Consider the following 68,235-nt stretch of genomic DNA (forward strand, 5'->3'; position numbering starts at 1 on the left):
TCGCCAGCCCAGGACCCAGGGACTGCTGGTCGCCTCCAAGTCATGTCCACCATGCGCCTCTTCCTTCTCTGCCCCTGCCTATTTGTACCTCTTCTGGTTGCTGTCACAATTGTTGGTCGTGCTCCCCTGTGCCCCTTCTTGCTGCAGATCTTCATTTTTGCTGTTTGTTCTCTAGCCGAGTACCTGAACCTGAAACTTGCAGAAAACATTAGCCAGTTGCCTGGCGGCCTCTTCATCGGTTCCTTTGCTGCTCACTGTCCTCCATCTGAGGCTTCTCCGTGTGTCCTGGAACCTGGTGCATCATCTTTAGCTGCGGTTTCCTGGAAAGAATGGAAACGGTGATCTTCTATTGTTTCCATTCTCCCTGGTGGATTGTAATTTTCCTGAATCCACTGTAATTTGACATTGACACAGTCACGATCACCTTCCCAATTCTTCATGTCACTCTCTGCCTTCCCAGAACGGCACAAAGCTGGGAAAATCATTCCAGTATATTCATCAGATGTATCACAAGGTACTTCCTCCGTCCAACAAAGGATGTCTCAATTTTAACTAAATTTGAAATGCATCTATACACTAAGTCATGTCTAGATACATCCAATTTTTGACCAACTTGAGACATCTTTTGTTGGACGGAGGGAGTAATTGATTTGTTTCCATGGTACTATCCCTTTTTCTAGATATAGAGATGTTCTGCAGATTTCAATACTGAAGATCAAGGTCATCTGAACTCATACTGACAGCTGAACCAACACTGAGTGGTGCCCCTGCGGAATTCCCCGGTTTATTCCCTTCAACTGACAATTCCTGGTTTCTGAATTTTCCCCTGAGATCCCCTCCTGACCCCATCTTCTTCCCTCTGAGGTTGATTAGTCACTAGCAGCCCCATGGTCATCTCCCCTCTGTTAATATAATGTGCTGTTTTTTTTTGTGGATACTATAATGTGGTGTGTGTTTTTGTTGATAAATGTGGTGTTTCACGAATGGAAAAAGGAAGCTCGCAAATTAAAGAATGAAATATGTTCTCGCAAAAGTGGTACTACGTTAAGTGTGTCATTTGTGTTTGCTATAGAATAAAATTATATTTAGTCACATGATCTGAAATATGTGAACAATAAATCATTCATACTTGCAAGTTGTCAGCGCCGTCGATGCCGCATTTCGCGGTGCTGGCGAACCACACCCCAAGTACGAGAGAGATGAGCATATAGGGCTGCAGAAGAGTCATCCTTTGATAGTACCACATTCCAGCAATACAACCGTTGAAAGGGCTCAACGAATCCTGTGGCAGCGGAAGGGTGATCCCACTCCTGCCTCGCAAGTCGCTATCTGGTACATCTGCTTCGCTGCTTTCTTGAATTGCGACATCTGCATTTATGAATGAAAATTGAGTACCAAGGCTAATTCCTATCCGGTTGACTCGATGATCATAGATCACTAAAATTGTCACTTTGGTATGCTACAGCCTGGTTCACCACAAGCTGAAACAGCTAACCACTTATTTCAAAAGAGTGGTGCTGCTCTCCAACAACGGAGCTACTTTGAGTTCGGAGGTGGGGTGGGGGGCTGGCCCCCTCCCCCGAGATTTCCGTGAAAGAACAAAATCGAATTTACTTAGTGGTCCCTGTTGTTCTTTGAAGAAATTCGGTTCGTGCAAATTGTTGACCGATCGGTTCTTTCGTGAACTGCTAACAGAAAAGTTTGGTTCCCTGAAAATTTGGTTCGGTTTTCAGTCCAACCGATCAAAATTGAACTTAGACAGTGGTTGCTGTTGTTCTTCAAGCAGAGGGACGCTGCTCAAATCGGTCGGCATATGAAAGTTGGGGAGGAGAGAAGCCGGAGCGTGGCAGCACGACTTGCTCGAGACGCATGGTGGCAAAGCTATTGGCAAGCTCGTGGCTGGGATGGTGGATCCAGGGAAGAAATGTGGATGACGGGCGGGCGGTCTGGTCATGCATGGCGCTGCGGGCCGCCGACCTTGCATGCATGGAGGTTGGGGGCTAGGTTTTACTGACTGATGTAAATTCGTTTTTTCAAAATTCATGACCGAATTCCCTCAAAAAAAAATCATGACCGAATTGGGCATCGAAAATTTTGGTTTCGGTTTATTCAAGTTCGGTTCGGTTATTTCGGTACGGTTCTTCAGTTTTGTTTAAAATGCCCACCCTCACAACCCAATATATTTTAAGAAACAAGCAATACGAAAGCTTTCCGCCGCCCGCATCTTTAATATTTTAGGGAACAAGTAATATGAAAGGTTTCCGCCCGCCCGCATCTTTTGTAAACCCAGCCCACTAAACCACGGACGCATCTGCCAGTTCGTGCCTGCCTGCGTGTGTCCTGTCCGCCAGCCCCCACAGGAATACAGGATCGCACCCACCCGCTCAGCTCTCCGCCGTCGTCGAAGAGCGCGGAAGAACCTCTCGCTGCCGACGCCGCTCATCGGACGGGATGCAGGTTCCAGGCGGCGGCGGCGGAGGAGGAGCTGGAAGGGAAGCGGGGGACACGCGGGGCCGGCACCGGATCCAGGCTGAGCTCAAGAAGCTGGAGCAAGAAGCGCGCTTCCTCAAGGTCCGTCTTTATGTCAGCATTGATTCTTTAGTTATGTTCTCTCTGAAACTTTTTCTGTCTCCCGAATGGAAAGCAAAAGGAGAGGTTTCTTTAATCTTTAGGTCGAAATTGAGAATCATACGGCAATTCTCCTGCCTGAAAGGCAGAGGCGGGCAACATTTCCGATTCCTAGTTCGAAATAATGTTCTAAGCATTTAATTACACCAGTTTGCGGTAGTAATTTCTTTGATTCCCGTCTCTTGTCATCTACAAATACGAAGAAAACTTTGTCATGGTTGACTTCCCAGCTTCTTGTGTTCTCATCCCTCCCTCCCGTCCTGGAGCAGAAGCCGAGGGTATGGGTGGGCCGCCGGTGGGGTGGGTGGGGAAATGTGGTCAAGCGCATGTGCATATTCGTTGTGCTTTGCTTTGCTCCCTGGTCCTGCCACACCTGCTTCACGATTTCTTGCGACAAAGATTCATTTCTGTAGCACTATTTTGTGGACCTTTTCTCTGCAGAAGGACAAGTATGCACAGCCCTGCCAGACTATTTCTAGTCTCTGTGTTTATCCACTTCCTATGCTGAAAAAACAAAACCAGAATTCTTCTGCATCAAATGATTGATCACAGTGTACTACTGATGAATTAACTACTGAGATGCACATGGTACTGCACTGGTGCTGGGGGACCTGTTCGCATGGGAAAGTGTGGGAAACCATGTTTTATAATCTGTGCCATGTGTGATCCAATTCCAATCTTTCAAAGTCATTGGAGGGAGAAATCGGTGTTGGATCAACGCGATTTCCGAAAAGGAGTAATTTTGCGAATTAGTTTGTACTCACTCTGGTCCATATTAAGTGACGAAATTTTACATGTATCTAGAAGTTTTTTGGGTACAGATACATCCATATTTGGACAAATTTGAGTCATTTAGTATTGGACGGAGGGAATATAATTTGTTGTAACAAGTAGAACTCACTCAGCGGGAAGTGAGGTGATTACTGTAATAAGGCATTTTCATGGTTGATGAGTGATGACTTCACGTGACATTCTGGATGTTCTAAGTTTAGTTGACAAGTTGGTATGATGATTGATAGATGCGCACGTGTGCAACTCATATAACTGGCTAACTGTTTAATTAGTGCCATTTGAAAATTTTAGATATAAACTTGGATGTAACACACACTTAGATTGTGTTTGACAAATAAAACATATTAGTTGTTCCACTGATGACGTTCTTTGGCAGTTATTAGATGATCCATAGCACCAAATTAATTTCAGTTGATTTGCCTTTAGTGCCTTCAAAAATGTACTTTTTATTGGAAACATATATACTACTAACTTTGTTTTACACTACTCGGACCTTGACAGTTAGTTATACATGAGACCTTGAGAATTAGTTATACACTTGTGACATATCTATTTTGAACAGTTCATTCCAGTTATCCATTAGTTGCACATCTCTGGGATGCAAACAAAGAAATCTACTTGCATGGCTAGACTAGGTTTCACCTAAACTTAGACCATTCAGAATGCCTGAGGCATCAGTTGAAAATTTATTACATTAAAGCATCAATTTGTATAGTAATATAATAGTAATGAATGTCACGATAGTGGTGCTATTACCGGACTAGATATCTTCGGTTTCTGTTATGGACATCATTATCTCTAGATCTGGCACAAATTTTTTCAAATGTAGAATTCCGTCTTCCATTCTCTGCCGAACTTCTAATGTTCTCAGTTGGACTGCATGCAGGAGGAACTTCAAGAGCTAGAGAAAACGGATATAATATCAGCAGCATTGCAAGAGTATGTGTCAGAAGAAAACTCAATCAGTTCCATTATTTCGATCTGATGTTACTGCTTAAAAAGCACCTGTGTTGTGACTTATTGTTGCTGAATGGGGATTGACTGCATTGTTAACTTTTTGTTAGGTTTCTTGTAACAATTGAAGGAAAAGCAGACCCTCTACTTCCTGTGTAAGTAACCACTGAAACATCCTCTTAATTTATCCACTTGTAGTCTCAGGAATTCCTTTTCTGTTACCGCAGAACTACCGGAGTGGCTTACCAGTCTTGGGATAGGTGGTTTGAAGGTCCAGAAGATCTGCGTAGATGCAAATGCTGGTGTCTGTGATCATTGCCAAGAAATTCAGAATTACACCAAAAATTAAGAGGCAATTGTTGCTTTGTAGATTGTTTTTCATCACGCCAGCATGAAGTCCCTTCACCTAAGTCGAGGATCTGACTCTTTTCCTTGCTCGAGTTTGTTGAGTTTGTTAACAAAATCTGCTGAAGAGTGGCATGAAAAGGCAACTGTGGGATAAGAAGCAACATTGAGGATTGACTACAGCTTTGTTCTTCGTTGACTTCTTTGTATTAAGTTCCTGAGCATATAGTATTTCTTTTGTCGGTAAAGTATGAGATCTTAGCTCAAGAATTGATGTCTTGTCCGAGAGATTTAGATTGAGCCTATTCACTTTACATCAGTGTTCTTGGATATGAAAACCAATGTCAGAAATTGACAACTTACTTTTATTGTTAAGGGATTGTCTATTCATCAATTGCTTGATTTTTCTTTTATTTCAGTTGCATTTCTAAGTCGTTGGATCAACATCCTCGTCCCCATATTTCAAAGAAAAAAAAACATCCTCGTCCCCAGGTCACTCTATATGTTACCTCGAAACTAAAAATTGTATTAATATGTCACTGAAGTTGCACACCTTGAAAGAGTGCGATTTTAATCTTAGTAGTGTGCAATTCTTAGTGTCAGAGAATACAAAAAAAGATCGAAATGAGAGTTAGCAAAGTCGTTATTATTCTTTGTACATGACTAAACTTTTTTTATAGCTGTACATGAAAAAACTTTACAAAAAAAGAACGAAACTGAGAATTACAAAAAAATTAATTAATCCAGGGCCGCCCCTCAAAAGGCAATGCTACCTGTCTAAGGTGTAAACAAAACACCAGTAAATGCTGCTAAGAATCTAAGCTACTCCTTAGTTCTTGACACTGCTGCCCATCTCGATGTCTGCATGCTGAGCATCCTCGTCGGTGACGAAGCGGCTCCAGTACCAGTGTGCCTTCCACACGTTGGCCATGTCCTCGATTGGCACCCCCTTGGTCTCCGGCACGAACAGCGCGACGAAGAGCGTCATGGCGGCGACCCAAGCGGCGAAGAAGAAGAAGAGGACGAAGTTGAGGCGGCAGAGCATGGGCAGGAACGCCTGCGCAACGGCGAACGTCATGAACATGTTCACGGCGACGGTGATGCTCTGCCCCGCCGGCCGCACCTCGAGCGGCATCACCTCGCTGGGCACCAACCACCCCAACGGCCCCCACGACCACGCGAACCCCGCCACGTAGACGCACATCACCGCCACCACCACCGCCGCATACCCCGGCTGGATCTCCGCCACGCCGCTCCACCCGAGCTTGGCACCGATCAGCGCCCCCACCGCCACCAGGCTCGCAAATATCTGCGCCCCGCCCTGCAGGAACAGCACGCGCCGCCCCGCCCTGTCCACCGTGAACACCGAGACGAGCGTCGCCGCCAGGTTCACGACGCCGGTGATCACCGCCGACATGAGCGACGCGCTGCCGCCGAACCCGAGCGTCTTGAACAGCACCGGCGCGTAGAACATGATCACGTTGATGCCCGTCAGCTGCTGCAGCAGCGGGATGGCCACCGCCATGGCCAGCTGCGGCCTGTACTGCCTCCGCAGGATGTCGCGCCAGGGGCTCTTCACGGCCCTGGACGCCTCGCTCGCCACCGACAGGTCGCCGTACTCTTCCGCCACGTCGTCGGTGCCACGCACGCGCCGGAGCATCTCCCTGGCGTCGTCGGCCTTGCCGCGCTCGAGGAGCGAGTTGGGCGTATCCGGGAGGAACAAGGAGCCGACCGTGATGATGGCCGCGGGGACGGCCGCGAGCGCGAGGCTGAGCCTCCACCCCCAACCGCCGGCGATCTTGTCGGTGCCGTAGTTGATGAGGTTGGCTGCGAGGATGCCGAGGGTGATCATCAGCTGGAAGCCGTTGTTGAGCATGCCGCGCATCCGCGCGGGCGCCATCTCCGACAGGTACACCGGCACGCTCTGGTTGGCGAAGCCCACGCCGAAGCCCAGCAGCACGCGGCCCAGGATGAGCATCGCCACGTTCTGCGCCGCGCCGTTGAGCGCGCACCCGGCCAGGAAGGTCACCCCGCCCACGAACATTGACCACTTGCGGCCGGCCACGCGGGTGACGGACGCGGCGCACACGGAGGCCACCAGCGCCGCCAGGTAGAGCGAAGAGGTGAACATGGTCAGGACCTGGCTGTCGAACTTGCAGTACTGGTTGCTGCTGTTGCTGCCATCATCCGCCTGCTGCTGCTTCCGGTACACCGACGGGAAGAACCTGCTGAGGAAGGGGTCCATGGACGTCACCCCGCCGGAGATGCCGATGTCGTACCCGAAGATGAGCCCGCCGGTGGCCGCCACGAGGCACGCCATCAGCACGAACAGCGTCAGCCGCCCGGGGTACTCTTGCTTGCTCGCCGCCTCCGGCGCAACAGCGCCACCGCCCGCCATCGCGTTCGATCAACTCGTACGCGTACGTGTGGTCAAGTCGCAAACTCTGCAATGCTGCGAGTATGTCTTCTGTCGAGGTGGCAAGGCGTTGCGTGGAGTCGAGCTATATAGCGATCCAGCGAGACGTCCCACTCCTGTCTCTTGCTCGGATTCGTATTTCGCATCGGAGATTTACGTACGTGTACGTATACATTCGAATTGGTTTGGAACTCGGAGATCCTGAGGGTGAGTTCCTCGGAAGAAGACAGAAAACAGGTCGAGAACACGCTCCACTTCGGGTAGCTAATTGCATTTGCATACACTCCCAGCGAGAAGTGCTTCTTTTCTTCTTTTCTTGCGCAGAAAAGAGATTATATATTGATCGCATAAGGATTTGTACGCTATCTATCGAATAATTCTAATTGGACACCAATACGGCGCGACGGTCGAGCGTTACTGGTCGGGCGCATACGCCTGGCAAAAAGAACATGCAGCAGCATGGGTGCATGCACGCAGTACGGCACATATAGGAACTGGCAATAGCAATCGAAACAGTGTGCGTATGGTGTGCATGCGCAAGGATGATAAAAGTAGCATGCAAGATAAATACGCAAAATATCGTAAGATTTAAAATGTTTTAACTCTTAAACCATGAACTCGATTTACGATCTGTCTTCACGGTTAATTTTGTCTCGACGAGATCTTCGAAATTAGATCCCATGTTGGTACATTCAAAAAACTTTTTTTTTGTATTAAAAGTTGCCGTCTAATCATACATAAAGTTGCGATCCTATTATTAACAAATTACCATGTGACAACTTTATACAAAATACTGTGGCGACTTGTGAATCAAAGGTACCGTCCGATAATATGTAAAGTCAACACTTGATAATATATGAACTTGCCATCCTATTGGTAATATATTACCGTATGTCAACTTGTGTATCAAATGTACCGTTCGATAATGTGTAAAGTCACCGCCTGATAATATATGAATTTGCCATCCTATTAGAAACATATTACTCTGTGGCGACTTATGTATCAAAATTACCATCCGATAATGTGTAAAGTCACCACCTGTTGCCGTCTAATAATACATGAAGTTGTCACCTTATTATTAACAAATTACCACGTGACAATTTTATACAAAATACCGTGGTGATTTGTGAATCAAAGGTACCGTCCGATAATATGTAAAGTCACCAGTTGATAATATATGAACTTGTCATCCTATTGGTAACATATTACCGTGTGGCAACTTGTGTATCAAAGGTACCGTCCGATAATGTGTAAAGTCACCACCGATAATATATGAATTTACCACCCTATTAGTAACATATTACCCAGTGGTGACTTATATATCAAAGTTATCATACGATAATATGTAAAGTCACCACCTGATAATATATGAACTTGCCACCATATTAGTAACATATTACCGTGTGGCAACTTTATATAAAATAAGATGGCGATTTGTTTACCAAAGGTACCATCCGATAATATGTAAAGAAACCACCCAATAATATATGAAGTTGCCACCCTATTAATAATAAATTGCCACGTCATAACATCATATAAAATAGGGTGACGATTTGTGCATCAAAATTACCATCCGATAAGATGCAAAGTTGCCACCTAATAATATATTAAATAACACAGTGTTAGTAATACATTAGCACATGGTAACTTTTCTGAAACAAGTGTGGTAACTTGTGCATTACCGTATGGTAACAAAAAGATCAAAATAAATTTTCGGAGAGAGATCTAATTTTAAAGCTCTCGCTGATACGAAGTCAACAGTGAAAACGGACTGTGAATCGGACAAACGGTTAAACGTACAAAACATTTTGAGTGTTCAAAACAACGACATGCAAAGAGCATGCATGCTGCTAAAACAAACATGAGTGAATGCATATGATCAATTCCTGATTAGCAAAAGAAAAAAAATACATGCATGCGTTCAGGACACAGCGCAGCGGCAGCAGGCAGCATGCTAGCGCGCGTTGCGCCACCGGACAATAGCGCGAACGTACGCGCGATATAAATTCCGATTCTAATTAGCCATAGCATCGCTAACCTTCAGTTTAAGTAAGCCAATGTGCAAAGTCCTGGACTCTCTCTTCCCTTTCCCCCCCTAGAAAAGTCATCAAGGGTTTCACCTTTGCCATCACACCTATGTTCACGGGTAGATCCCCGGTTTTCTCCTTCGCCGCCGGCTCCGCAAGCAGTGGTGTGTAAGAAGACCCCAATCCGCCGGTGTAAAATGTAATTTTCCTCATCTAGTCCGATTCGGTCGATAAACTTTTTCACCACTCTCAAATATATTAACCCCAGTATTAAGCCTCCTTGGTTGATTAGGTGGTGCTGGTGTGAGAACAACACACCTGACATGCCGATGTCGCTCTTGCATGAGTGCAGATGTGACAACGCCGCTCGTCCCCTTTGTCCTTTGACACCTCGAAGATAATGTGTTGATTTTGTTTTTACGGTGAGACGATGACCCGAGAAACTCGGGGCTTCTTGGATTCATGGGCAAAGACGAACGAAAAAAATTAAATAAAAAATATCTCTTCAGTGACATTATTCATCTATTTAATTCAAAAAATAAAGAAAAAGAAAGATACACTAGAAAATTTTCTTTCAACTTATTTTTAAAAGGAAACACAAATTTGTAGACTAGATCTCTTTTAAAATGTCTTTGCACAAAGAACTGATACAATGATATTTGTGGCATAGTACAACAATTTTACTTTTATTTTTGCTTGCAATCCATGTGCCTTTTCAAAATCTATGAATCAAACAACCACCTCTACAAAATTCATGTAATTCTGTACACATGCATTTCTACCGTATGCTTATAGTTTCCACGTTCCTTTCTAAAATGCGTACAAATCACTATCTAGAATGGCATTGTCGTCAAAACAGGTTATGATCCAGTTAAAAGAAAGAGGATATGATCTTGTATTTCTATAACAATAACGAGTTTTGCTCCTGTACACTTTCTCCGTATAAACTACACCCCTCAAAGAAACATGATTGATGTAATTGCCTCCGGTGGCGGCACGGCCTCGCCTCCCCTTTGTTTTCGCTTGTTGATGCATTCTCAATGTTGTTTCGGCTCCGGTTTGCGGCACGGATTCTATGACTTAAGACACTTGCCTTTCTGGAACTAACATGTGGGCCCCGTAGCAAGCTGACCCTCTTGTCAACCTTAGAAAGGCAGGTGCCTTAAGTCAGAGAATCTGCATCGTCCGGTTTGGCCCCTAGATCTGGATGTTGTTTGACGATGCGTGGTGACCTCGTTTGGCGGGGCAATGGACCAGGGCTTCCATGCCTAGTATGTTTCATACTACGTCTGATTCTCTCTAAGTTGTACTAAATGAGCAACACTTATTATTAGTCGAACGGATAATTATAGTCGAACGTAGTAGATAATTAGACAGGTGCAACCCTTCAATTTACTCTTTTTTTTTACTGAATTTTTAATCCAGAACAAAGACACCAAGAAGCAACACCTCCAATCCTCAATGCAACGCTTCCTTTCAATCTTGTATATGGAGTAGTTTTAATCAAAAATGAAATTTAGACAGTCGCACTATTTAATTACTGGAATGACATGTACTCGCTCATAAATTCTTGTCGTGATTTTAAACCACCATGAGAATTTAAAATTGGAGGGAGTATTATTATCCTTCCAAACATGCATATTTTACTCTAGTTTCTTTTGTCATTTTTTTCGATAATCCAGACTGACAGCGCCACTAGTCCACTACCATTTGAAATATGTAAGCCTGGGCAGACTTGCGTAAGCCCAAACCAGAATATTTTCGAACCAGAATTATCCCAGCCAAATAAGAGTACTGGATTATCTCGGAAGAAAGCCAAACCCAACCCAAGCAACTCACGAGAAGAGAGGATGGCAATGGCTCCCCTGCCCGTGCGCGGTTGTCCCCCTTCTTCCTCCGGTACCACGCCCCCTCTGCTCCCCTCCTCCCCATCCATCTCCGCCTTCCTCGCGTCCCACCCGGCCCTCACACTCCTCCACACGCAATGCGCCACCATGGCCCGCCTCCGCCAGCTCCACGGCGCGCTCGTCAAGTCCGGCCTCGCCAAAGACCCCATCGCCGCCAGCCGCGTCGTCGCCTTCTTAGCCGGCAAAGGCCGCGACGTCGCCTACGCCGCGCGCCTCGTCAGGCACCACCCGAGGCCCAACGCCTTCATGTGGAACACCGCCATACGGGCGCTGTCCGACGGGCCCGGCCCGGACGCGGCCGTGGCGCTCTTCCTCGACATGCTCCGGTCGCCCACGCCGCCCGAGCGGCGCACGTTCCCGTCTCTGTTCGCGTCGTATGCGCGCCTCGGCGTCCGCGCGGACGACGACGGCGCCGGCGCGGCGCTCCACGGCATGGTGCTAAAGCTCGGCCTGGCCGGGGACGCGTACGTGCGCAACTCCATGATCGCCATGTACGCGTCCTGGGGCCGCGCGGACGAGGCGCTGCTGCTCTACGGGCAGTGCGGCCAGGCGTTCGACGTCGTGGCGTGCAACAGCGCGATAGTGGCGCTCACGAGGGCCGGGCGCGTCGACGAGGCGCGAGAGGTGTTCGACGCCATGCCGGCCCGGACCGTCGCGACGTGGAGCGCCATGGTCAGCGCCTACTCCCGCGCCGCGAGGTGCCAGGATGCTGTGGAGCTCTTCTCTGCGATGCAGGCCAGCGGCGTGGAGCCGAACGCCAACGTGCTCGTCAGCGTCCTCGGCTGCTGCGCCGCCCTCGGCGCGCTGGAGCAGGGCGCCTGGGTGCACGCCTACATCGACAAGCACGGCGTGGCCATGAACGCGCTCGTGGTCACCGCACTTGTGGACATGTACTGCAAGTGTGGCTCCATACACAAGGCTCGCCACGTGTTCGACGCCTCCAGATCACAGGGTTTGGCCAAGCTGTCTTCTTGGAACGCCATGATGCTTGGACTGGCAGTACACGGCCAATGCCAAGAAGCGCTCGCCTTGTTCTCCGAGCTGGAAACTTACGGTCTAAGCCCCGACAACGTCACCTTCATCACGATCTTGATGGCTTATGGCCACTCTGGCATGGCCGATGAGGCGAAGGCTCTGTTCTCGGCAATGGAGAGGGAATATGCTGTTACGCCGGGGATCGAGCACTATGGTTGCCTCGTTGACGCGCTGGCCCGGGCCGGAAGGTTGGGAGAGGCCGAGGACGTCATCCGGACAATGCCAATGAGACCAGACACGGCCATTTGGGGCGCGCTGCTGTCCGGATGCCGCTTGCACGGCGATGCCGAAGCAGGGGCGCGCGCGGCAAGTGGAGCTATGGAATGCGACCCTCAGGACAGCGGTGCATACGTCCTCGCGGCGAGCGTGCTGGCACGAGACGGCGAGGTCGGCGCGGGCGTGAGTGTGAGGGAGAGAATGAGGGTGGAAGGCGTGGCCAAAGTGCCCGGGTGTAGCATGATCGAGGTCAATGGTGTTGTACACGAGTTTGTCAGCTAGTATCGCCATGCTAAAATGTACTCCCTCCGATACTAAATTGTTGTCGAAATATTACATATATCTAGACGCTTTTTAAAAATAGATACATCCATATTTAGACAAATTTGAGTCAAGAATTTAGGATCAGAGGGAGTACATATTTGTTATTTCGAGATTCAGTTCAATGATCATTGGTTCCTTTCAAGTTTTCTCGTTATGGTTTCAGTTTTGTTTTCTTGACTGTCATGGCGTGGCCAAAGTGGCAATTTCGAAAGGATGCATGCACTGAGACGGCGTCTCCAATCCTTAACTATACGGTTTTAGGAGTGGCTAGGGATGCAAGCGGGATCCCATTTATCCCTTACTTCTAGTTTAATAGGACTTTGCTAGTTCAAAATTTGGTTTAATATTTGCGTGCGTGTGTGTTTTTTCAAAAAGAAAGGTATGACCCTTCGGCCTTGGCATCAATCGAACCATATTAAATTGTATTGTTAGTTGGCAACACGAATTAATGAGCTAGAATTCATTTTATCAAGTTTGAATTGCAGAGACAGAAGTTTTATAACTTTCAGGGTCATGAAGAATTATGGTGTCTGAATAATTAGCGGAGACTTGACTACATGTGTTGAGTACTTGTTGGAGATTTGCACAAATGCCAACTCTCATGTTAATCTAGAGTTACACGATTCTTGTAAAACAAGTATTGTGCTCCTTTTGGGCTCGTGTTCTAGTTGAGTCGGCTTATGCCTAAGTTGGCCCAGTCTTCTCTTGCGCAGGCCACGAGTATCCCTGGTCCTGACGGCTTAGTTCTTCTTCATGATCCTACCTGGTTGGGCCTTCCGCTCGTCATGTTTTCCCCTTAGGGTGGGTACCCCCTTCGGTAGAACTACGACGGAAGTTATCCGCACCCCCTACCTGGCGTGCCACTATCGATGTTATACATTGTCAGATCACCGATGGTAGCTCCTAAGACATTGATTTATATAGATTCGGGCCCTCAAGGTGAAGTAACACCCTATTCATATTTGTGGCTACTTGATATATTCTGAGTTGTTCAGATCCCAGTTCAGAGAGGAGTGTGGTTGATATCTGTTCTTACCTATCTCTCTAGGTGGGAGAAGACTTTGGGTAGAAGGCTCTATCCTCCTCGGGTTTCTCCTCTCACTCGCCTTTATATACTCCAATCAATTTGACGGTTACAGTTGTTTGCGTAGTTACAAGGGAGAAGATTCCGTGGGACAAAGGACTGGTTTGCTCCTTAAATATCTTGTGCTTGTCTTGTGCGCCACTACAGCCCATTGCAGGGTCCTCCCGTCTGGAGGATCTCATTTCCGAGTCTTCAGTCGCCCCATGTCGAATGAATACGGTTAAGGCCTCATGGGCATATCCAGTCACATGGTCAGCTTGCTTTAGTGCTGCACATTAGTATTCGTTTGTTCTTGTATGTGCTAACATAGGGAATGCTCTTTGCTTGTTTAATAATATCGTGACATGTTGTTTAGTGCATATGTGTGTGCTACATAGTAGCAAGCTGGCGCGTTTAATACCATGCCATGTTACTATTTGCCTCATGACTATTTGTTTGGTCCCGCACATTGCATTTTGGAAACACGGAAAATTAACCGTGTAAACACATATGCAAATGAATAAATGTCTGGTAGGCATGTGCGAAGTTACGTGTATGCGAGGGGCGGGGGGCGCCGCCCCCCAGCTTAAATATTTCTTAGCTATTATGAAGTAATAATAAGCTATAATTAGAAAACAAATAGAGCGTATGCAAATAACATTTTCGTCCATGCGCCCACAAAATAGGCTATCTAATTTCTTAGAGAGCTACCCGACTTCCTTGTGGGCAGTGAGCTGCAGAAAAAAGCAAGCTGGATCAACACTATTAAAATTTGATTCCTTACACAGAACAATACATTAACAAGTGTAGAGCATATGGTAACCTCGTCGATCCTCGTAGATCGCCGGAATGGTAATCTGGATGTGGAAGATGACACAAGTTGACCCAGCTACCATGTACACAAAACAACCAAGCCCACCTTATCAGCTAAAGAGAAGCAACTCCAGAGGTATACTTTTACCTCTATCATGAACATCAAAGAGGTGAGCATGAGCATGACACAAGCTGACTCAGCTGCCACGTACCCAAACGTAGAAATCAGCGCGGCCTCTTTCTCTCGCTCCCTAGGATAACAACCTGTAGGAGACAATCAAATCATTAACATATTTGATTTAAACATCTTCCACCATGTCATTATTTAAAATCTTCCATACTATAACTTTATCTGCTTATTTTTTTTATTCCACTTCGTTTGTATCTTCCCTCTCAAATATGCCATTATGTTTTGACATACAGAAGAACACGTTGTGTCAGACATGAATATTGATTAATGTTCTGCGTTGGGAGGGGGGGGGGGGGGGCTGGCTTCAACGTAGCTCCTCTTTGGAAGTAATCGAAATTATATTGAGTTGAGGGAAATCAGATAGTAGAATTGTAAGATATAAAACACTATGAGGTAGCTTCATGTTGATAGAATTTAGAAGGCTGGTGTTGAGTCCATAATAGGTTAAAGTTGTTTTTATCTTTTCAATTGAATCGGCTGATGATGTTGTCATTTCGAAGGAAAGCAATGGGAAGCTAGATAGATAATTTGATAAAACAATCAGAAATAGTATAACTGATTTAGAAGCACGGTTAAGGTTGTTCCGGATTCGCTTGTGTCGACATAGAACTCCACATTGTTAGCGACCAAGAAAAACCTAAATCAACATGTAAGACTGCAAGAGCGTGATGCAACACAGTGGTTGCCAGGGCACAAGTGGTTAAGCAATGAGCATAACCTAATTCAAAAGACAACTATATGTTAATCATGCTTCCCAAGGATTAGCATACATAGATATCCATGTTGAAATATCAGAACCAAAGTATATTATAATCATTGATGTGGCGCCTGCCAGATTCAGAATGTTCAATGGAAGATCGTTGGGTCTATCTGGCTAAGAAGAGAAATCAATCGAATTGGAAACTCTGAAAATTGGAATTGATCTAAACTAGAAAAAAGATCTTAATCTATCAATGATGGACCGATCAATCCCACGCCCCAGGAAGATCGATCCTGGGGCGGCGCTGTGGAATTGGACCAATGATCTAACGATGTTGGCCTAGAAGCTCTAGCTGGTACAATGCATACAGATGGGATTAGAAATCATAATTGATATTTCACGACATTCAATGTTGTATTGATCTAATTCTCATATTATATATATATATATATATATATATATATATATATATATATATATATATATATATTTTACAGATGGGGGAGATGCAAGACAAGTATTTTGTTTAAGCTGATTCTATCTTATTTCTTCAACAATCATAATTGTATGTCAACACTTTGCATGGACATGATATGGATTAGTGGAACCAACTTGATCATGTGAACACTTTACATGTTATGTGTGTACATTTTGCATGTCTTGCAAATATTAAATAACTTTTAGTGAAGATTAATTTTATAGGATTATAGATACCTAGAAATTTTGTGATTGTAAAGTGAGTCAGACATTAATAAATTAGTACAGCGTTATACTCCGTATCTAAGTACTAGTATATACAGTAATACTTGCTATTGTACCAGCTGACATGACTCTTGGTCGTTGGTGCATTAATTGGCCACTGCGTGCTGACAGCTGAGTACAATCGAGTTGTTCAGTGAATTAATTAAGCAATCTTACTCGGCCGTCAGGTCAGGCTATCATCCTCATCGTCGGAACCGAGCAACCTTCGGGCGCACCTCAGGAAGCTCCAGGCCAGGCGCAAGTCTTCCAGGAGCTAACCAAACAGGCAAACAGCCCCTAAAGACTTATCGAGTGCACTAACACTCTACTCCACTTCCCTATCTATCGTTCGGTGCAACCTTGAGAACATCACAATTCCCAAACGCGGCCACACGTCACGATCACCAGACCCTACACGTTAAATTAAGTCTGAAGATAACACCGCAGTTATAATTTTGTTGTTGTTAACAGCAGTTATCAAGTAATGATTCAAGTTACTTGAACATGGACTTGTCTTACATTGATACGATTAGCTCATTTGTACGGTAGCTGCTGCCTTCTTTTAGTTCTTTGTTCTCGGCATTTTCTTCTTCTTTTGGGTCGTTACAATCGTCGTGATTTAAGTACTTATTACCAATGCAAAGGAAACAAATGACAACAATGGGAGGCTGTTATTGTCTTAACACACAGATAATTAAACATTTGGTAAGCTCACACACGCGCACTGGAACGGTAGAATTTACAGATGAGTCGCTCACGACACAAATACACGCATACTCGCGGATTACTCTCGGTCGCCTCCATCCCTGTAGATAGATAACCATAAAGACCAACAAACATGGCGTCGCAGAAGTTGTTCATCACCAACTATTCTTCTACGGTCTGACGGCTGGGATCGATCTAGCGGTGGTTGCTCCTGGTCCTGGTCTCGTCGCTGTAGAGCCTGTTTCAGTATTCATTATTTTGAGTATACCGTACATCAGTATTAAAACTGACATGCCACGTGACAAGATAACTTTCTAAGCTTGCATTCAGGAGTACTACTAGCATCATGTATTCCGTAGATGAATTGAAGCGGAGTACTAATTTTATTACTGTAGCCGCGTACCAGTCGTAAACGGTGGGGGAGTTGGGCTGCGGGCGGTCGAAGAGGTTGGCGCCGATGCTCTTGGTGGCCAGGTTGCTCCCCGGGTGGAACACGCTCCTCCAGACGTTGCTGCCGCGCGGCGGCGTCGACGAAGACGGCGTCACCGGCGTCGTCGGGGTCGTCGGGACCGACTTGCTCGCCTCGCCTGCAGCTGCTAATCCGCCAAGATCTGAAAAACAAAACATTCCGTGCAAATCGACATCATTTGTTTGGAAACTGCTAGTACGTACTAGCTAGTACTCCTAAACAGTTGTTATTTAATTAGTGGGGAACACAGCCGCATAATTCTTATGCTCTTCTTTAATCTTGTCATGGTCATTTCGGTTATATTAGGTTAGTTTCTTCAGTCGCCGGCAGATGGAAAGATCATCTAGTATTCTAGTGCAGCGCATCGTATCGTACACATGTATAAAGGAGCGCTACCTTTGTTGATGGCAAGAGGTTTAGTGGCGGCGGCCCTGCGGAGCTTGTCGAGGCCCGTCTCCGGTTGAGGGCCGGCCACCACGTCGTCCCAAAGCTTGTCCAACATCTTGAGCTAGCACAAGTAGATCTGATCGATATCGGAATTCTTGGCTCTTGCTCTACCTGCTACCAAGAAAAATATCTGGAGCAAATATATATCCAGATCACCGTCTGAGTAAGTTAGCCGGGGGTCTCCCTTAAATCATGCAGGGCCGTGGGTGGCGTTACCGTTTAGTCGTGTCACCGCTCAGTGTCACAGGAGTCTCAAAGTCTCAAACCATTGTGCTACTTCTGGCAAACCGAAGGACTAGCAATGTCAGTGCCGGTGCGGATAAGCTTGCTCCCACCGCACGGTAAGCGGAAACCCACGCCTCGGGTGATAAGATTGGGTGACGAGGTCGAAGTTTGGAAAATTGTGGCGGATAAGGATGGAGAAAATGACATCGGGCCCCACGGCTCGGGGATAAGAACGACACTGACTTGGTGGGGTCACTGGGATCGTTGGACATGATTGTGGAGCAAGTAGACAAACCCGCTTGCTTGTGTTGAGGAACCAACGAGTCATTGAATGGTTTCTTCATCTATCCATTGGGACTATATATAGAAGAGGAGGCTACGTCATACGTACTATTGAGATCAGAATTAATAAAGAGTTCATGTTTCTCTCTACTTCCTGATGTTCATCTATTTTACTGTACTTCGTGATTGTGTGTGCTCGACTACGATCTTGGTGTGCAACCTCGGGACCGGCCAGCCGGCAGGAGTTGTACAACACGTTATCAGCACGAGCCTCTATCCCGAGCCTTCATCGAGCCTCCCCCAAGCAGGCTCTCAACACAAATCACGGAGGTATTGGATCTGAAATTTTATTGCAAAAATGGATTTTTCTCTGCGTTACGATTCCTTTTTTGCGATTCGTTTCTTTTCGTTGTATTTCACCTCAAGATTGGATTTTCCTCGCGGGTCGTTTGCTGACCAAGTCGCCGGCAAAATTGCCGATCGATCCCGCCGCAAGAGGGACTTGTTGACCAATTTTTGGGGGAGACGGCGCCACGCCGTCGAGTGTCGCACCGCCGGCCACCGCCACCATGAATGGCCGCAAGCCGTGTCGCCCAATTTTTCCCATCGCGAGCGCCGCCACCGCTACCTCCGAGCGCGAGCACCGCCACCGCTAATGCGCCGGCTGCCGCAGCCTCGGGCGCGGGCCGTCGCCGCCTCAGGAGCGCACGCCGCCGCGCCAGGAACGAGCGTGTGTCGCCGCCGTACGGTAGGCCGCCGCCGCGTGCGCTGGCCGCCGCCGCCTTGGGCGCTGGCTGCCTCGTGCGCTGGCCACCCGCGCGGGATGGTCCGCCGCCCAGGGGAAACCCTAGGGGCTGGCGCGGCTGGCCCAGCTGGGCCGTGCAAGATGGGCCGCTCTTTGGGCTGAAAAAAAGGGAAATGGGCTGGCGACCCGAATGCATCTTGGGCCATGATTTTGCGTTTTAGTCCGGGACGTTTCAGTAAATTACATGCATTTTATCCCTGTTGTGTTATTTTGCACATATGTCCCTGGAACTGTCTGTTTTATCTAAAATCGCATAATTAGGGCAAATTTGCTTCGGGAATGTACTTTTTGGGCCTTTTGTTTTGCCCTTTGCACTTGCTTAACGTGCCATTAATATTAACGTGCTTTGATTTATTGCTTTTTGATGCTGTAGATTAATTGTTCAAACACTTTTAATCGTATTATGAAGCATAGAATCGCATGTTTTTAATATTCGAACGCCACATTAAACCACAAATGTATTTTTCATCGCAATTATGCATTGGAATCTAAATGGAATCATGCATATTTGCAGATGTCGGCAATCACCAAGCGCGAGTTTGACGAACTTGCACAGCATGGTGGTAACTACCTTGCATGGGCAACTGATGTGGAAATCTGGCTCGAGGGTAAACAACTCTGGAGCCCGATTGCTTTGAGTGGCAAAGGTGCCCCTGCTGCCACGTCGGCTGAGAATGCCCAGGCTTTGCACTTCCTACGCCACCACCTCTGCGCCACACTCAAGATTGAATACATGGCTGAGCGGAGTGCCTTAGCCTTATGGACCGCCCTCAAACGCCGGTTCGAAAGACTAAAGTACTCCACCCAGTCCCAGGCAGAGGCGGAATGGGCCCGGTTGAGGTTTGCGGATTTTTGGTCCGTTGGTGAGTACAACTCGGCTTTACATCGAATTTGTACTCGTCTTCAGCTATGCGGTGTTACAGTCACCGATAGTCAGAAGATTGAGAAGACTCTCTCAACCTTTCATCCGGATGCCGTGCAATCCTCCCGGAGCTACCGGCAGGCGAACTACAAGGAATATTCTGAGTTGATTGAGATCCTCCAAGTGGCTGAGGCGCATGACAAGGTTCTCAAAAAGAACTTTGTCGTGCAACCACTGGGGGCTAGTGCGCGCCCAGAAGTGCAGGCCAACGCTTTCAAAATCCGCAAGCCCCTCAAGAAGAAGAAGGGCAAGAGGGGCAAGAAGGCAAGGAAGGACACGAAGGAGGCCAAGGTGCCCAAGGGGCCCCAAGTGTGTTTCAGGTGCGGCGGGAAGTCTCATTATTCCCGCGAATGTCGCGCACCTCAACACGTAGCGGATGCTTATAAGGCGAGGAAGGCACAGGCCAACCTCACCATCTACGGAGGGGGAGGATCTGTGGCGCCCCAAGTGGTGCCGCCACAGATGATCCCTACACCGCCATCCTTGGCAATGTTACAGGCATCCACTACTGACACCACCACACCAATGGATGTTGAGCCCTCGGGGAATCCTCCATCTGGTCTGGACTTGGGAGACGCTGCAGCACTTTTCACCATGGATGACGTGACCGCAAACGACATTGCGCTTGAGGTCAATGGACTCATGGAAGAGTCTACCTAGCTTGCTTTATTCCTTTATATTTGCATGGTGGTGTGTTTTGATACATTTGAATAATTGGTTTATTGTAAGCTCTACGAGAGCAAAACATATTTGTTTTATGGCAATTGGATCTTGAATTCATTCATTAATTCCTTTATTAATATTGATGGCTTGTTAGGTTCTGAAATGTATGTCGCATTTACTTAATTATGTTGCTACTTCCTCGCTTCAGGAATTAATTAGATGCTATATTTTAGAACACGTGGCGCTCGAATGGAGGAAACGTGCCTTGTGCATAGTTGTACCACAAACACCATCTTGAGAGAAACTCATTATTTCGAGTCCATTGAAAGACTCCGGGGAGTATAATGACTATCGCAAGGGGGGAGTCAAAAATAGTAGGCTCTGGACGAGCCACTATCATACTCCCTATGGAAACAACTTTGTTCATTGAGGAAGCATTATTGTACCCAGAGTCGACTCGAACTCTCTTGAGTTTTAAGGACATTCGCGCAAACGGCCTCCATGTGGAGACCGATGATGATAATGGCAAAGAGTGCCTACTTATCACAAAGCGTGATGCCCACGGTAAGCATGTTGTTGAAAAATTCCCTTCATTCGACACTGGGCTTTACTACACTAAGATTGTAGCGCCGCCCGTGTACACTACCTTAAAGACTATATTTAGAAGCTCTGAACTATTTTGCTTATGGCATGATAGATTAGGCCACTCGGGTATTAGAATGATGAGAAATATAATTAACAATTCAAATGGGCATGGGGTGAATGTTAAAAATTTCCCGAATCATGATGATTTCGTGTGCTCGGCATGCGCGACGGGGAAATTAATCATTCGACCATCACCATTGAAAGTGAGGGATGAAATCCCTGCGTTTTTGGAACGCATCCAAGGGGATATATGTGGTCCGATTCAGCCCCCTTCGGGGCTGTTTCGATACTTCATGGTGCTCATAGACACTTCGTCTAAATGGTCATGTGTTAACTTGTTGTCTACACGGAACCATGCCTTTGCCAAGTTGATGTCGCAAATCATACAAATGAGGAATAATTTTCCGGATCATCGTATAAAGTCTATTCGAATGGACAACGCTAGAGAATTTTCTTCAAAAGCGTTCAATGATTATTGTATGGCACCTGGCATTAAGGTTGAGCACTCTGTACCGCATGTCCATACACAAAATGGACTAGCAGAGGCATTGATTAAGAGGATTAAATTCATTGCCAGACCACTCCTTCGGGGTTGTAATTTACCAACCACGTGTTGGGGGCATGCAGTGTTGCACGCCGCAAATCTCATCAACTATAGACCCACGGCTTACAACATCCATTCACCTGTCCAACTAGCGCAAGGGTCGGCACCAAAAATTTCCCACCTTCGTAGGTTCGGTTGCCAGGTATATGTACCGATACCACCCCATTAGCGATTAGCAATGGGACCGCTACGTAAGTCGGGGATATACGTTGGTTATGAGACTGTGTCCATAATCAGGTATCTGGACCCCATGACAGGAGACTGTCATACGGCCCGCTTTGCTAACTGCATTTTTGACGAGGATCTCTTCCCGACTTTAGGGGGAGGAAATCAACCTCTTGATGAGAAAAGTAGAGAATTGACGTGGAAAGCCACGGGGATCCGCGCAAATGACCCGCGCACAAGTGAGACACATAGAGAAGTCCAAAAGATAATAGATTTGCATGCTTTAGCGAATCAACTGCCTGATCACTTTAGTGACTTGAGAAGTGTGACAAAATCACATGTGCCTGCACGCAATGTACCGGAAAGGGTAGAGATACCCAAGGATCCTGTGGGTCTACCCGCTCGAGTCCAAATGCCTAAAAGGACGAGAAATCCGGTTCCTCAAATCCCAAGTACTCGGGGACGCCCGACGAAAAAGGACAAAGGGGATTTATCACACTCGGTTACTAAAAAGCCCCAAGAGAATGAGGGGAGCCAATTGAGACCTGGCACAAGTACGAAATCTCCAGTGCAAGGAATTCCGGACTTTAACCTTCCAAGAGTGGAAGCACCCAGCGGAGATGTGAGCGCACACATCGGCGCGGGAAAACTAAAGGACCTCGCTCCAGGAATGGGAAATCCTGTGGAGACAGAGGATGCGCATGATGCGCCCCATGACGAAATGGCCATAGATTATGTTAACACGGGAGAATCAATAAACCGAGCGACTGCTAATGTCCACATAAACTTTGCTAAGAAAATTGCCGCAATCATCGATCTTGACCCTAAGCCTAACTCACTCGCTGATTGTAAGAACAGGTCGGATTGGAAAGATTGGCAGAAGGCAATAACTACCGAATTATTATCTCTACACAAAAGAGAGGTTTTTGGACCTGTGTGTCGAACCCCTCCCCATGTACGCCCTGTCGGCTATAAGTGGGTATTTGTCCGCAAGAGAAATGAAAATAATGTGGTAGTATGGTACAAAGCAAGGTTAGTTGCTCAGGGGTTTACTCAGCGACCTGGGGTCGATTATGAGGAAACCTACTCTCCGGTCATGGATGGAATTATCTTCAGATTTTTTATCTCAATGGCAGTCAATATGGATTTAAAAATGAAATTGATGGATGTTGTTACTGCTTACCTGTATGGTAACTTGGATTCGGACATTTATATGAGGATACCTGATGGTCTCCCGGTTCCGAACCAAGACAGAGCAAACAGAGGTCTATACAGTGTTCAACTCAGGAAGTCACTGTACGAACTTAAACAGTCGGGTAGAATGTGGTATAATCGCCTGAGCGATTTTCTACATGAAAAGGGCTACACGAGTAATGAAGAATGCCCATATGTATTTATACGACGATCCCAAGATGGATTCTGTATAATCTCGGTATACGTAGATGATTTGAATATCATCGGTACACCGGAGGATATTGAGGAAGCAAGTTCCTACTTGAAGTCGGAATTTGAGATGAAGGATTTGGGTAAAACCAAGTTCTGTCTAGGTTTGCAACTGGAACATTCCCATGATGGGATTCTAGTGCACCAGTCTGCCTACACTCAGAAGGTGTTGGAAAGATTTGGATTTGACAAGGCATATCCTTCAAAGACTCCCATGATTGGGCGGTCATTATAGCAAGACAAGGACCCTTTCAGGCCGAAAGAAGAGGAGGAGGAAGTTCTGGATTCAGAATTTCCTTACCCGAGTGCTATTGGAGCACTCATGTACCTCGCGAATTGTATACGGCCGGACATTGCGTTCGCCGTCAATTTGCTGGCTAGTACAGCTCTGAACCTACCAAAAGACATTGGAAAGGTGTTAAGGATGTCTTTCGGTACCTGCAAGGGACCAAAGATCTTGGCCTATTTTATAGAAGGAATCAAGACCTATCTTTGATAGGCTATGCCGATGCTGGGTATTTGTCGGACCCGCATATATCCAAGTCTCAGACTGGATATGTTTTTCTATGTGGTGGAACTGCTGTTTCATGGAAATCGTCAAAGCAAAGTCTTGTATCGACTTCGATGAACCACTCGGAAATCATAGCACTATATGAAGCATCACGTGAGTGTGTATGGCTTCGACGGATGGTTCGCCACGTTCAGCAGACCTGTGGGCTGAACACCGTCCAAACCCCCACCATTATCTATGAAGATAATGCAGCTTGTGTTGCACAAGTACAAACGGGTTATGTGAAGAGTAATCTCACCAAGCATATAAATCCTAAGTTTTTCTATGCACATGGGTTGCAAAAGATGAACGAGGTAAAGGTCTTGCATACTAAGTCGTGTGAAAATCTTGTTGATTTGTTCACCAAGTCACTACCGGCATCCACTTTTGAAAGGTGTGTGCGTGAAATTGGTATGTTGAGACTTAGTGAGATGCAAGGTTCAGGGGGAGATACTTCACATACTCATCGTTAAATCTTGATCCTGGCCATCAAGTACTCATCTTGGAGATTGAGTAGGTTGTACCCTTTTTCCCTCAGCGAGTTTTCTTGTGTTTCTCGCATGAGGTTTTTAACGAGGCAATCTATGCAACATAGCAACGTATCCTATGCGCTCTTTCTCCATGTGTTTTTTTCACTGGGGTTTTTTCGGAGTTTTTGAAGCATATAGCATACGGATAAGTGCCCAAGGAGGAGTGTTGAGAAACCAACGACGGGTGGGGTGGCCACCGAGTCGTGCGCCCCCCACCAACCCCTCCTGTTGACTCGCTACTCCACCTAATAGTTTGTCGTGAGCTCTTATCCATTGGGCCTATATATAGGAGAGGAGGTTACCCCTTGTACGTACTGTTGAGATCAGAATTAATAAAGAGCTCCCGTTCCTCTCTACTTTCTGGTGTTTATCTACTTTACCGTACTTCGTCATTGTGTGTGTTCAACTACGATCTTGGTGTGCAACCTCGGGATCGGCCAGCCGGCAGGAGTTGTATAACAGCTTGCATGGGTTCCCCTGCTTCCAGCTCTCAGCCATGCCAGCAACGAATACATCCATTGTCAAATATGCATATTTCTATGCCTAAAAAGGTCAAAATACATGTGATATTTCAGCACTTAATATGAGACGGAGGGAATATATTTTTCAAGTAAATATTCATATATCTCAAAAAAGGTCGATATGTTCCAAAAATGTTCATGATTCTTGAAACAATTGTATGTATTTGGAAATAAATATTTGTGTGTGCATTTCAAGATGTTCATGTATCTCTAAAAGAAATATTCTTAAGTATATCAAAATAAATATTCATGATCTTTTAAGAAAATGATCATTTATTTCTAAAGATGTTCATCGTTTTAAAAAAGGTTCAACTATATTAAAACAAATGTTCATGTATTTATAACAAATAAAAAAGAATTAATAAATAGATAACAAAGGTAAAAACTGAAAAGGAAAGCTAAAAAGAACAAAAGAAAACAAAAAAAAATCACGATGTTCCGGCCACAGGTCGCAGCACCATCAGCCGCTCGCGGTTCACAAGTCACAACACCTCCATCCGCCCATCGAAGCAGTTCCAGCGGCGGGTCGCCACCCCGTCGGCCGCCCATCGCGGCCACGCCGGCCGCAGCTCGCCGCGATGCGGCCGCGCGTCGCAGCATCTTCGCCTGCGCGTCGCACCGGCGCCGTCAGCGGGTCGCCGCACCTTCAGCCTCAGGTCGCAAACCCAAGGCCACTGGTTGCAGCAACGCCCGCCGCGGGCGCCGCACCGCTCACCTTCGGCCGCAGCACCTCCAGATGCCCATCGATGCAGTTCCGGTAGCCGGTCGCAGCAGTTTCGGCAGCGGGTTGCAACACCGTCGGCCGCCTGTCGCCGCCACGCCGACCGCACCTCAAAGCGGCGCTGGCCGCGGGTCGCCGCACCTCCGCCCACGCGTCGCAGCAGCGCCGGCCCCGGGTTGCAGCACCTCCTGCCGCTCGTCGAAGCAGTTCCGACCGCGGGTCACAGCAGCGTCGACCTCAGGTCGGAGCACCTCCGGCCGCCTGTCCGAGAACTGCCCGCGCCGGTCGCAGCACCGACGAGGTTTCTTCCATGGCGATGAGAATACAGGACCAGGAAAGGGAAATTAGCGCTGAGGAGGAGATAGGAACGCACGTAAAGGGTAGAAGGAAAACATGGGACCCACGTGCTCAGGCACTGGCTCTTTTTTTCCGCCGATAGGCCACGTGTCGAGCGCGGAAGGAGGCCGTGCGACGCTTGCGATCGGTCGGTTGAAAAGTATCGTTTCCCTTCTTCTTTTTTTTCCCCAAAATCACTCAGGCTTCGTTTGGACGTTGGTATTGAAGCGGTCGGAATTGAATGGACCTCGATACCAAATCTGGTTCTGCAGAGGCTGGCTGGCAGGCTGAGTGGCTGTTACACCTGCACTCAACACTGATTTTAACCCCATCTTTTTGTATTCTAGAAAAAAAACATTTTTTTAAACTGTTTTCTAGCCATGTTGTGTGCAAGCTGTTAGTCAGCACCTGTGTTCAGTACTTCTCGTTTTTTTTAAGTACTTCTTGTTTTACGTACTTCCTCCCTTCAACATAGAATGTCTCAATTTTGACTAAATTTGAATGCATTAGAGCAAATCCAAGAGACTCCTTACATGACTCCCTATCCTCAAAATTAGGGCTTTTGGCCACAAAACTCTGTCCAGCAGAGCCCCGTTCGTCCTCCCTAAACTGAGGCGCTCCCGATATCGTCCTCCCGACGCCCGAAACTCAACAGCCGGATCGGGGATCCCGAAAGCAACGACTCCAACGGAATCCGTCCTGCTCGCGCCAAGGTTCGTCTTCCTCCCCCTTCCCTCCCTTCCCTGCTGTGTAGTTGTGGTCGGCGGCGTTGATTTGGTGGGGCGGCGGATGGGAAAGCCCGTGGTTGCAGCGCTAGATGGGGAGGCCGGCGGCGCTGCGGTCGGGATGGGGAGGAGCCGGCGGTGCTGCGGCGCGGGAAGGGGAGGCCGGAGGCGCTGCGGCGCTCGATGGGGAGGCCGGCGGCGCTGCGGGGCGGGATGGGGAGGCCGGCGGCGCTGCGTGGCGGGATGGGCAGGCGGCGGCGCTGGGGGGTCGGGACGGGGATGCAGCGCGATGCCTGATAGGAGAAAGACAGAGAGATGAAAATCTTGTGTAGATTGATGTGTGCTACTATAGAAATATTTGTAGATCAATTTTATAGAAATGTAGATGTAGATTGGTAGATCAATTTTGTTGTTTCATGAGAGCATATCATACAGTTCTGATTAAATTTCCTAAAATATTTTTAGGGTGCTTCGATGGATAGCTAGGGTAGTCCCATGGGTTTGTACACAAATTTGTTGAGTGAAGGATATCTTCAAGAAGCTTGGGGCCAAAATTTGAGCAGTCAATTTGGAGCTCAGCCAATGCAAGCTGAAGCTCCTACTCCTCTAGTAAAAGCAAATAACAAGAGGAAAGGAAATTTCAGTGATAAAGAAGATGAAGTGTTGGTGGCTGCATGGTTGCATGCTAGTATGGATCCAATAGTAGGTACTGAGCAAAAGAGTGCAACTTATTGGAATAGGATCCATGAGGAGTATGAATTGCACAAGCCAGAAGGTAGTGACCGCAGTGTCAATTCCTTATCACATCGTTGGTCCGTTCTGAAAGAACAAGTGGGTAGGTTTTGTGGATGTTACAATCAAATTATGCATAGGCACGAAAGCGGGAAGACAGAGCAAGATAAGGTAGTTCACCTAGTTGTTTAATTTCATTGTATATTCATATGTTTTTTGCCAATATACTAAGACCTATTCACTTGTGCAGATTGTTGATGCTCTCAAATTGTTCAAGTCACTAGATAAGACCCATAAAGGGTTTGTGCTACTGCATTGTTGGAACATGCTGCGTTTCGAACAAAAGTGGTTGGCTCAATCTGATAGGTCATCTCAAAGTAATAAAAAGCAGAAGTCAAGCTCAAATGCAAGTCCGAGTATGTCTACTCATGAAACCAACACGGTCCATATTGATGACTTTGAAGCTACATCTCCGGCCAAAGCGGATCACATGAAGAGACCTATTGGGAAGAAGGCGGAGAAAGAGCGGCAACATCGAGGTAAAAATGTTACCTCTTCAGATGATAGTAATGTTGTCATGGCATTGGATCTTGTGTTTTCAAAGGGGGAGGCAAGAGAGATGGCAAGAGAAATGGCAAGAGAAGCAAGAGAGAATGCAAGAGAGGCATCAAAGAAAGAGCGTTATGAAGGAGCACTTGCAATGGAGCAAAAGAAGATTGAAATTGAGGAAAGGAAGATGGAAATGGAAATCATGAACAAGGACCTTAGTTCTTTGGATGATGACCAAAAAGAATACTACAGGATGTTAGGGCGTGATATCATTGACCGACGATCTAAAAGATCGATTTGAGATCTATGGATTATGTTGTTGTATGAACTATTTGAGGTTTATGTTGTTGTATGAACTATTTGAGATCTATGGATTATGTTGTTGTATGAACTATTTGAGGTCTACAGATTATGTTGTTGTATTTACTATTGAGGTCCATTGACTAATTCATTAAAGTAGTTGCATACATTACCATACATAATATTACACCCCTCCATAATGTAAAAACAGTACATGCTAAATAGATCAAGTTGGCAGGGTAATCTTCTTCGGGACAAAACCTTTCCGACTTAGATCCTAAATCTAACTACATACGACTAGGTAAATTGCACACTACATTGCCCCATAAATTTGCCATAGGTGTTCAACCAGGTTATCTTTCAGTTGAGAGTGGACTTGTGCGTTGCGGATGTCAAGATGATTCTGAATGAAGTTCGAGAATTCAGTCGTCTGTGCATGAGAAGGAATAACCTTTTCTCCCATGTTGTCGTAATTGTAGTCTTGTGGACCTTCGTCTCGCTCGTCTTCAACTATCATGTTATGCATGATAACACAAGCTGTGATGATATCATGGAGTACTTCTTCATCTCACAGTCTTGCTGGTCCACGAACAATTGCAAAACGAGCTTGAAGAACTCCAAATGCTCGCTCCACATCCATCCTATGTGCTTCTTGACATTTTGCAAAATATTTATTCTTCTGTCCTAGTGGAGAGGGTATTGTCTTAACCAATGTTGCCCACTGCGGGTATATGCCATCGGCAAGGTGGTACCCCATTGTATAATTGTTACCATTTACTGTATAATTAACTTGTGGAGCTTGCCCTTCTGCTAGCCTCGTGAAGATAGGGGAACGGTGAAGAACATTGATGTCATTAAGAGAGCCTGGTAAACCAAAGAAGGCATGCCAAATCCAAAAATCCAGTGAAGCAACAGCTTCTAGAATGATTGTGGGCTCGCGCACATGGCCAGTATACATACCTTGACATGAGGAAGGGCAATTTTTCCACCCCCAATGCATGCAGTCGATGCTCCCTAGCATTCCAGGGAACCCTCTGCTCTCTCCAATTGCAAGCAATTTAGCAGTATCGGCATCATTTGGAGATCTAAGATACTCATCTCCGAAAACTTGAATAACAGCTCTAACAAATGCTTTCATACTATCTAAAGCAGTACTTTTTCCAATCCGAACGTACTCATCTGTAGCATCTGCAGCTACACCATAAGTCAACATTCGAAACACTGCAGTAGCCTTCTGAAGAGATGATAACCCAAGTTTTCTAGCAGCATTTCTTTTCTACACAAAATAGCTATCGTGTTCCCGCACAGCTTTCACTATGCAAAGGAACAACGGCCGAGCCATTCGAAACCTGTGAGAACAAAGGCAATTAGTTGTACACTAGAGGAACAATAAAAATGCAAATAAAAACCATATATAAGCATTGCATACCTTCGGCGAAAATACGAGGAGCCATAGACAGGATGCTGCGCGAAGTAGTCTTCAAATAATCTACCATGCCCAGCTATCCTATCACGGTTAATTAACTGACGACCCGGCACAGAACCGCCACGGCGTCGAGCATTTAACCGCATGTTTGCGTCCAGAACTATGGCCGCCGTAGCAACCATTAGTTCATGGCCGTCATCTTCATACTCCTCCTCCTCCTCCGACGACGAACTCATGTATTGCCAAAGTGTGCTAGGACGCATTTTGTGAGAGGAGGCTGAGAGATGTGGTAGAGAGTGAATGAACAATGTTTCTGAGCTACACACACACACACACACACACACACACATATAGACTAAGAAATATAGCCGTTGGAAAAGATCTGTTCAAAATCTAGCCGTTTGGAAAAGAGCCGATAAGAAAATAGCCATTGTAAAAGACCCGTGCAACATATTCATTAATTAAAAATTTCATGTGATTAAATTATAATATTATAGTTTATTTAATAATTGGATATAAATAAAATACAACTATTAAATTTAAATTATAAGCGTTTCAAATACAAAATTTCAATTCAAGTCGTTTGAAATATAGATGTTTGCAAAAACGGTTGAAGGATATGGATAAAATATGGAAGAATGAATTATAGGGGCTGAGATTTGAGTAGTCTGCTGGGGAGATGAGAAATTTGGGGAGAGAATTTTGTTTAGGGAATCCCCATATAGAGATTTGAGGGCTCAAGTTTGAGTAGTCTGCTGGACTTGCTCTTATACACTAAGTCATGTCTAAATACATCTAAATTTTGATAAACTTGAGACATTTTTGTTGGACGGAGGTAGTATCTGTACTTAAATTGTTGACCTGTGCGAGTGGGCTTTAGCTGGGTCGGCTGCTGGGCTAGACGGGGTTGGCTTGTCAGCCGGTACACGAGCCGAGAAGATGGCCCAAGACCTCAGAGCTGGGAAAAGGCTCGACCGTCGGAGGTGTTTCTGCGCAGGTTTTTTTTGCCAGGAAAAAACAGAACCGTACACTCATACCTTTGTGCATTCTACAGTTTACACTCACGGGGTCACGCCAGCACACGCACGGTTGCAAAGCATGACCGTTTATCGTTGTGTTAATGTGTTTAGACATGGTTCGTTGATGTCAAGTATCAGTGCGGATTGCAATCGAAATCGAGTTACACGGAGCTGTAACACAGTACAGTACATTCATAAGCTGTGAGGAGATGAAATGATGGATAATGATTATTCTAGGTACAACTCCGTGTGGGAGTTATGCTAAACTAATGTCATTCCGTACGAATGCAATTCGTTCCGGACAGGACTTGGTAGGATGAACATCACAAGAGATCTTTTACGGAAACTTGCATGATGTAGGGTAAAAGTAGTAAACACAATTCATATGGAAATATGGAATATGGAATGCATTTTCCAATGTATTATGAGGCTCCCTCCAACATTCACATAATTTACAAAGTGATTTTTTGCAGTTTAGTGCAGATTTCATTTCTATCCTTTTTACAGTCGTTTACATATTCAGTGTGTTTTATCTTGGTTTAATCATAGAATTAGCATGTTGAATGAATATCACAATCCCAAGATGTAATGAAGTTTTCATGTATGATTCTTTTTTATGCATAGTTTATGCTATATATCGGATCCATAGTTTAAAATTCAAGTTTCGAAACACTTTAGTACGTAAACAATGCCCTTCCTCAAATGCTCTTGGTGTAGTGGAGTGTGAAATCATGCATCACAACATCTCATTTCTGAAATGTGTAGATAATCACATCTTACATATATACTCCCAATTACTTCCTCCGACACTTATTATGGATTGGAGGAAGTAATACATAATAGCAATACCATGCCTCTACCAATTAATAGATCATAACACTATCATGTCTTTTCAAGAGAGACTAATATTGTGCTACCAAACAAATTTGCACCTTACATATAAAATCTTTGCTTTACAGAAGAGATTAACATTACTCTATCAATAACTCGCTGCGGAACTGGATGAACCTTACATAGAAACATTGAATTCTTGATATGCACTGCCATCATAGGAGATATGTATTGCTCCGAACGAAGACAATTAAGAGAGTTCCAAATGAAGAGTGAGTGGAGATTCTTAAAGAAAATGGAGTGTCTATTTCTCGGTCGTAAAAAAAAAAGCTATTTTTCAATCGACGGTTGTAGGCATCCAACGAAGATTTTCTTATCCATCAAACCTACGTTAATGTTGCACGAATCTCAACGATTGAATCGAAAAATTATGATCATCGATCAAAAAATAGTTATTACACAGTTATCTAAGGACATCTTCAATGAGCCAGTACTTAAGCTGTTACGAAGAAGAACGAGAATACATCATCTTGTACCAAGAATCAACCACTCCAATACTAAAATATGTATAGACTATTTAATTGGGCCACTTATGGCTGCTGCTGCTGATCTACAATGGAGTTAAATTTTGTGGCCTACCCATACGTGAAGAAATAAAGCTGCCGGCTGGAGTAGAGAACAGCATAGTTGATCCCATTCATGTGTGGGTCCCGCTTAAAGTCTATTTGGGTACCGTTTCTTCCGCAACTACCGTTTCCTCGCTTCTCCTTCAGTAACGGCTTAGTTTTATTGTTGGAAATGCCTTAAAAAAACAGCAAAACCGTAAAAAAAAAAATAGAGAGACAGAAGTGCTGGAATAGGAAATGGGAAAGCTGCAGTGGAAGACAATATGATGCGATTAAGAAAGTTCTATTCTGTCTATACGTGTAACACCTAAACTAAGACGCAAAATTCACGACAAAACAAACCCACTGAAAAATACCGATGACATGCAAAAATTAAAAAATAAATCATTCTAGGCAAGTTCTAACCCTCAAAGCACACGTGGATAGCAAGCGTTAAGTAAAGTTGAAATGCGGAGTACAGTTTACTACTCCCTCCGATTTTAAATTGTTGTCGAAATATTACATGTATCTAGACAAATTTTAGAATAGATACACTTAAATTTGGACAAATTTGAGTCAAGGATGAAGAAAAACAAAAACACAACAAAAATACACTCAAAATAAGAATCCGGATTATGCTTGGATCCAGCGTGTAAAATTAAATAAAGGTAAATAAATCATGGCCGAGAAGGGGGCTGAACTCCGCGCTCTCGAGCACGAACGCCGAAGGCCATTCCTGCACGATCACGCCGATGTCCCGCCTCCGCATCCTCCGCCGCCGCTCCTCCTTCTCCTCTGCCTCGCCGATGTCCGGCCTCCGCATCCCTCGCCGCCGGTCCTCCTCCTCCTCAACCACGCCTATGTCCGGCCTCCGCCTACGCCGCTCTTCCTCCTCCACCAGGGCCCTGTCCTCCACCACGCCAATGCCCCGCCTTCAGCTTCTCCTCCGTCGCTCTTCCTCCTCCACTTCGCCGCCCTCACGCTACTGGGATCCCCAGGTTGCTTTTGTCGCTGCCAAAGCGCGCGTCCGCGCGGGGACGTTTAGCACGGAGGACGCACACCACCTGTTCGACGAATTGCTGCGTCAGGACACTCCGGTCCACGGTCGCGCCCTCAACGGCTTCCTCGCCGCCCTTGCCCGTGCGAGGGACTCAGTCGCCTGCAGCGACGCTCCCGCCCTCGCCGTCGCCCTCTTCAACCGTATATGCCGAGAAGAAGCCGGCCCACGGGTCGTGCCTCTCACAGTCCACACCTACGGCATCCTCATGGACTGCTGCTGCCGCGCGCGTCGCCCGGACCTAGGGCCTGCCTTCTTCGCCCGCCTCCTCAGGGCAGGCCTGAGAACAGACGGGATAGTGACCAACACCTTCCTCAAGTGCCTCTGCTACGCAAAACGGACAGATGAGGCTCTCAGCATGCTGCTTCATCGGATGTCCGAGCTCGGCTGTGTGCCTGATGCATTCTCGTACAACACAGTAATTAAGAGCTTATGTGGTGGTAGCAGGAGCCAGGAGGCGCTCGACATGCTCCTGAGGATGACAAAAGGAGATGGCTGCTCCCCTGACGTGGTGTCATATACCATGGTAATCCACGGCCTCTTTATGGAAGGAGAAATAAGCAAGGCATGCAATCTGTTCAATGAAATGGTGCAGAAAGGGGTTGTGCCTAATGTGGTGACATACAACTCTATCGTTCATGCGCTGTGCAAGGCCAGAGCAATGGACAAGGCAGAGTTGGTCCTCCGGCAAATGTTTGACAACAGCATTCAGCCGGATGAAGTGACATATACTGCCATGATCCATGGATATTCCTGTTTGGGCCGGTGGAAAGAGGCAGCTAAAATGTTCAAAGAAATGACAAGAGAGGGTCTCATACCAGATATTGTAACTTTCAACTCATTGATGGACTCCCTTTGCAAGCATAAAAGAAGCAAAGAAGCGGCAGAAATTTTTCATTCCATTGCCACCAAGGGCCACAAGCCAGATATCATCTCATACTCTATTCTGCTTCATGGGTATGCCACCGAAGGAAGATTTGTTGATATGAATAATCTCTTCCATTCAATGACAGACAACGGGATTGTAGCTGACTCTCATTGTTTCAACATATTAATTAATGCACATGCTAAGCGTGGAATGATGGATGAAGCTCTACTCATATTTACTGAAATGAGGGGACAAGGAGTGAGTCCAAATGTAGTCACCTATGCAACTGTAATAGCTGCACTTTGTAGAATGGGTAGGCTGGCTGATGCGATGGAAAAACTCAGTCAGATGATTTCTATTGGATTAAAACCGAACACAGTTGTTTATCACTCCCTAATTCAGGGTTTTTGTACACATGGTGATTTGATAAAAGCGAAGGAATTGGTTTCTGAAATGATGGACCAAGGTATTCCTCGTCCTAACATCACTTTCTTCAGTTCAATAATACACAGTCTATGCAACGAAGGAAGGGTTATGAATGCACAGGATGTCTTCAACTTGGTGATACACATAGGTGACAGGCCTGATATTTTTACATTCAATTCTCTGATTGACGGATATTGCTTAGTGGGCAAGATGGATAAAGCATTCGGAGTACTAGATGCCATGGTATCAGCTGGCACTGAACCTGATGTTGTTACATATAGTACACTCATTAATGGCTATTTTAAAAGTGGAAGGATCGATGATGGGTTGATTCTATTCAGAGAAATGTTGTGTAAGAGAGTGAAACCTACAACTGTGACATATAGCCTCGTACTGGATGGGTTATTTCGTGCTGGGAGAACTTCTGCTGCGAAGAAAATGTTCCATGAGATGATCGAAAGTGGAACAGCCATGAGCATTTCCACATACACGATAATTCTTCAAGGACTTTGTAGAAATAATTGCACTGATGAAGCAATCACCCTCTTTCACAAATTGGGTGCAATGAATTTGAAATTTGAGATTGCGATACTCAATACCATGATTCATGCATTATACAAGGTTAAAAGAAGAGAAGAAGCTCATGATTTGTTTGCTTCAGTATCAGCCAGTGGGTTGGTACCAAATGCTTCTACTTACGGAGTGATGATAATAAATCTTCTAAAAGAAGGATCAGTGGAAGAAGCTGACATTATGTTTTCATCAATGGAAAAGACTGGTTGCGCACCCAGCTCGCGTCTTCTAAATGATATCATCAGAATGTTATTGCAAAAAGGTGAGATAGTCAAAGCTGGATATTACATGTCTAAAGTCGATGGCACTATCATCTCACTTGAAGCTTCAACCACTTCATTGTTGATCTCACTCTTTGCAAGTAAAGGGAGATATCGGGAACAAATAAAATTTCTACCTGCAAAGTACCAATTTTTCGATGGGATCAGCTGATACACTAGACTGTTAAGCCTTGGTGCGGTCCGGAGCTCCCTCTCAACGATATGGTCATTTGTCTGTTGCGTGCACTCAAGAAGATCGAGCTTGCTGATGGTGCCACCACGGTGTTTTGGTCCAATGTGTGGCTGCTGGGGGTCCATCCTAAGGATATCGGTCCTAACTAGCATGTCATGTATGTGCACAAGGAAAATCTGGTGCGCGTAGCGTTTATTAACGGCGAATACACCGAATAGATTGCAGATGTTTAGGAGCGTATCACGGCAGATATCATCCCTGAGTTTATCGAGCTCTTCCGTCTGGGTGGACAGTCTCGATAGGCCTTGATGTGCCGATGGTATAGCTTGGAACCTAAGTTTGCATGGTGGCTCTTCAGCAAAATTGGCGTACCATGCGCAGTTCTGCGGTGTTGTGGAGATACCATTTGTGTCCATCATTTGCAACTGCAGGGTGTCAGAGAAAAAGTCTTTTGGTTGTTTTTTCTCTCAACACAAGGTACTTAACTGGCAACAATTTGGTTTGTTGGGGGATGGAAATAATTTCTAGTGCCCCCTTTGCAAGAGGCAAGAGGGAAACCGGGTTGTGCTAAGGTTATTGTAGGGTAAGGTGCCAAAGCCCAAGAGTTCTGCACGAACCCCAGCCACATGACCTACATGACGAGTTTCCCCATGCATCAAGCTGCTGATGCTCTCGCTGTCCACATGATTGAGCAGCTATTTCGCTACAATGCATCAGCCAGTCTACGCACCTCAGGCAAGGAAATCATCAAGGGCCTCCTTCCAGTTCATGTTGTGATTGAGCACACTTGCTTGCATAAGTATCTGGAGGACAATCTGTCAACTGGCAAGAAGTTCAATCATGATAATGTTGGCCTCATCTACAAGCTCATCTATCTTCTTTGCCATCCTCAGATGGTTTGTCAATTCCTCGCATCTGCAATTTCCATTATGGTTACATAACAAAGAATACAAATATTATCTTATCTCATATTAGATATCTCAATCTACTGATATAAAAATTTTGACACCTGCATTTTGGAACTGTTTCCCTGTGTTAATTTGTATTTATTTATGTCTATTTCTCAGGGGACAGGTTTCTATTTTTAATTAAGAGGAAACGAGTCAAGTTTCTATTAGTTACAATCTTTTGTTTATTAGTTTGGTATTTGATAATCCTTTGTTGCTTATTTGAAATCAACCAGTGCCATGTTAAATGTGCTCTATTTTGGTGGATTTGGCAGATATCATCTTAGACATGGTAATGTAGTTGATGAGCTTTGGAATTATATCAAGGATGGGGAGATTGTCCCAACAGCTATTTTGCTCCTTGCAGCTCAACAGGAATTACAAAAGTTTTAAGCTAGTTATGATCTTTGACACTGACATTTGGTTTCTTTGGTCACTAGGGCCACATGTTGATAGATAGGTAGCCTGAACTCTGAAGCTTACATATCTTATCTGTGGTGGTGAAGGAATCTGTGCATTTTCCTAAGAGATTGTGTTGTTGCTTGGACAGGAAACAGAGGGTGTATTGAGTAAAGAAGAAGTGGTACGCTTTTCTGAACGGTCAAATGCAGTTGTAGAAAAGACACCAAAGTCTCAATCTCTACAACCTCTCCGATCAGATCAAGCACCTCACCGTCTCTCTCCCTCCCCAGGCCTACTACCACTCAGGTTGTCACTGCAGGCGCGTTTGTGGCTGGGAGCTCGAGCGCACTGGCGAGGCAGCGGCCAGGTCGAGCTTCTGCAGGAGCAACACGGTGGCGCCGCCGCTGCCATCGACGGAGGAGGAACCCAGGGCGTCCTCAGCGGCCAGCTGCTGCTCAAGAGTGGGAGGGACGAGCTGGCGGATACCTCGGCGAGGTCATCTCCTCAACCAACACTCAGTCTTGTTTCAGCAAAGTAGATCCACCGATGTTCTTTTTTTTTATCATCTTGATCCTGGAGGTTTCAGCTAACAATTAGGGGCAGCTAGATAATGACTTTCTCATATTTGACTCTGGGAATATTGCAGCCCTTTTACAATTATCATAGATATGGATTACCATTTTTATTTACCTGCCAGATTAAAAGTACTCACATGAGACTGTATTTATTTCATCTCTAGCTTGAAATTAGGAGAAGAATTGTTGTGATATTTCTATACATGCTGAGAATATAGCTAGAGGTGCTGCTGAGTTTGACAAATAAATTTGGGGATCATGATTTGATTATACTTATATTACACCAATGTAAGATCCCACTCTTCTTTCTAGCAAGAATTTGGAATTAGACTATCCTTGATCGATTCACAGGTTAATTCCTATTCTCCGAGACAGCTATGATATGATTTTCACTACAAAGCCAAGGTCCTGCTGCTTATGGTGTACTGAGAAACACAGAATATTAATCCAAGAAAGCTGCAGAATGGGAAATCAACATATGAAAAGGTACCATCTAGGACATATAACAACTAATTAATCGGTTGTTGATTATGTATCATGGTTTCATGGACAAACATCGTTTATCTTTACTCTCAGCATTTCAGCTTGGCAAAGAATAATGAGAGTAAAAGAGCTAGAGATGAATGTTCCCTCCTACATCCACCCTTGAGCTGCTCCTAACAAATCCTGCTTCTTCTAAGTGCCCAGGTGAAATGAAACATCCTGAATTTAGTTTATTTCCACCAAGCGTCTTTTGTTACTGATGATAATATGTTTGTAGCTATTATTGTTTTTTCTTACTGATGTGTAATGTTTTTTGTTTTTGTTGCTGTTGCTGATGATATTATGTATGTAACTTCTATTGTTTCTGTGACTTCCTCTGTCCTTTCATAGTGGGCACTCATGTCACTATAAGAGAACAACAATGGGAGTGAGAATGCAATACAACTCCATTTGGTATATACAGCTCTAGTGGGCCCTAATGCCAGTACTTGTTGGTTCAACGGCTGCTCATGTTCTGTTTTGGGAATGGGAGCACGATTTGACCACCAACTCGGCATCATAGAAATCAGGTGGTTACTCAGTTCTTAGTACTGACAGCAGAGCATTTGTAGACGCACATAACCTCCAAGAGTTACGTCAGCCATACTTTACGGCTAAAGTTTATAAAATTGGTGTTGTTTGTAGCATCACATAAAATGGGTACATTGATGCCTATGTTCAGTATGTAAAACAAAGTGGAATATCATAGGCCCTGAGTTGAGGGCCCTCTCTAAGTGTTAACAATTTTGCAGTGAAAGTTAGAACCACACCATCTCTCATCCTCTGTAAAACAATATAACGCTGGAGCATTATCACAATGAAGTTCTTTTGTTTGTGATAGTCAGACAATAAAGATTGTCAATCTTTGTAGGCTGATTTATTTTCCTTGATTTTCTCTCTCTTTCAATTTTGTCGGCTGCTCCATGGTGTGCTTCCAGAATGAACCACACAAGCAGGAGGCATCTGTTTCTTCTCTCGTGCTTGGTGATAATAAGAAACCCCTCAGGTTATATTTCTTCTGCTGTCAGTACACGTCAGCACAATAGTTTTAAATATGTTTGGTGCATTTTTTTTGCCTCATGATTAACATGCATAAAAAAGCTGAAGTACCAAAAGTTTAGATTTGTTTTGTATGCAGTAGTGCAAGATGCAATGAGTACAATTATGTTATTGTCCAATAAGGGTTCAACTCTTAAAGTTGCAGTTCAAAAATATGTATGCAAGAGAATCCAGGGTTACAATTCTGGTTTACTTTGTATGAAAAAACAATCTATGTGGGGCTGGAGAATTTGAGCTGGATTAGTCTATGAGAATGGCCAAGATTCTGCTGCCGTGGGCATCTTTATTGGTGTCCTTATGAAAGCATACAACAGTAAGCTCATTTTTGTCGCTTGCAGTTACCTTCTTTGTGATTGTTGTAGATATATGTGATATCACCTCCCTACGCGACGATGATGCTCTCAGTGGAGGCTCCGCTTGCAGATGGCAACTAATGGAGACTTGTCTCAAATATATTCCTGCTTTGGAAGGTTGGTCCAACATATGCCTAAAGTATTTCCTGATTGTTCCATTGTTTCACTCTCAGTTCTAAATGTCTTTGTTCCTCCCTGAAAGTTTGGTGACCAGTTACAGAATGTTCAGTGTATTTATATGGGGGTTGAGGACTTTCCTATGGCTTGTGCCATAGCTAATCTCTCCCACAGGATGGCCGCTAAACTTTTAGAGACAATGATCCTTGGGAAACAGAAGTACTGCATCTGCTTAGTTCCATGTTTGTTCCTCTGCTTTTCTGGTTGACATGCATTTCTGCTCACGAATTTGCTTTGCATCATCACTACTTTGAGGCTTACTTATTAGTTTTGTGGTTTTGGTGATTTGGCTGCTTATTTATTGCCAATTGAATAATTGATTTCAAACGGTTGGACATAACCAGGTTTAGCTTAAATAATGTTCTTACTGGCTTATAGCTATAACTTATTTTGTGGTCCAAGATTACAATCCCACGTTAATCTATTTGGAAAATTTGGACTCTTTAACCTTTTTTCCTTGTGGATGTGGTGTATCAAACCTGTCAGCTGAGAGCTGAGGCTGCTCGGTTCATGAACTTAAGAGGGGTTGTAGGCTTTACTTGATTGTAATACAAGCATACTGATGGTACCAAGCTTATAATAATTAATTATTAAATGGTACTCGGAGTTTATCCTTGCCTATTGGAGTAGATCAATATGTTTATTTTGGCATAACTACATCAAGCTTTCCCATTTTGCGTCGCAGATATTATTGTAATGATGCAATTTAGCTTCCTCATTTCAACTCCAATGGTTCGCTTATTTTATACTTTATACTCCCTCCGTCTCATATTAAGTGATTCAAATTTGCCCAAATATGGACGTATCTATATCTAAAAAGTGTCTATATAGTATATACACGTAATATTTCGGCACTTAATATGGGACGGAGGGAATATTAAATAGTATTCCTTCCTGATGTGTGTTCAGTTTCAATTGTATCTTCTGAATGGCTATATAATGTGAAGTGGTTCATAAATGGATTTTTTTCTTCAGTTTATTAAACTCCTTAGGCAATGTAAGGTGACCTCCATCTCTAGCTATGCCTTCTATTTATCGCTCATATCTCATTCTGACAAAAAAAAAATTCAGACGATTTTATCCCTAGGTGTTCGAAATTTTGGATGGAGCTGCTATTTAGCTGCCTCATTTCAATTCCATTGGTTCTCTTCTTTCTACTTTATACTCCCTCCGTCCCAAAATAACTGACGTAGATTTGTATAAGAATCTATACAAATTCACGTCAGTTATTTTGGGACGGAGGGAGTATTAAATAGTATTTCTGCCTGATGAGTGTTCAATTGAGTTCTGTCTTTCCAATGGCTATATAATGTGAAATAGTTCATAAATAGAATATTTTTAGTTTATTAGATTCTTTAGGCAAGTAATCACATGTTCTTTCAGTTAAGGTCCCTGCCTAGAGTTCCCGAGTGTAAACTAAAATGTATCAGATATGATATATATATATATACATATATATATATAAATCCCTATATAATATATATATACACACACACACACACAATATGCTACTGATATCATATACGATTTAGCATTAGGTGACGAAGACTGCATTCTTGGCAAAATCGTTTCGGTCAACCAATTTATGCTATTGCTTCAGGAAAATTTTCACTTATGTAGGAGAAGATTTGGGCTTATTATGGCAAGATGTGAGCTTATGATGGCTATTAGGATAAAACTAGTTTGTTTTAGGTTCTATATTCATTTTTTTTTAAATATAGTGGTTTGGGTATACCATCTTTTGTTTCTTTCTCTGGAAACTAAGATATTTGCCGGCACAAGCAACTGAATTGAAACATGCAACGAACTACCTTACTATGTGTGCTAAGAAAGTGTTGTATTTTATTTTTTGTCTGACCACAAAGATAACAATGTAGAAATTGCATGCTTAGCCATTGCATGTCCTCTTTTATGTGAAAATTAACGAACTTGAGTTGTAACGAAAAATAGCAATCCATCCGATAAGTATATTTCAGAAACATATACTCCCTCCGTCCCATATTAAGTGTCGAAATATTACATGTATCTAGACGCTTTTTAGGTATAGATACATCCATATTTGGACAAATTTGAGACACTTAATATGGGACGGAGGGAGTACATCAGAACAGAGACATGTCACCGATAACAATACATAGTAGTTGTATTGCACTGCATTCTGCACTCTACAAGTATTTTTTTTCTTGGGAGCAGCAGTCCCAACTCTTAACTGCTTCTGCTTGGTCACTATCCTCGACACGGCACATAAGGTTAGTCTAGACATGCAAAATGAAAACTCTCACTTCATATAATGTTCTGTGTTATTTGTGATTTGCAAAAAAAAGGGGTCAACTTTGGGCGCAGATTTGAGGAAAGAAAAGTTTTGGCTTATAAGCTAATCTTCTCCTCTGTTCCATTGACTCTGTAGCTCTTCTTGTGTAGCAGTGGCACCAAAATACCACACCAGTCGCCAAGCCAAGCATTTATCTTCATCTATGCTCTACCAAGTTTGCGGCTTACATTGTGTAATAAACTGATACACAGTGGGTTCGGTTTAATGTCCCAATTGACCCCACTTGCGGTAAACTGTAGTTGTGCTTGATGGCATTATGATTTGGATGTCTGTGTAATTGGTCTCAATTTTGCATTTTACCTCATACAGAAATATTATTCCCTCCAGCCGCAATTACTTGTTGCTGATTTAGTACAGTTACCTGTCACTGATTTAGTACAAAGTTGTACTAAATCAGCGACAAGTAATTCCGGCCAGAGGGAGTAGATAAGATATACATTGTGTGTCTAGCTGTGCTGTAGACAAGCTAGCATCCAGTATATGTACCTTGTGATGAGACATTTGAGGAGCTGATGCAGGGGGCTAAATCCCATTGCCTTTATTCTTTTAACAAAACAGCTGCGGCGTGCTATTTGTTGCCAAAGAGGGGTGGAGAGAATCAACAGAGGAGTACAGAGTAAAACACACAAAAAAAATGAGATGCAATGTTGGTAATTTTGTAGTTTTGAGACTCTGGTTGTAAGGATGAACTAGTTTTCAAGGTTGGGTAAAGTATAAAATTTGGGGTTTATGGTTCGTTCGGGCTATGGGGTTTCATGAGCTTCATCTGTTGCTACATCTGATACAAGTATTTTTGGGTATCTCTTTTCGTAGGTTTGAAGATGAGAATCGGGTGGTTAATTTGTATTGCGAAGATGTTGATGAACAATAGCAAGGTCTGATATGTGTTATCTCAGATTTGTGTAATTGATTGTCAATGCTGGGTTCTCACATTCAGACTACATATACTATGTGAAAGAAGAAGGAATAGGTTTAGCTGGAGTGGAACTATTGGATAGTGACAAGAATGCAGCTGTAATGTTGATAAAGTATGACAATGCTAAAATTGTGAACCTGACCATAATAAAGAGACTCGCCGAGTACTTGTTCAATGTCCCCTCGAGTTATCCTAATACAAGAGATTGAGAAAACAAAGAAGCAACCAATTTTTTTCAGATTTGCTAACTCAACAGAGTGTACATGTTGACAACATTGTTCATAATGTTAAATGAGTCCTGGTGATGTGTCTTGCAAGTGAAACAGAATATGAGGGAAGCATTGAAGAAATTGTAGACGTTGATGATTTTCAGGGAGATGTCCCAATTGGGCTTTATGAGGGTGGCATGGAGGTTTCTGACATCTTTGAACTTGTAGAAGAGCCCGTTCAAGCTGTTAGTTCACTTGTTGCACCTTCCAAAAAAGCCATGGCAGCTAGGGAGATTAAAGCCAGAAAAGCAGCTAGTTCAAGGGCTGAGACTGAAAGTGATGCCATACAGATTTCTAATGCTAAAAGTGGAGGTGCATTATGTCCAGTGATGATGATGGTGCTGAAGCTCCCATTTGTGTAGGCCCTAAAGGTAGGAAGAGTAGAGCAAAGAATCCTGAGCCTAGAGTGTGGTACGAATACGATGACACAAGGGAGAAAGCTCATGAACAACTTTGTGTGAAGATGTGCTTCAAAGATGCACCAATTTAGAACAGCGCTTCAAAGATGTGGTAATTAGTGATGGTTTGTCAATGGCTGGAAAGATATCCTTTTGTGGTCGAAGTTAGTACTATGTTGAACAACAAGATAATGATGTCAAATTTAAATTTGTGTCATCTTAGTTTGAACCTATGTCAAATATGTGATGTAATCTATTTGAAACCTTCTATTTACTCTTTTTACTGCACTCTCTGAAATGTGAAACCTGAGTGGAGTTATATGCATTTAGCCATTTCATGAGTATGTATGGCCTGGGAGTATATATGCATGACCCTTGAGAAGAGTACCGTTTGCATTTAGACATTTCATGCGAGTATATCTAGCCTGAGCCTGGAGCATATACTATATGCATGATATTTTAGGACAGAGTATGCACGAAAGAGAAAAATTGTTTCAGAGTTCCAGATTGCAGATTGCACACTCAAGCCCATTCCAGTTTTGAAATTGCACACCCTGAGGAATTTCTAAAAAGTAAAGAGAAAAATCATTGCTTTTGGCCAATACAAGTGGAATTCGTGAGTGTTATCACCAAACTAAAACCAGACAACACATTGCATCTTGCAGAATCAATGCCTACGAGTCTTTGTCTAACATCTAGTTCCTACTAAAGCGCATGTGGGTGAGTAATCCTGAGCGTCCAGATTTGAAATTAAGAGTAAATTTCACACAACCACAGGTTTTAAGGCAGCTTTCTCACGGAGCAGTGGTAGATGTTAATTTGTCCACAGAACCACAACTTTTGTGCCCAATTGTCTCAGTCCACCCAAAACACGGGTTTAACCTCGTTTGACACTATTTCTTACAGGTGGGGCCCGCACGTCAGGTGCCACGTCAGCTCAGGCCCACGGCTTCTTCGTCATGGAGCGGCTCCGCGACCAGGACGCCAAGGTGTTCATCCCGATTCCAGGATCCCCACTAGCCACCCCCCCCCCCGCCGCCGCCGCCGCAAGATCAGCGCCTTCGTCCCCGCGGGGTTCCTCTCCCGCGCGGCGCCCCTCGCGGCCTCCTGCCTTGTCCTCCTCCTCCCCAATTGCCACCCGCCGCCGGGGCGGGGGGGAGGGCACTGCCCCTCCCTCCCCGTCCGCTCGCCGTCTGTGACCTCCTCGCCGGCACCTGCCGCAAGCTCCCCACCCGCCATTGGAGCTCCTTCACGGAGCGCTTCTGCTTCGGCACCGCCGGGTCCTTCTGCTACACCGGTGTCGTCGGAGACAGCACCGCGCACTGGCTGTTCCGTAAAAGGACTCCGGTAACGCTGCGGTGCTATTACCTCTTCACTTACCACCCGGAGGACGGCGGCAGCCGTGTCTCCATGAAGGGGCTGCCCCCCTCCGTGAGGAACTACCCTGAGTCCCGCCGCCCGTGACTCAGCCTCGCCATGGACGGCACGCTCTCTGTTCTCCTGATGCGCAGCACTACAGATCATGATCCCCACAGCGGCGTAATTAGTTACCGAGACAGAGTAGAGATCTGGAGCCAGCAACAGGAAGAAGAAGAGAGCGTGGCGGAGGAAGACGACGACGACGGCGATGGAGCTGCTGCTTCTCTGAGCTGACGTGGCACCTGACGTGCGGGCCCCACCTGTAAGAAATAGTGTCAAACGAGCTTAAACCCGTGTTTTGGGTGGACTGAAACAATTGGACACAAAAGTTGTGGTTCTGTGGACAAATTAACATCTACCAGTGCTCCATGAGAAGGCTGCCTCAAAACTTGTGGTTCTGTGAAATTTACTCAACTCCGATGGATGAAATCGTGTCCGCACAGCATGCACTACACTCAACCGAAAAGTGGTTCTCGAGCACCAAAAATTTCGTTGAAGTACATCTCGTTGCTTGTATTGAGTGTGAAATATACGTATGAATTAATCTTTCACATCTGACATGGATGTGCAAAGAAAGAAACCTCCCTTCACGCCCGATGTGGGCATGGATAATTAATTCTGATATCATGTTAACTTGTTAAGATGTAGCAACCAACCATCTACCCAAAAGACCGATCTTGTATGAAAATGAGATATGATATACTAACAATTTCCTTCCGAGGCTCTTTTCAGGAACATTTCTTCAGAGATTAGTCTGCCGACGTACAAGACCACGTTGCCAACCCGTGCCTGGCCTGTTTGAACCACGGAGGTGGAATCGATCTTCATTTTAACCCTGCGGCTTTAGGCTCCATCCAGCTGACCTGCCAACTGGAGGCAGTGCAAGGTTGCTGTAACAATGTAACTTCATACTCCCTCCGTCTCAAAATAAGTGACGTGGATTTGCATAAGAGTCTATACAAATCCACGTAGGTTATTTTGAGAGGGAGGGAGTATGAAATATTGTTAGTAAGCGGTGCACTGTCAGGGAATGTCTGCCGATAAAAGGGATGGCTAACAAACCAAATGACCAAATCACGGCCGGGCCTACAAACCTAGCAAATTCGTATGGAAATAACAAGTCGTGATCAGTTAATTGACCTTTGCTTTCTCTGAAAGTCCTTAATACCAGTTGTCCTTGTTTAACCAAAAAATTCAGGGCCGTGAGGCCGTCCTGTGTAGGCCCGAGTATAGAGACGGCCTGTGAGACCATAACAACATGAACATTAGCAAGAAACAAAGAGCCCGATTGGCTCAATCTTTCTGGCCCGGATCTAATTTGTTCTTTAAGTACGGCTTAATAGTGTTTGCGGTAGCAAACAATGGCGATGGGCTCCATGTCGATTGGTTAAATCGCCCTAGCGAGATATTATTGGTGGCATCGATCGTTGCTCGGTTGATACGGGCCACGAATGCTGTGATTCCTTCAGCGTAGTGTGGGGTCGATGTTGACTGCCAACCATGAACCTGTCTATATCGGCATATATGTAGCTTAGCAAGCTAGATTTGCTCCTGGAGATCTTGCTTTTCTATTTCCTCCGAGTGGCCAAGGAATTTCCGTGACTATTTTAGGACTTGCTCATTTTCTTCTTCCAATATTTCCAATATTTCGCTTGTGTTGTTAGATATATCTGCCTTGAGCGTTGTTGCAGCTTGACGTTGAAATTCTAAATATCAGCCCAGGTATGCCGGCCCTTTAATTCCCCGACCGAATTTCGGCAAAATAGTGCCATAGTGAAGCACGCATTCCCTTGCATCAACTTAACCTGTATTGTACTATGTCAAGCTAAATTGGAGGCCTCATGTTTCGAACAAATTAATAATAATAGCTAGCTCCATCAAACAAGCTAGACAAAACTTTCACCGGGTCAAACTCTGAAATATTTTTTCCAAAGGAAATTCTGAACTAGCAGTTACTCCATATTTATTACAGAAAGCATCACCTTTCAACAACGTACGCTGAAATAGTTATAATCCAGTTGTGGCATTAATTGATCACAGGTCTTGACCTCCACCAGGCCAATTTCATTCTTCATTTACAACACCATCAAAACATCGTGACAAAACAAACATCGATCTTGACAGCGAAATGCGGATCTAAAGCTTGGTCCATATTTCACTGGACATCACAATCTACCAAATGACAAATGGCCTACATACAGGTTAATTTATGCCTAATCATGAAAGACATCGGCTTTTTTTGCGGGGAATGAAAGACACCGTTTTTGTGCATATTTTTTAAAAATAGTTCAGCCTTCTGTGATAAACGAGCTCATGTGCTCTTTGGCAAAAAGAAAAAAAAAATTTGACCGGAAACTGTAGGGGAGGCGCCGACAATAAGTCTATTGATCATTTTAAAAATATGTACATGGTGAGTATTTACAAAAGGTGAAAAGGAGGCTAAGGTAAGTTCCTCAGCCAAAGGAGAAAAGGACTAATCCAAGGTGGTTAAAAATAAGACTGGCTTTTAAAGTTAAAAAAATCTAAAATAATCTCACATGTACTCAAAAGAATAATAGAATCAGCTTCGTCCCATATTAAGTGATTCAAATTTGTCTAAAAATGAATGTATTTGTATAGTAAAATATGTCTAGATACATTTAATATTTCGGCACTTAATATGGGACCGAGGGAGTATATATATATATATATTTGCAGAGTCTCTCAAAACAATCGGTTTCGTAGTCTACGCTTAAAGGACACGCATAAGTGGCTACAAAACTAGCAAATGCACATATTACTCAAACATTTGTATGTGCATTTATACATTTACTGTTAGGAAAAAAACTCTTTTAGCAATTCATCTTGGTCAGCTGGTGCTAAACTCGGAAGTTCGTTGCCCAAGTGGGCACCACAGAAGATGTTCTGTATTTATTTTCTTAATTTAGATCTTCTATACTTGTCACATCATAGAAACTTTACAAGATGGTGCGCACCTGGTAATGACAAGCAAATATATTCCTTTATATTGCTAGTGTTCTTCCGGGTTATATATATATGATATGTCACCTTCCAATGGTCCACTTCTATGTCACTTGGCCCACTATTTTGAACTTGGTAACGTCCGTTTGCAGTGGCTGTCATGCAACAGGTATACAACTTACGTAAAGTTTCGACAAATCAACAAGGCAGGGAAGGAACGTAAAGGTGGGTTCATCATGGGGGCGTGAGATACGTAATTAGATTCGCGAGAACGCACTAGGAAGAAAAGGATACGATTTTGTGCTTGATACGATTTTGAGAGTTCTCCATTTCAAATCCTTTGAATACTACCTCCATCCCATATTAAGTGACATTTTATTATATGTATCTAGATTTTTTTAAGCATAACTACATTCATATTTTGACAAATTTGAGTCACTTAATATGAGATAATATGGGAGGGAGGGAGTAATATACAGGCCTGGACGGTGAGCTTAATGAGCGCTCGGTAGTTTGGGTCGCTCGTGCTCGCCAAATAACGAAATGAGTCAATCAGCTATTTTAGCTCATAAGACTAAAAAGCTTAATAAGCGAGCAAACGAGTTTCGCGAGCAGATCATCAAGCTCGTTATTTTCCAGATGAGATCAGTTAATCCGGGCCATCCCTAGAGGCCTACACGGCTAGACCCAGCAAGTCAGCCCAGCTTATCTAGCGATCTCTTTCCTATTCCACTTCTTGTCCGTCTCATCGAGCCTCACAAAGTAACGGGACTCAGTCTCACGAAGTCATGAAGAAAATAGAAACATAAGAACCTTTGGAATCTAGCATGTTGTGTCTTAACGAGGGCTCGCAAACACTCACGAGCTTAATAGGTTCTTAGCGAACCGAGCTGATCAAGAAATTTACTCATTTTAACGAGCTGAGTGATCATGAGGTTAACAATCAAACCTAACCCGACCCGTTAACCCGGACACACTTTCAATTCCTTTTTCCACTGTATGGTTTGTTCTTTGATTAAAAAGATACTTACAGCAGGCCCTACATGGAAGGAAAACTGTCAAAATGACTTAAACAGTAAGTTGAGACAATTAGCCCGAAGAAGTGTGGTTTTGTGAGCAATTACCAAAAAATGTGGCTCCGTAAGAAACCTGCCCCAAGAACTATGGTTTCTTGAAATTTACTCAATTAATATCACTGATGGATTACATGTAATTGATGCCAAATCAAATCCAAATGCATCTATGGTTAACTACATGTGAAATTACAAATCCTGCGTGAAAATCATTTACTTAAAATAAATGATAACGATGCACGGAATAAACACAAAATAGAAGTTTCTAGGGTTATTTTCATGAAACAAAGTTGTTCCGTCGATAAAGGAGGAATGAAATATTGAAATTTATGGCAATATATGCGGACTCTCCATTGCTTTTGAATGGAGGTCTATATTTCCACTAATAAATATATATATATTTCTCCGATTATTCGTTCATACATATCTTGAAAAAGATCAATCAGGCAAACAAATACAAAACTATATGAGAAAAGACTGTTTTAAATATTAAACTAGTAGACTAAGTTTGACTTAAACCTTGATTTTATAATCCTTGAATTTCGAACCTTGACCTTTAAACCCAGGTTACTTTTTCCGGTAACTATTTTCAATAGACAGAGGCATAAACTCAAATTCAGGCATTAGCATCTTGACCCAACACAAACAAATCATGTATAATAAGTCAATGTCCAGAGAACATCGTTTGTTTGTGAACCAACGAAGTGAGTACCTAAACTTTTGGGATTAGATGGGCATTATTAGCTGATTTTTTTGTTGAGAAACCAGTATTAGCTGAATTTAGTTGTTTAGTCTTTTCTTTTACAGCTAGTTGTTTAGTCAGTCCTAGCGCGTGCTCTTTTGGTTATGTGGTGACTAATAGTATAAGCTAACAAAGATACACGTATGCTACTTTACTAGTCCTGTTTATGGCCCGGTTCCTTTTTCTGTAGTGCAGTTGCTTCCTGATGCATAGTTAATTGTCTCTCCGTGTAATAAGATAAAGATGCATGTTTATATTATCTCGAAAGTAGATAGATACGGAAGAAAAGCTACGGATTTCAGCATAGTTTATTAGAAGGATATTGTGTACGTTGCAACTTCTAGAGCTTGTAGTCTTACAGATCACTATTGTCCTGGAAACTTCTTCATGAAAGAACTAATTAGTATTCGTGAAGGCAACAACTCCTTCAAAAGAACTTAACGTTCTACTGAAATCACACGTACGTACGGCCGGACGCCCATGTTTATCTCAAGCTCCAACATTTTTGGGTGAGCTAATTAAACAAATACTGTTAACGAGCATATTATTTACGGCCGGACGCCCATGTTTATCTCAAGCTCCAACATTTTGGGTGAGCTAATTAAACAAACTAGGTGATTTCCCGCGCGTATGCATGTCTGGATATGATTTTAGAACAAATGATAATAATATGATTTAATGTAAAAAAAATATGAATATTGTAGGACAAAACAATTTTATCATTCATAACACCTATGCAACAAAACAATAGGTGTAATTTCGATGTGCATGAACATTAACAATTTCGAAGATACCGAAAAGTGAAGCTTCGTCAACCTGAATTCTTAGAAAAAAATTCATACATATCTTAAAAATATGTGTGTTTGGTGAAATATTTATATGCAACGTGAAGTTGAAAATCCTATACATCAAAATATTAAATTCGAATGAAGTGTCAAAATGGATTCTTAGTGTACTACAACACATGATGTGGATGGTGATGTGGAGACTTTAAATGCTCATGATGTGCATGATGTGGATGGGGACACCTTGCATGTGAAGCTTGCAAATATTAATTGCACATGAAAATATGTGTGTTTAGTGAAATATTTATATGCAACATGAAAATGAAAATCCTAGGTATAAAAATATTGAATTTGAATGGACCACCAAAATGGATTCCCGGTGTACTACAAAATATGATTTGGATGGTGATGTGGAGACTTTGAATGCCCATGATGTGCATGATTTGGATGATGATGTGAACACCTTGCATGTAAAGTTTGCAAACATTAATTTTACTTAGTGAGGATCAACTTTATAGGTTATATAGATACCGTTAACGAGCCATAATATTGGTGGCTGGCTCTTTGGGAATATTCCCCCTTTTTTACATGGAGAGGTGAAACTCCTTGCACGTCTTATTGAGGCTTTGAGTTGGACTGTTTTGGAGAGGATTCAAGGTTTTGGTGCATCTTCTGTACTTCCTCCAATACATAAAAAAATGTCACCTATTTTGTGCTAAGTGATCGATACTTTTTTTGGATCGGATGGAGTACTATTCATTGACCAGCTTCCTCGAGAGAGTAGAGAGACTGTAGAGTTAACGTCTCAAGTTTCACATAAGTTTAGAGAGCACACGTACGGTGGATCGACACAAAATATACCTATAAACTATAGGATATCAGTGCCGGAGTATACTCCTTTTCGAAAGAAATTTACACTAGGATAGAGATATCTATACCAATATATTAAATTGGAGTTGGTGGTGATGGTACGACCGCCTCCGTACGTCATTTCATCAAAATTACGGCAATATGCCACCGCTCGTTATTTCTCTCGACCCGGACGCCCCCAGCGCCCAACCTGCTCGATCCCCTCCCGACGCCCCACCAACCTGCTCCATCGCCCCCGCCGCCGCCGCCCCCTTCCTCTCTGGCTACCCCCCCCCCCCACCCACCCCACCCACCTCCCTTCTCTTCCCCGACCTCCTGCTCCTTCCTTCGCCTGGACATCACTGCTTTTCTCGCTGCAGTTCGCGGCCTGGCCACTCCAAGCATACCGACCCCACGCGAGATCCACCCGACGACAGCTGTCCGCAGTCCCAACGCGTGATCCAAAAAATGGCCGTCGTCCGCCATCCACGCATGAGATCTAGTAGGTGGCCGGCCATAGCTCAACCATCCGGCGAGTCCTTGTTGTTTTCGTTTGTTGCATGTGGTGCTTTGCACTAATCGACGGATAATTCGATAGCTAATTGGGATGTACTCCCAACCTGATTGATGGTAGCTGCTATGGATAATAGATAGATTAGTGTTTTACCATGCACCGAATGATTACCATGTGCATGTTGTGATTGGAAATTAGCATTTACTGATAATTTGACTGCATGCTTGGAAATTAGCATCTTCTTTTTATATGCATATTTTGAACTTTTGTATTGGATCTTTTTTTGTTAGAATGTAAAAATTTGGTACAGAATTTGAATGATGATTTATTAGTGCACGGATCATTTTTTAAAGTGGTCGTGACGTGTGCGTCGGGCCGTATAAGCTATAAGATATCAGTGCCTGAGTATACCTCTTTTCGAAAGAAATTTACATAGAAAGACAGGTGACATATAGTACAAGTAGACATCACCCTGCACAGCACGCCAGGCTAGCTAGACCAAGTCGACGCACAAGACAAACAACAAACTAGCTTGTTTTATGCTCGATGGCACTGGCACCCTCGTTCGCCGCACCTGCAACACCGAAACCGACGCTGATGAAGCTACCATGCACCGAGCCGCTAGTGCTAGCTAGTCAAACAACTAAAGCAACTTGACGCAGTCAGTGACTAGTCCAAAGGTGTATGCAGGCAATATATGCTATGCATGCGATCTCCCATGTGCCGAATTCATCAGCCGCCTTTGGTGCGTGGACAGCGTCGGCTCTTCTCACCGTCGAATGCCCGGTGGCAAATTATTGCCATATGAACAATGAGGCAATGATATGTATACTATACAGTCTTGGGTAATCAAAGTCATTTTCGAGCAAAGCAAATCGATGTGCGTTACAGTTACCTAAAGGCTAGCTAGACAGCAGCAAGAGGGAGAAGCAACAAGGCAGCCACAATGCCACATGCATGCTGCAATGATCATCAGTGACACCCATGCCACCAAACGGCACCACGCCGGCCGCTGTCGTCTTTTATTAATTATATGTCGACAGCAGTTTTAGTAAAGTTAATTACGGGTACATGCTAAGTACTTACACACACTCTCTCTCTCGATCTCTTTGTCTGAGTTAAAGAATTTGAAGAAAAATGTCGTGGAGTTCCAATTAATCTATACATGAGAAAAAAGTTGTATAAGGTGTACTAGACCAATTTAATATGTAACTTGCTCAAAACAATTTAAATGGAGATATACTCTTCTGTTCCAAGTTATAAGATGTTTAGCTCTGTCCTAAGTCAAACAATTAAAGTTTGACCAAGTTTAGAGAAAGATCTATCAACATCCACAACACCGGTTGTATTGAATCCATCATGATATATATCCTCGTAGGATGCATATTTATATTGTTCATATTAATACATGTTTATAACCTTGATTAGATTTTTAAGAGTTTGACCTAAAATAAAGTTGCGACATCTTATAATTTGAAACGGATTAAGTTTCAATGAAATGAATGCAGATTTATTTTGGTTCTTTCTTTTTCTTTCTTTCTACGGATAATGTCCTTTGTGTAATTTCCTCTGGATTGTTATTTTCAACCGGAGAGTATCCCAAAGTTGACAACTATTATAGTGACACAAACAATCAAAATTCCTGGGAATCGCCAGTTCATCTCATCTTCTTAGTGTGATGGCATTCGAATAATGAATCATCTAGCCTTTTCCTTTGGCAAAAATCATGCTCTTTCTTCCCGCCAAAAGCATGGAATTAAGGTTGTCTACTTTTTAGGTATCCCTGTGCTCCGTACACTATTTTTTAAATTAGGAGAAGGCAAGTCATTCTATTATTTACATGCACAGTTACAAGCAAAAAGCTAGGCCAACCCCCATCGATAGAGCCATATGCCGCACGCCTGTGAACCTTGACATATATATTGGATTGTCAGAAGGTTGTTGAGACTATGTTCTTCTAGATAGGTTTCCTCGACCCTTCTTAGGAGATTTGTGTTGTTTCCAGTCTGGAACAGTAATATGTGCTGGATTTCTTTCCTAGCATTGTTCAAGTGACCAGATCTTAATCATATGCCTGGTTTGTAGGCAACAAATTGTGCTCAGCCTTGCTCATGAGGTGTGATTTTGTGTATCAAATGGGGGCATGAAGTGTTGATGTTGCAACAGAAAATGAGGAGGTTAAGGAAAATTCAAAGGCAGCGCATTTGGTGAGAATAAAGACATAAGCCTAAAATTGAGTGAATGTTTGATCATCTAACGAGTTCTAAGGCTCCGATTGGTTGGGTTTATACACCTTTCCGTGACAAAAAAAAAAGCTAAAGCCGAAACACATTGCCACATTAATTAATTATAGCTCGAAGCAGTTTCTAGTTATTTTGTCAAAGCACCCTTAGGGGTAGTTCCAAAACTTCTGAAAATCCAATGCCCATCCTACCCCCGATACTCCGCTGAAATTACAGAGGTAATGACCCTAGCTCTATACCTCCGTCCCACCCCTTCCTTCCTCCCATGCATACTAGACACCTGAGTCCCCATTCCCTTCCGAGCTAGGGTTTTGGGCCCCGCCGTCCTCAACATGCGTGAGCAAGTGTCCTCATGATCGCTTGACTATCCCATCCCTGAGTCGAAACTAGCGACCAAGGCATCCCCAACCTTTGGCGATCTCCAGAGTTCATTCATTATTGAGGAATGGGGAGTACATGCATGTGGAAGCTCTCTAATGTGCATGCATGCTCGATCAGGGGCATTCCTTATTTGTCAAACCGGAGTACATTCATGCTCGCTTGATCTCGGAGGTTCATTCCTTATTCGCCACTGGTGAAAGCATCCATTAAATTAGAGAAAAAAACAGTTTCTTATTTACCTTACTCTCGTCCCAATTGGCACCAAAGTTCTACATGTTGAAGTTATCTGATCTAAAACTGGCAGACGGAGAGTCATGAATTTGAACCACTTTGGTGCACACTTCATAAATGTTGGTCATGGTTCCAACGAACGGACCTCGGGCGGCCGTGCGTTACTTTGAATTCGCATACAACAACAACCGACTCACTCATTTCTTATGTTTCAATATCAATCTCCATCCGGATGGTAGTCAAACTAGGTTTTTGACATGAAACTGGCTTAAGGGCCGTGTCGTGGTGTACTGACTAGGGTAGACATTAGATATATAGTGAAAGAATGGGGAATTGAACAGGTGTGACGCACTACTAGGATTCCGGGCTTCAGTGACAGTGCTTTATTTTTGTGTCGGGCACCAGAAGTACCGTCACAAAAATTATTTTTGATCATTTCACAGCAATACCGACACAGAAATTTTAATTTTCAGGGCGGGCCTTGACACTAACGACATAAAATACTATTTTTTTGTGGCGGGTGAGCTGTCAAACCAGAATTCGCCGAAATCAGACGCCAAAATATTTTCTTGTCAGCCACCGTCAAAAATATCCGCCAGAAATATTATTTGTGATGGGTTACTGTCACGCAAATTCATTTTCTCCAACGCTCCAGTTCTAACGGAATTTGCGTGACGGTTTGCCGACATGATTTATTTTGGTGTCGGTTTTTGGACTCTTTCTGACGGTTTCGCATCGTCATGGAACCCTGGAATCCTGGTAGTGACGTTGGACTCAAAACTTTACTTGCCACATGCGTGTTGCTCGCAAATACGATATGACCCTCACAGGAGCATAATTTTATGATGTAAATTGTCCATGCTGACACCCATCCGGGAGGGATTTTCTAATGTACTATTCAGTGACTTCGAATCACTGGCCGGTAGGGTCCACACAGCCGGTGTGTCGATGTGTCAATGACCCAAAATCACAGTGCGGTTTAGGAAACCAGTATGAGATGAGAAAAACATACCGGGAAATGACGAATCTAGCTTGATGGATACACAGGGGCGAAGGCAGGGACCAGGCCAGCCCTGGCCCTAGCCCCCCCCCCCCCCCCCCCCCCCACAATGATTTCGTATTTCTATTTAACTCCTTGTATAATTTTTGCAATTTCATCATATGAGTTTCATATTCTTATGCTTTAGTCATCGCCAATAAATCATCCTTCTATTCTAACCCTCCATATATTATTTTCCTGGCTCCGAAGGCTACATGACTCCTCAACTCTTTGTACTACTCCTTCCGTTTCATAATTTTTGTCGAAATATTACATGTATCTAGACATTCTTTAGGAATAGATACATCCATTTTTGTGCGAATTGAAGGCAAGAATTACGGAATGGAGGGAGCAGCATTTTAAAAAGTACGGCTAATATCGCCAGCCTAATGCAGAGCCTGTGGCTTGGCCCTTGTTTCAAGCCTCGTTGAAAATATCTATTTTTTCAGGCAGTTCTTCTGCCGGTTTTCTGGAAAAATACCAGAAGATAACGGCGTCGTAGAAAAAATCGTGAAACACACGTACGAATATCTACGCCTAGGTTGGCTGGATAAAGCTAGGCCAGCCCTGTTCCAATCCTGAAGCTTCCGGCTGCCACCGGGGACGGGAACACCGCCGCTGTTGACCTCTGGAGTACGCTAGGCTGTGACGCTAGATCCCGACTGGAGCCAGCCGCGCGACCATCCCATACGCGGCCGCAGATTTTTCCTTCTCCTTTCGCGAAAAAGCTGCGGGCCGCTGGGTCGAGATCTCCTGATATTTCTGCGGCCATTCGTCCCCGCGTCCTCGAGTGGCAAGTAAAGCTAGATCCAGTTATGCAAAACCCAGCTTAGCCGTTCACGGTCGAATATGGTTCCCTCCCAGTACTTTCTGGGACCCAAGTCACCCAACTACGAAATTAACTTCTGTATAGGCGCCGCTGATGGCTGATGTCGTGCCTAATTCTTGGCCCTCGGAAATATCAGGGGCCGGGAGCAAGATGATCTGTGCACCACTGCACGTCACAGGGCACAAACCAACAAATGCACAGGCCCCGTACGGTCCATGCTTTTTACAGGTCAAACTTTGCACGAGTTTTTCATAGGTACAGGCACCGATTTGAAGAGTGATACGGAGTATATTTAGTATGATGCCCAGGAAAGTTGTTTGTTTAAACTGGTGAGTTGAATTCAAGAGTAAGATGCATACTGTAAATAATATCTTTAACAAATAAAGAGAAGCAGAAGATGGAATTTGGCAAAGCATGCGGGAGTTTAGCTGTACAATTTTCGGATATTTTTAGCATGTAAACAAATGCAGTATCCATTTATGAAACCTCGGCCGTCACGGTGACAGGTGAATTTCAGATCTGCCAGTGGTTATCTACTGACCGTAGAATAGATGGGATATGCGATTTCTACGCTGCAATAATAACCGTAACCGTAGGAATACAAACGCTAGAGACAAAAACATAGAGACCCAGTGGAGCCGGCAGATACACAAACAACGTGCCAAGCCCAATCACGGCCGCCCCTTAAATACAAGCCCCCTGTAAACAACACCAGCACCGCGGAATCAAACCCATACCTGGAGGAGGAAATTAAGAGGCGGATCTGCCTCTCGATTGCCTTGGTGTCGCCGCCGCCATGGCCGTCGCCAAGAGCAACAACAAGTCCGACAGCAAGCACGGCGCGCCGCTGCTGGGGAAGTACGAGCTGGGCCGCCTCCTGGGCCGCGGCACCTTCGCCAAGGTTTACCACGCGCGCTGCCTGGCCGGCGGCGATTCCGTGGCCGTGAAGGTGCTCGACAAGCCCGGGCTCGCCGCGACCGGCATGGACGAGGCGCGCGTGCTGGGTGAGGTGGCCGCCATGCGCCGGCTCCGGCACCCCAACGTGCTCCGCCTCCACGAGGTTCTCGCCACGCGGTCCAAGGTGTACCTCGTCATGGAGCTGGCCACGGGGGGCGACCTCCTCTCCAGGCTCGCATCCCTCCCTTCGCGCCGCCTCCCGGAGCACGCCGCCCGGCGCGTCTTCCTCCAGCTCGCCTCGGCGCTCATCTACTGCCACGCGCGCGGCGTCTCCCACCGCGACGTCAAGCCCCAGAACGTGCTCCTCGACGCCGAAGGGAACCTCAAGGTCTGCGACTTCGGCCTCGCCGCGGTCCCGGAATCGCGCCGCGACGACGGGCGCCTGCACACGGCCTGCGGGACGCCCGCCTTCGCGGCGCCCGAGGTGCTCCGCCGCAAGGCCTACGACGGGGTCAAGGCCGACGCCTGGTCCTGCGGCGTCATCCTCTTCGTCCTCCTCGCGGGGCACCTGCCCTTCGACGACTCCAACATCGTCGACATGTGCAGGAAGGCGCACCGCCGCGACTACGTGGTCCCGGGCTGGGTGTCGCAGCCGGCGCGCCGCCTCGTGGGCCGCCTGCTCGACCCGAACCCGGCCACGCGCCTCACCGTCGCCGAGCTCTCCAGCCACCCGTGGTTCAAGCGCTCCCTCAGCCTCGACTCGCAGCTCGGCAGCCTCCTCGGCGGCGCGCCAGAGCGGGACCTCCTGTTCCAGGCCCCGCCGGCGCTCAACGCTTTCGACATCATATCCATGTCGCCGGGGCTCGACCTGTCTGGACTCTTCGGCGAGAACCGGCGGAGCCGGGAGAAGAGGTTCATGACGACGGCGTCGCCCGAGCAGATCGTTGAGCGGCTCGGGCAATCGGGGGCGAAGCTCGGGTACTTCATGGTGGGGAAGAAGGGAGTAGAGCGCCTGCCGCTAGGCGGCTTGTCGGGGCTCGTGGCCATGTCCATGGAGATGTCAGAGGTGGCGCCCCCTCTGATGCTCGTCGAGCTGAGGCTTGAGGCCGGCGATGATGACGAAGTCCAGGCGTTCGGATGGGACGAGCTTAGGACGGAGCTAGGGGGCGACGTAGTCATGGCGTGGCACGGTTGCGAGGAATTGTGACAAGGTGCCAAGTTGGGGGCTGGCTGTATGTATGGAATCATGCCACAGGGTTAATTAGGACTCTGTGCAGTGGCATTTTGTCAGATTGGGGTAGATTGTTAACCCATTTAATCTAATTTTGATGCTTGTGATTAGACTGTTTGTTGGATGAATCTTGATTTGTTTGTGATGCTAGCTTGAAACTGGCTTGAATCTGATGATAATGCATATGGTAGTCAGTAATACAGAGAGTGCTTCTGTATATGCACATGTCAATAATATTCGTGGCAGCTCTGCACAAGTAAGGGACGTGGAATCGCAGTAAAGATCATCAACTCTTTATGATTCGCAAATACTCTCCAAGTGAAATACAACACCCAAAAACATTCGGCACTATGCTCTGTCATCTTCTTCCTGGTAACTACTGAACCTTTCCATCCAACTGGTAAGCTGCAATTGTTACCTACCTTGACAATAGCACCTTTGCTGACAACTAGCTATCGTGCATATATAGCTGGATAACACTGAATGCACTATTATGTTGTTACGATTAGAATATAAGATGAAGGGATGAATTTGCTGAGTAATGTCTCAACAATCTATCGGTGTCCTTCTTTTCTGCCTCACATATTTCTTTGAAACCTAATCTTTGTCTCATTGTGTCTTCGCAACGTAGTTCCGTCATGCCTGGCCTGCAGTGGGTACATGATTACTGTCCATATTTGGAATCATTCCCATCCATCAAAGTGAAGTGCTAATGATGAATGCTTTGCTGAAGAATATGCCATAAGTACTATTCATGACGCAGAAGGTCGGCAGGCAGATGGACCCGATCTACGAGTAAACATCTTGGTAAAGTAGTGGAAGTCGCGGTCAAACAGAAGCAATTGATTACAATAACCAACATCTTAACATAGTGCATAGAGTGATACATTTTCTACGGAGTATAAAATAAGGCTTACATGATCCTATTTTGTGAGGTGCTGACAAGTGATTAGCATGCATCATAGTATTCACCTGTTCATTTTCACAAACTCCTGATTTTCAAGAGCATAGATCTCATGGATGCATGGTAAACTTGTTGCCAGTATCGAAGGCAAAGCCAAAATAAATTCAGAAAGCCTATCAACCAGTAGTAATTAAGTACTTGATGTGCAGGTTAGATCGATGTCGACGAAACGGATCCAAGAGGGTATTGGGTCAGGATCTAGAGGGCGAAAAGGAGGAGCTAGAGTGACCTTGACACGGGTATCAGGGAAGGACCTTGCCAGTAGCATAGTGACAAAACTAAGCAGTAACTTGCATGCCTAGCATATCAATCTCCTAGTTAATTAGGTAACATGTGAATGGGACGGATAGCTACTACAAGTTCTCCATTCTAACCTCGTTGATCTGAAATTGGAGAAAATGGTTCAGGTAATAATATTAACTATGCCGGCCTGCGACCATGAGAAGAAAATAGGTGCAATGGAACAGCATGACCAATCTAAACAGGTGCAAATAAACATATGGTGTTTGACTCTCGGTAGCCAGTTCTGCATCGACAGACAATGCAAAGAGACACCAAGAAAAATCTGGTGTTATTTTCATCTTTTCTCAGTAGCTCAGCAGGAAAAAGAAGAGAGGATAGTGGTGTAGGATGCAGATAAGTAATCTGTACAAAAACACGAGGGAATAATTATGAGAACATTCTTGCACGTCTGTAATTGAGCTTACCGTGGTCCATTTTGCATTTGCAACACAAGATTAGAATGCCATGGGACTTCCTAAATTCCACAAGGAACAAACACACAAGAATTTGCGGACAAGATCAGAATGTCAATGCAATCTTTTGTGAAAATCCTTCAGGCCAAAGCTTGCCGACTTTGATGATCACATTTCATCCTGCCAAGACATAGTATCCAACATACATAGGTTCAAGCACTGCGAGAGAGGAACAAAGATCTACCCCCTTGGTATTGGCCCAGGGCCTGTTGTACTTTGCTTCCATCATCTCCTTGATTGCAATGTAGTTTCTGTACCCAGCTTTCTGAACCTCTCACCGAATCTGAGGAAGAAACGGGATCACCATAATGACCAAAAAAGTGCAAAAAGATGAGTAGTCATAATCACGGAAGAACAATTCCAGGCATGTTGGATTCTAAATAGGGATAAGCATTCTGGACTAAAACGTCAGTCGGTTATGCTTTCTACAAAAAAAAGTTGTGCTTTCTACGACCCATTCACGGAGTACTTCTTACTAAAAATTATCAGTGCTGCACATTACTACCCCGTACCGATGAACATGCTTACTACTATCTGAACAACATGTAACAACAGATCACACAGCAAAACGTGGTTAGCTCTCTTCAAATCGGCAAAAAGACGCATTCGGTCATATAGGAAGGGTTGACCGGCGCGGACTTCGTGAAGTCCAAGAATCACAGTGTTCCTTATTCTGGGCGGAAACTTTCTACGTAGGCGTGGAATTGTAAGAACAAAGCCCAATGCCTTTTTGTTTGGGCCAAAGAGTAGATGGGCGGACTACTGGATCCGATATGGGCCGCGAGATATCACACGAGAGAAACATGTCGTAAAACGGAAACCATAAAACGCTATCCGATCAAAAAAAAATCTTCGCGAATCCCATTTCCTATCACTCTCCGGCTAGACCGAGCGAGCAGCAGCCATGGGGATTGCTCCAGTCGCGACCTACTCCTCCTTCCTAGCGCCACCGCCGCCGAGGAAGACGGCGTACCGGGCGCACCTCGCCGCCGCAGGGCTCTCCTCGAGGGCGTCCTCCTTCGCCGCGGGCAGCGGGCTCGCGGTGGCGGCGGCTTCCGCCGCGGTGGCCGCACGGCCGAGGCGGGCGGGCGCGGGGGGAGGCGCGCTCGGGTGTAAGTGCCTGTTCGGTCTCGGCGTGCCGGAGATGGTCGTCATCGCCGGCGTCGCGGCGCTGTTGTTCGGGCCCAAGCAGCTCCCGGAGATCGGTCGCAGCGTCGGCAAGACCGTCAAGAGCTTCCAGCAGGTTCGGAGTCACAAGCCTAAGTCGGGGTGGTGCTGTAGTTGTGGGCAATTAGGAGTCGTTAGTATCTGCTGTGTCGCCAGTCATGGTAAACTTTAGGACTGATTCTCCGCAACTTGCTCAGCAGGCACAAAATTTGGTATGCTAGCACAAAATTTTGGTACAACTTCGAAAATTTTGAGAAAATTATTAGTGTTAAAGAGTAGTGAATTTATTACAGTGCCACTTGAATGATGTCGTAAAGTTTAGGTCATTCATTAGTGCACTGTGCGTCGTGATATAGCAGTACTTAGAAGTTAGAAGAAAGACTTATGCCAGTACACACTATTATGATGCGAAAGGTGCCTCCGAATACGCAGAGGCTAATATTGGATTGTTTTAGGAATGCAAACGGGATCCCGATTATGTCCTGCTTCTAGGCCATTAGAGACTTGTTAGTTCAAGATTTTGCTCAAAGTGAGGTCTAGGTAGGTAATTGAACTAGAAGCGGGACATACGATCCCGCTTGCATCCCTAGATTATTTATGTGCGCTCCATTTCTTATTTTGTTTTAGCTTATGTTTTTGCTAAGGCAGCACGTCTGCAAGTGGCTTTTGATCCAGAGGAATAAATGAGTCTGGGTATAAGGGTTGGAAAATCTTGTAGCTCTTGTTTGCAGTTTTGCGCATCCACGGGAACTAGAAGGATCTCGGGATGGGAATTTTGTCATTTTAGATTTTGTGTTTACGCGATCCCATTGTGATGCGGTTGTTTATGTGGACATATAAGAGTCCAAATACAATCTATTCTTGTGCGCTCTTACCCGTGCAATTTATTGTGAATGATAGAGATAATGAAATACAGGTTCTTCTCTTTCTAATATAGTTAGCTTATCGTGACATAAACCAGTTTGCTACCAATTATGTTCACAATGATTAAGATAGTGAAATTATGTTTCTTATGAAATCCACAGCAGTAGAACAAACAGTCACACTGTCAATTCTCAAGATGACAGAGTATATCTGCTTATAGAGCTATATACTTTGGTCACTTGTTCATACTTTGGTGCACTTGAATTAACTCTTAGCTACAAGTTCACCTTGGCCAATTTGCTAATGCAGAGGTCAGAAGTCACACCTCCCTTTATTAAAAAAAAACTTTGGCCAATTTGCTTAAATCTTGTTTTTACGAAGACGTTCAGAAACATAATATGAAATGTGAACCAACAATATGTAGGGCCATCCATTAGTGTGCACGGTATTGGTGGGCTTTGTTAAATTGCTATATAAAAAAAATACAATTGCTCTAATCATCTCCGAAGGCTTACATAAAATCTGTAATGGTGAGAAAAATGTCATCTGCAATAAAACTAGCTTTACGCATTAGCATTACTTGTTTAAGATCCTGATACGATTGAAGGCACATTATCATTTGCAGTGGATGGTTAATCTTCTTTGATTTCAAGAAGGACTTGCAATAGCTGGCCAACTGTGCAGTGTGTACTCTTGTTTGTTATGCTCTCTGAAGTCACACTATTATTATAGTCTTCGTAGTTTGTAGGCAAACCATTCTTTCTCCATTGTATGATTTGTTTCCTGACCTGTTCACGTAAATCCATTCTCAGGCAGCCAAGGAATTTGAATCGGAGCTGAAGAAAGAACCAGAAGATGGTGGCGACCAGCCTCCGCCTGCGACCCCCACGGCGGTTAGCAGCGACGGTGAAGAGCAAAAAGGGCTAGAATCATCTGGTAGTAAAGAAAGCGCATGAGGACTGCCTGAGGGTCACGAGCTAGAAGAATTGTGTAGTATGTAAAACTGTTTGATGCGTTTCTTTTGACTGGCGGCACATTGTACCCTGTTTTTGATGTTCTTGCAGGCTATATAGCGATATTATTTGTACCCAGGAAAAAATGTCTGGAAATACCATGTTCTTAATGCATGAGGCTGATCGTGTGCATCAATTTGGACAACCTTACTGCAGTCAAGAAGTGTGGCTGATGCAAATCTTGCAATGTTTGGATGTGCTGACTTATACGCTATGCTACTTCAGTTGGATTTCTGCGGACGATGTACCAGTCCGGACAGTCTGATTCTAATCGAGACACTACAAGGTAGGAGGAAAAACAATGTCCTAGACGGGCATCAGCCTAAGTTATGTTGGAATTGAACCACAGCTAATATAAAATATCAATGATTATTTTTTTGAAACTGCACTAAATCTTATTGAAATTTAAATAAAATTCGTAATGAAACAATAATAACATTTCAGAAAAAAAAATCTTTTGCAAAACCTTAATGACATACTCCCTCCATTTCACAAAGAATGGCACGCACGCATTTCAAGATTTTGCTTTGATCGACAATTAGACTAATGATTTGAGGCTTATGTGTTACAAAAATTATATCATTGGATTCGTATTTCAAAAACCTTTCCAACAATATTAAATTTGTAACATATAATCTACATACAATTGGTCTAATCATTAGTCAAAGTTCAACCTCGAAAAACGTGGGCGCCATTCTTTGTGAAATGGAAGGAGTATGATGGAACTGATATGTGTGAAACATTACACATATCTAATTGAGGCAAAAGAGGCGGTGGCTTTGGGGCAAAAAGATCGCAAGAGAGACCATCCTGTAGTGGTCTGGGTCTCTGGGACTGGGAAGTGTTGCCGTTGAGCAGCTACTGTAGACGCCCGTCTTTCGGCCCACAGCAAAAGAAAATAAATTCGCGAGGCCACACTCGAGAGGGAAAGGAAGAAGGCAAAAGCTGAAAATATCACCATGGCTCTCCCTGCCGTCGCCTCCCCTCTCAAAACCCTAAACCCTACCCTGAGCCCAAGCTCCATACACGGCCGCCGCCTCTTCAGCTCCTTCCTTCTCCGCTTGTCACCTCTGCTTCCACGAAGCGGCCCCCTCCGCTGCTCTGCTGCGTACGGCGAAGCTGCCGCGGCGCAGCCGGCTCCTCCGACGACGCCGCGGCCGGATGAGATCCCGTGGAGCAAGGACTTGTCCAACTCGGTGCGTCTGATAGGGACGGTGGGAACCGACGTGGAGCTGCGGCAGCTGCCCAGCGGCGCCTCCGTCGCGCGGGGGCGCATTGCCGTCTGGAAGTCGGCCACCGAGACCACATGGTAATTTCAGTATTGGCTGAGCCGTGCTAGCTCGTAATTCCTTTTGTGCGTCAGCTTCCTTCTTCCCTTGTTGTAGTCGGTAAAATGTTCTGCAATGATAGGACGGGAAGTTCCGTAGACATGTGGTACAGCTAGTTGTCAATTTGCTGCTCATGTGAATATGGAGATGTTACAAATTACTAATATTTAATAGTATAAACATGTGCTATCTAACTTTCATTGCAATAGTGATGCCTCCGTTTCAAAAGGGACTTTGGGAGCAAGAAAGCTTCAAACTACTAACCGGGGCTAAAAGTTCTGAAAAAAGGGGGAAATAAGGCTTGCTATTATTAATGTCCAGAAAATATCATATCTGTGAAGCATAAATTTAAATGTACTCCATGGAATAGGCTGAACTGAGTTAGGCAGTTCAAGTTGGAATTGTCAGATTTCCAGAACTCTCTTTTCCTTCGTGAAACAATAAATAACTTGCTTAAACCAAAGTGCTTAATCTGGCCTTTGTTTCCTCTGTGACTAACTAGATTTTTTTTTTGCAACAGCTCAAATATAACATAGCAATGTATATGTATAGAATTTACCAGAACTACAATATAAATAGATTTATAAGCACGTTAGGGGTGAATCTGGCATCAATTTCTAGTGTAAATTAAATAATGTTTTTTAGATTGACTAAATATTGTTTACAAACATATAAAAAACTAAAAAGCATTCAGTATCACTGAGAAATGGGCAAGGTTCTATCACCTATAGAGGAAAGGAAGCGGGAAGACACGCCTATCGCCCGTCGCTCCTTCCTCGGTGGCCAGTCGCTTTGGATAGCTAGATTGCACAGTGCAACGGTCTGCCCTGCTGTCGCCCGCCAAAGCCCTGTCAGCCGCCTACCTCCAATTTCCTCTCTCCAAGTGACGATGCCCACTGCTGCACCGTGTTATGGCAAGTCCACGACTGGGGAAAGACTCGAATATGGGAGACGAGACTGCAGCTGGGAGGCCATGTAGAACATGCTGCTGCTGATTGATCGTATTATTTCTGCGTGGGGCTTCTTTGGGCCAGGCCCAAATCGATTTTATTTCTTTTCTGGATATTATACATTGTAAGCCTGAGACACAGCTTTATATGAAGAAGTAATCAATAATGATGTTCCCTTTGAGTAATCATTTCGCTAATCCAAAAAACAAAACTGTATATCATCGTGTAAGCATAAATTGGACTACACCCCTTTGTTGCTATGTAAGTTGTGCATATATTATCTGTTCATCACACCATAAATAACGGTTGAGATTATGGTCCATTAAATTATTAATATTACTGAAATTTATGAAGCATTTAATGGAGTGGTGGTTTGCAGGGTAACCCTAGCATTTTGGGATGACTTGGCTGTTATGGCCTCCGAGCATGTGAAACAGGGAGACCGAATATTTGTTTCTGGACGGCTTGTATCAGATACTGTTGATGAAGGGCCTGAAAAGCGGCAAGTTTACTACAAGGTCCCATCTCTGCTAATATTTATATTTGGGTTACCATGATTTTCTTTTCACGCTTTTTTCCATCTTCCCTCTTTCTCGTGATTATCAACAGTATCATATATTTTTCAGGTTGTTGTTCAACAGTTGAATTTCATCGAGTCCTTCCAACCTGTGCGGTTATATGAATCAGAGTCAAACCAGAATACCCAAGGTATGTATCTAAGTCCACTGACTTGCTGATATCGGTTTGTATCATAGAACTACTGTTTCTCTTATTACCTGTTTATACTTCTGTCATATGGATACTTATTTGTATGTTTGCGATATTTACTTCCGTTTGTACAGTAGTACAGTTAATGGTTACAGTTTACATTGCTCACTTTGCCTTCAAACTATCATGTTCAACATGTAACCATTTTGGAGCTTGGCTATTGGTCTTTTGCCTTCAAAGACACTTGTGATAAGTCCCCCTATTTAAGTTATCTATTTGACTTCATGCTTTTGAAAGCTTTAAAAAATATTCTAGGCATTTTTTGCAAGATAGATACTTTTAAAGTATTGAGAAAAGGCTGTTAGATGTTAGCTTATGTAGAAAAATTTATCCTGGCTTATAGTTACAAAATTGCAACAAAAGATAAATACTCCTTTTCTTTGAGGGAAAGAAATAGCACATAAATTCCCTCAAAATAAGAAGAAATAGCACAGAACCTGTGCAATCCTCATACTCCTTTTATTCCTCGAGTACTCTTTCAAATGCAATTGATTGTTGCACAGTTTCACCCTTAATTTCTTCATGTTTTATAGATTTTGCACTCGGCGTTTTGGGTACAACTTACTTCTCCACTCTATTTGTGTTGCGTGGTTTTAACTCTTAAAGAGACGATCATACACATGATTTGGTGCTAGATTGATATAAGAAAATATTGTTGAAACAAAATGAAAGTTTGACATTTTGTTGTTAATGAAAGGTGGAAAGCATGGATATTATGTCGATAATGATTCTACCTCTGGATCAACAGAGAATAAGAATGGGGATTTCCTCAGTTCCTCCTCTCGTTCAACTGAGGCACTGTGGCAAGCATTCTTCGCTAATCCTCTTGACTGGTGGGATAACAGGCAAAATAAGGTTACATACGCTCTTTCTCGTATTCTTTTTGGGTCATTTAAAATTTCAGTCTTTCAGATGTATGATCAATTCTTATTTTCTTTGCATTAACTTCTGTCTTTATATGTAAACCACCTATGCATTTTATGATAGTGGCAAATAAACTGGGGGAAAACATGGAACACACTGCCGGACATCTGGAACCACTTAAGAAAAGCTGAAAGTAGTAGAGAGCCATAGAGGGGTACTGGATAGCCAAAGTTGAGAATTGAAATGATAAAGGCATCAAATGTAGTTGGGAAAAATAAAATAAAGAACTTTCTTCTACGTTATTTCCTATTTCTGTCAAAAGGCTCGTGTTTGGTGCTTTGGAAAGAGAGAATTCACATGGATTCCAAAATTAGGGAAGAGTGCCCTACCGCCCTCCGCAGGGTTTTGCACACCTTACATCTAGCTTCTAAAATTATATAAATGTGCCAACTTAGTCTACATAAGTACAGTGGCAATATTGCTGCTTGAGTTGTGCAATTGAATTTTAATGGTTCAGTGTTACATGCTGTGTGTGAAAATCACTCTTGGATTTTTAAAACAAAAAAGGCCATATTATGTAGTGGGGGCATGTATGCCACTAGGGTTGGGGCACTAATTCAAAAACAAGAGTCAGGAGGTAATCTAGATTCTAGAAAGTGTTGTGCCCTTG

General features: G+C 44.4%; 8 protein-coding genes, 1 long non-coding RNA gene and 1 pseudogene across 31 annotated transcripts in view; 6 read left to right on the plus strand and 4 right to left on the minus strand.

Annotated features, from left to right (window-relative positions):
- Nucleotides 1-2,258: 2,258 nt before the first annotated feature.
- LOC100830673 (guanine nucleotide-binding protein subunit gamma 1) lies at nucleotides 2,259-5,113 on the plus strand. Of its 2 annotated transcripts, none has more exons than XM_014896538.2 (4): nucleotides 2,259-2,571; nucleotides 4,307-4,359; nucleotides 4,485-4,529; nucleotides 4,573-5,113. In XM_014896538.2, exons 1-4 carry the CDS (start codon nucleotides 2,452-2,454, stop codon nucleotides 4,721-4,723), a joined length of 369 nt encoding a protein of 122 aa, XP_014752024.1. In that variant the 5' UTR covers nucleotides 2,259-2,451; the 3' UTR covers nucleotides 4,724-5,113. The 2 variants fall into 2 exon arrangements, with proteins under 2 accessions (XP_014752024.1, XP_003559654.1); XM_003559606.4 differs by having other exon boundaries at nucleotides 2,265-2,571; nucleotides 4,602-5,113.
- A 435-nt stretch (nucleotides 5,114-5,548) lies between these two features.
- LOC100830983 (sugar transport protein MST6) lies at nucleotides 5,549-7,117 on the minus strand. Its single transcript, XM_003559607.1, has one exon. The coding sequence runs from the start codon at nucleotides 7,115-7,117 to the stop codon at nucleotides 5,549-5,551; it is 1,569 nt and encodes a 522-aa protein (XP_003559655.1).
- A 3,801-nt stretch (nucleotides 7,118-10,918) lies between these two features.
- On the plus strand, nucleotides 10,919-12,786 carry LOC100839173 (pentatricopeptide repeat-containing protein At2g42920, chloroplastic). The gene has a single exon (XM_003562117.4). The coding sequence runs from the start codon at nucleotides 11,013-11,015 to the stop codon at nucleotides 12,600-12,602; it is 1,590 nt and encodes a 529-aa protein (XP_003562165.1). The 5' UTR covers nucleotides 10,919-11,012; the 3' UTR covers nucleotides 12,603-12,786.
- A 1,503-nt stretch (nucleotides 12,787-14,289) lies between these two features.
- LOC112272431 lies at nucleotides 14,290-14,935 on the minus strand. The gene is made up of 3 exons (XR_002966195.1): nucleotides 14,733-14,935; nucleotides 14,531-14,596; nucleotides 14,290-14,441 (listed from the first exon to the last, which is right to left on the minus strand). It is a non-coding gene; the product is annotated as an uncharacterized LOC112272431 (long non-coding RNA).
- A 1,866-nt stretch (nucleotides 14,936-16,801) lies between these two features.
- On the minus strand, nucleotides 16,802-17,953 carry LOC100841606 (dormancy-associated protein 1). The gene is made up of 3 exons (XM_003562123.4): nucleotides 17,722-17,953; nucleotides 17,260-17,467; nucleotides 16,802-17,094 (listed from the first exon to the last, which is right to left on the minus strand). Exons 1-3 carry the CDS (start codon nucleotides 17,825-17,827, stop codon nucleotides 17,052-17,054), a joined length of 357 nt encoding a protein of 118 aa, XP_003562171.1. The 5' UTR covers nucleotides 17,828-17,953; the 3' UTR covers nucleotides 16,802-17,051.
- Nucleotides 17,954-18,406: 453 nt separating this feature from the next.
- LOC104582871 (glutathione S-transferase T3) lies at nucleotides 18,407-28,549 on the plus strand. 2 transcript variants are annotated; one of them, XM_014895415.2, is made up of 4 exons: nucleotides 18,407-18,609; nucleotides 26,742-26,897; nucleotides 27,375-27,812; nucleotides 27,892-28,549. In XM_014895415.2, exons 3-4 carry the CDS (start codon nucleotides 27,405-27,407, stop codon nucleotides 28,489-28,491), a joined length of 1,008 nt encoding a protein of 335 aa, XP_014750901.1. In that variant the 5' UTR covers nucleotides 18,407-18,609; nucleotides 26,742-26,897; nucleotides 27,375-27,404; the 3' UTR covers nucleotides 28,492-28,549. The 2 variants fall into 2 exon arrangements, with proteins under 2 accessions (XP_014750901.1, XP_010229530.1); XM_010231228.2 differs by lacking the exons at nucleotides 26,742-26,897; nucleotides 27,375-27,812; nucleotides 27,892-28,549 and adding an exon at nucleotides 19,599-20,806.
- Nucleotides 28,550-28,803: 254 nt separating this feature from the next.
- LOC106865460 lies at nucleotides 28,804-30,152 on the minus strand (annotated as a pseudogene).
- Nucleotides 30,153-33,014: 2,862 nt separating this feature from the next.
- LOC100831898 (protein Rf1, mitochondrial) lies at nucleotides 33,015-44,023 on the plus strand. Of its 20 annotated transcripts, none has more exons than XM_024463140.1 (8): nucleotides 33,015-36,644; nucleotides 37,246-38,158; nucleotides 38,249-38,359; nucleotides 38,546-38,724; nucleotides 39,133-39,200; nucleotides 39,616-42,032; nucleotides 42,929-42,990; nucleotides 43,405-44,023. In XM_024463140.1, the coding sequence occupies exon 1, from the start codon at nucleotides 33,124-33,126 to the stop codon at nucleotides 35,725-35,727; it is 2,604 nt and encodes an 867-aa protein (XP_024318908.1). In that variant the 5' UTR covers nucleotides 33,015-33,123; the 3' UTR covers nucleotides 35,728-36,644; nucleotides 37,246-38,158; nucleotides 38,249-38,359; nucleotides 38,546-38,724; nucleotides 39,133-39,200; nucleotides 39,616-42,032; nucleotides 42,929-42,990; nucleotides 43,405-44,023. The 20 variants fall into 20 exon arrangements, with proteins under 20 accessions (XP_024318908.1, XP_024318901.1, XP_024318891.1 ...); XM_024463133.1 differs by having other exon boundaries at nucleotides 39,616-39,723; XM_024463123.1 differs by having other exon boundaries at nucleotides 39,616-42,990.
- Nucleotides 44,024-57,448: 13,425 nt separating this feature from the next.
- Nucleotides 57,449-63,834, plus strand: LOC100827646 (CBL-interacting protein kinase 7). Its single transcript, XM_003562156.4, has 3 exons — nucleotides 57,449-58,864; nucleotides 61,692-61,854; nucleotides 63,455-63,834. The coding sequence occupies exons 1-3, from the start codon at nucleotides 57,561-57,563 to the stop codon at nucleotides 63,596-63,598; spliced, it is 1,611 nt and encodes a 536-aa protein (XP_003562204.2). The 5' UTR covers nucleotides 57,449-57,560; the 3' UTR covers nucleotides 63,599-63,834.
- A 728-nt stretch (nucleotides 63,835-64,562) lies between these two features.
- Nucleotides 64,563-68,235, plus strand: part of LOC100829773 (protein OSB1, mitochondrial) — a 4,763-nt gene continuing 1,090 nt past the window's right edge. The window contains exons 1-4 of one of the 2 annotated variants that reach the window (XM_003562162.4): nucleotides 64,563-64,964; nucleotides 66,313-66,451; nucleotides 66,560-66,641; nucleotides 67,399-67,556. In XM_003562162.4, coding sequence (XP_003562210.1) covers nucleotides 64,615-64,964; nucleotides 66,313-66,451; nucleotides 66,560-66,641; nucleotides 67,399-67,556 — 729 coding nt within the window. In that variant the 5' untranslated portion in view covers nucleotides 64,563-64,614. The remainder of the gene's footprint in view (nucleotides 64,965-66,312; nucleotides 66,452-66,559; nucleotides 66,642-67,398; nucleotides 67,557-68,235) is intronic. The other variant, XM_010234099.3, reaches the window with a different exon arrangement.

The sequence above is a fragment of the Brachypodium distachyon genome, chromosome 1 (genome assembly GCF_000005505.3).
Source record: "Brachypodium distachyon strain Bd21 chromosome 1, Brachypodium_distachyon_v3.0, whole genome shotgun sequence".
In the NCBI taxonomy this organism is placed as follows: Eukaryota; Viridiplantae; Streptophyta; class Magnoliopsida; order Poales; family Poaceae; genus Brachypodium; species Brachypodium distachyon.

What these genes read in the sequence shown, in the direction of transcription:
- LOC100830983 (XM_003559607.1), bottom strand. Translation starts at nt 7,117, where the DNA reads ATGGCGGGCGGTGGCGCTGTTGCGCCGGAGGCGGCGAGCAAGCAAGAG.
- LOC100830673 (XM_014896538.2), top strand. Translation starts at nt 2,452, where the DNA reads ATGCAGGTTCCAGGCGGCGGCGGCGGAGGAGGAGCTGGAAGGGAAGCG. An exon ending in ATATCAGCAGCATTGCAAGA is followed by an intron (nt 4,360 to 4,484) that starts GTATGTGTCAGA and finishes ACTTTTTGTTAG; the next exon opens with GTTTCTTGTAACAATTGAAG. An exon ending in GCAGACCCTCTACTTCCTGT is followed by an intron (nt 4,530 to 4,572) that starts GTAAGTAACCAC and finishes ATCCACTTGTAG; the next exon opens with TCTCAGGAATTCCTTTTCTG.
- LOC100827646 (XM_003562156.4), top strand. Translation starts at nt 57,561, where the DNA reads ATGGCCGTCGCCAAGAGCAACAACAAGTCCGACAGCAAGCACGGCGCG. An exon ending in TGGCACGGTTGCGAGGAATT is followed by an intron (nt 58,865 to 61,691) that starts GTGACAAGGTGC and finishes CGCACGGCCGAG; the next exon opens with GCGGGCGGGCGCGGGGGGAG. An exon ending in CCGTCAAGAGCTTCCAGCAG is followed by an intron (nt 61,855 to 63,454) that starts GTTCGGAGTCAC and finishes ATCCATTCTCAG; the next exon opens with GCAGCCAAGGAATTTGAATC.
- LOC104582871 (XM_010231228.2), top strand. Translation starts at nt 19,599, where the DNA reads ATGTCGGCAATCACCAAGCGCGAGTTTGACGAACTTGCACAGCATGGT.
- LOC100841606 (XM_003562123.4), bottom strand. Translation starts at nt 17,827, where the DNA reads ATGTTGGACAAGCTTTGGGACGACGTGGTGGCCGGCCCTCAACCGGAG. An exon ending in ACCTCTTGCCATCAACAAAG is followed by an intron (nt 17,468 to 17,721) that starts GTAGCGCTCCTT and finishes TTTGTTTTTCAG; the next exon opens with ATCTTGGCGGATTAGCAGCT. An exon ending in TCCCCCACCGTTTACGACTG is followed by an intron (nt 17,095 to 17,259) that starts GTACGCGGCTAC and finishes ATACTGAAACAG; the next exon opens with GCTCTACAGCGACGAGACCA.
- LOC100839173 (XM_003562117.4), top strand. Translation starts at nt 11,013, where the DNA reads ATGGCAATGGCTCCCCTGCCCGTGCGCGGTTGTCCCCCTTCTTCCTCC.
- LOC100831898 (XM_024463123.1), top strand. Translation starts at nt 33,124, where the DNA reads ATGTCCCGCCTCCGCATCCTCCGCCGCCGCTCCTCCTTCTCCTCTGCC.